This window comes from Callorhinchus milii, unplaced genomic scaffold, assembly GCF_018977255.1.
Source record: "Callorhinchus milii isolate IMCB2004 unplaced genomic scaffold, IMCB_Cmil_1.0 Scaffold17, whole genome shotgun sequence".
In the NCBI taxonomy this organism is placed as follows: Eukaryota; Metazoa; Chordata; class Chondrichthyes; order Chimaeriformes; family Callorhinchidae; genus Callorhinchus; species Callorhinchus milii.
The window spans coordinates 7,455,252-7,527,340 of NW_024704758.1; the positions used below are offsets into that span (position 1 = coordinate 7,455,252).

The window sequence follows — 72,089 nt, forward strand, 5'->3', positions numbered from 1 at the left end:
ACAGATGCTTGGAACTAAACTGTCCCATTCATATTGCTCACTGGGCCCCCTTTCAGAAGCAGAGCCCAGATATTTCCAGCTCCTCAGGCTAAGAACAACCAAATCCCTCCGCTACACTTTGACAGAACACAAAGTGTCTGGGGCGAAACAATATAATAATAATCTTTGCATTTGATATAACGCCTTTCACTTCGGGGACGTCTCAAAGCTCTTCGCGGGATGCACTGTAAAGTAATATGGCTGTGTTTTTTGCAGACAAATATTGCACGCAGCTAAACGTTCATCCTCACATTTTACCATTGACTCACTGCAGGCCAAGGGAGGTCGAGGGAACCAAATCATCCCACTTTTAAGAGCAACAATCTATTTAATTTATAACCTGTCATTTTTAAGAGTGCTAAAAGCCCTCTGTACGTCACAAACTATTGCAGCATTTCCTGAACAATTTCTTCATGACCTGGACTTTGACATTAGATTGCTGTCTGTCACCCCCTGACAGCCATCCACTGGGCTCTTAGTGTGGCATATAGTTAACTCTAAGCGCTCCCATGACATGTTTACTTCCCAATGTGTAACTAAACAACACAACACAGCACATTTGCTGATGCCAGTAGTCGGGACAATTCAATTGGTCTCAGGGAGGGGTGGGGGAGGAAAAATCATCCAAGATGTTGAAGCTATTTAGAATTTATGAACAGAGATATTTTTCCTCCTTCCTTTTGAGGCAAATAGCAATGATACACAGGCTGTTTTTGAATAACATACACAGCAATGATACACAAGCTGTTTGTGAATAGCACACACAGGAATGATACACAGGCTGTTTGTGAATCTGAACGGACACAAAGACAAGGGAGGCTGCATTCCTGCTGTCAGCAATTTCCTGGAAAAGTTCATCGATCTGCACTCAAGTGAGAAGAAGAGAATTTCCTTCTGCTTTTAGCCAGTTCTGCAGAGTTTAACCCCTGAGCCCCAGATTAATCATTTGTATTGTCACCAACCAACCATTAATCTCTAGAACTGATAGTTTAAGAATAATATGTCACTTGAAGTCTTTGCTTGTACAAACATTGGGAAACTAATAATAATTTTGAGTGTTATTTCAACTTAAAACCGTTGGTGAAACGTCTAACAGGATTCTCACAGTATTTGCACCTCCCATAATCAACTCAACCTATTGGGGACGGTAGAGTTGAATTTCGAGTGGTTTCCAGCAATGTTTAAACACTGGTGCTGCCTGTCTCAACAACAATAATAAATTACATTTAAAATATTAAATTAAAAAAATTAGTTACAATTTATCGTTATAGGATTCGGAATGCTACCACTGCACAGAAATGTCGCGATGTGTTCTCATGGGTAAAACATTCCCTTTTGCATAATGTAAAACATGTTTATGGTCATTCTTTCAACTATTCAAAAAAATAAAATGTAATCGTAGCCTTAACACAAGGATATCTGAAACTATGAATGTGTAATGGTCGCCTCTGAGGGAATGAACAGCACAAATACAGCAGCACTGTCCATCTCCTGCTGGCCAGGAATCCACTAGACACCAATTTGTATTCAATTGCCAGAACCCAACAAACCACATCAACACTAAAATGATAGCTCATCCAATCCCTGTGAGAGTAGGGCATTTACCAAAGTGCAGTGGAGGCATTCACAGTAAAAGCTCTGATTATACGTTCTGTTCTCCGTAATGAGTACCTGCAGAGACTTTGCTGGGGAAACGTTCTCACAAATTTCCTCCATTTCTGTATTGAAGGTGCTGATCATGCTGACTCCAGCACTTTGCCCAAGTGGGTATTCTTCATGGGAGAGACTAGACAACCAGCATGGCCTGGCTATTTGACTCTAGAGTCTATCATATTGTGCTGTATCAGAGCCCATTCTCGTGGGTCATGACACTCAGAAGACCACTCTTCATCATATTAACATTACTTTGAGCAGTTTCAAAGATTCAAGGATTATTATTATTATTATTGTTATAGTACTACAGCAGACTTTCAAAAAAACAGAACTAGTCCTGGTTTACAGAGCTATCTTTCTGACACAGTCCTTTCAATTATTCACATAGCAACGTGGAACATCCAGACGTGAGTTGAGCGGAAGGGTAAAGATCAGAGGTCAAGGAAGCAGGCCAAAAGATGACAAGAGAATAAACCACTGGGCATTTGCATTTGAAAATCTAATCTGGCTCAGCGCAGAACAGCAAAGAATAAAAAGTAATGAAATGTGACAGATTGATGAAATAAACATTCTGTATGTTGGACAGGGCTTTGCCAGAATAATTTTTATTTTGTCAAATGTTTCCATATTTTCTCTTCAAAGCCATTTTTTTCCTTCCCCAGTATTCCATTGAACCAGTCAGACAAAAGGACTCTGATTTGCTTTTGTTTTAAATTTAAAAAATGTATTGACAACCGCAATAGAACAATATGTTTTTTTTTCCTTTAACAAGACAGCCTGGGAAGCACATTTCTCACAAATACTTGATTTTATTCAATTATGAAAAAAAATTATTTTCTGAACAGGCACAAAATAACACTGGGCAGCTGTGTACTATTATAAACATGTGCCAAATTCCCCCAGCTAATCAGGGGAAGCAGAGTGCCATTTCTGCACCTGGGACTGAACACCCACATACTCTGCTGATAATCTTCCTGGGAGGTAATATTTACTGCGCTAGTTGGCATCAACATGAGTTGTGGTCAATAATTGTGCTATTGCGTTGCAAAATTATTGACTACCAACCACACTGAAAAGACTCGGAGCGAGAAAGCTCCTGTCTGAAACCTCTTTATACTGTAAGGTTTATGTAAGAAATGCTGCCAATGTAAAACCAGAGTGACTGGAGAGAAATGTTGAGAGCGATGCTGTAGGGTGATGGGGGGGTGGGATAAGCAGGGGGTGGGGGTGGGGTAGAAGGAGAAGCCACAGGCTGCCTCCAGGGTCCCTCAGCAAAATGGGATGGAATTTCAGTGCACTTTCCCTTAAAAGGAAGGAATGGATGTGTGCCAGGAATGGAGCATTCCGCAGGCATGTTGGGAAAGTGGGTCCTGTGAGCAACTTTGCCTCATATGGGAATAACGTGGCCGGCATGAGATTAGAGCAGATTGGCGTCGCTCTGGCTTGTCGCATGCATGACACAGTTGTGGGAAGTCAGGGTCTGTACAAACCAATACCACACGAGTGTCACTGCCCCCAAATGAGCATCATAGCTCTGTTTGCTCTGAGGCCTGCACTGGTGGGTCTGCCACAAAAATCTGAAACTTAACTCTTTCGTTGCTGCACGCTTTTGAATTCTGGTTTCAAATACTCATCTCCATGTCCTCGCCCTATTCCTACCTCTGCGACCTTCTAAAGCCTTACCAACCCGGAGGCTCTCTCTGCTCGGCAGTTAATGACCTGCTACATGTCCCCCGCCCTGCCCGCCTGACCATCGATGATCAGACCTTCAGCCATCCTTCCGGAATCCAACCCCCAGCTTGGGTGCAAACCCTCAACTGTTAATCACCTCGGAACAGTCTGCATTTATATAGCACCATTCTGACATGAAAGGAGCTATATAAATGCAATCTGTTATTGTTTCTCTGCAGAATACAGCAAATTATTGCAATTACTGTGCAATAGCCTCTCCAAATCCAAGAATTATTATTCAGTATTTTATACAGAGTAAACTCCACAGAACTGTATATATTAAGATTGTGTTCATTATCCTGCCGACCTACTTTTATATAGAGATAAATACACACAATATGCACCAAAACACAGCTGTGGATGTGCTTAGGTGGTAATCTCCAGCACTCAGTCCCAATGAAAATACTGCAGTAACAAATAAGAATTCTTGGATTTAATATGCTGTAGCACCTTTCAAGTCAGGAGGACATCTCGAAGCACTTTGCACGATCTGTCAAGTGTAGTGTTTGCTTAGCATCCAACTCTGCCAGTGTACTTGCGTTCCGAGACATTATCCTATGTCAGAGGTCTTCAACCGGTCAATCGCAGTGAGGTGGTGTCTAACGCATGCTCAATAAAAACTAGATTTACTGCAGTTTAAACATTAAAGTTCATATTTTTATTTCAGAATGCATGAAATACTTTGATTGAAATCATTAACCGTGCAGTTCTATCGTTCCTTCCTCTTGGCTTTTTGATCCTGCACGAAACCGGCACCTAAATCAGTCAGTTGGAGACACCTGTCGTATGTGAAGAGCACTATACAGATGTAACTTGTTATTGTCATCACTGTGCATTGTGTAGGCCAATGTGGCAGCCAATTTGGGCACAGCAATGTCCCACAAACAGCCATGAAGTGAATGATTAATTTAACGAGGGATCGTTGGCTTGGACACCAGGATAACCTCCCTTCTCTATTCAAGTAATGTCATGGAGTCTTTAACCTGAATATGCAGGCCAGAACATTAGTTTAATATCCAAAGGATAGCACCCCCAATAATGCAGCACTCTCTCAATACTGGACTGGAGCAGCAGCCTAGACTATGTGAGTTCAAAGTCCTCACATGGGGATTGAACCCCCGATATTCTGATCCAGCGGTAAGAATGCTACTAACTGAGCCTGACAGACACTTGAGTAATATGTTCTTTGTTGTTAGTTGAATGCATTTACCCAGCTGCATTTTCCCAATGCTGAACTGCAAGGTACAAAAGCTGGAGAGTTATTGCTTTCAATGCCTTGGTCTGACTTTATCTTCATCGTATATGCCTGGAAACAGAAGGTGCCTGAAATGGTTAATAATTGAGAGAAATCGCTTGATTTGGAGAGCAGTTGCTACTGTATTTTGACCCTGAGTATAACACAATTAGCCAGTAGCAGTGTATCTTGTGAAATAATCCTTAGCAAACATACAAGGTCATTAGTAAACACACAAGGTCATGAACAGTTTTTTTTAAAAAGTGCCAAATTGTGTAACAAACAATAAATCACACTGGATGAGAGATGAGTTTGGGGAAGGAGTATTGATTATTAACCAAGATTCTAGGTTAGCCAGAAGTCACTCGTGTTTTTAGAAGTCTCTTTGCATTGGGTCCAGATAATTACTTTCCAGCCATCAATATTATTATTGGTTAAAGAAGCTCTGGGAATGTAGGCTGGTTTAGAACAACGCTAAGATTCAACAGCAATGTAAGCAGAGTTCTGCAGCAACTTGATAACTGTGGTCCTCTGCACTTATCTGCCAATGTCATCTGTTTACAGTTAGACTCAAGATGAACCTTTGTGCAAGATGCTGAGCTTCTGTGATGAACCCATAGTTTGGGATTAGTACACTGCTACTGGCTAATTGTGTTGTACTCAGGGTCAAAAGTAAGCCTGCCCGCCCCTTGGCTCCCTATAAGAACACTGATATTGATCAATTTGAGAGCTTTTGTGAGTTCTTTGTGAGTCACAAGATCACCTCTGCCATATATTAGTGTGTTTCTTTTGCACTATTGTATCCATTCCATTGATCATTTTTTTTTGCAACAGCCCCTCCATCCTGTTTAACTAGTGGAGTTCTGTAGCTTAGTGGTTAGAGCACTTGCCTCGCAAGCGAGAGGACTTGGGTTTCCCGGGCAGTAAATAGGAACTGGGTTGTTGGTCGATTGGCGGATCGCTTTTCCGTGGGTAATAATCCCCTCCAAAAATAGTAATAATTTGGTCACTCAATACAAGACTGTTTGTGGGACACTGCTGTGCACAATTGGCTGATGCGTTTCGCCCACAAAATATACAGTCAATTCACTTATAGTATAAACTGTGAAGCGCTTTGAGACATCTCAAAGACGTGATAAAGTGCTATATCAAATGCAAGGATTATTATTATGATTAACTACCTCTACTGTGGCATGTTGAAGAAACCCAAATATTACCCTTGGAATTGCTGAGAGGCAGCCCAGCTCTCAAACCTGATCACTGGAGCACTGCCTAAATGCTAAACTATCGTTTATCCAGTCATTGCTAACCCAGGATCAGTGTTTCCAAGCACATGCTGAGAAATAGTTAAAAGGTCTGCACTAGCAATAAGCAGGTGGGATGAAAAAGGACCTCTTTGATCTGGGGCTGTTTTTTTCTCAACTACTAGGCACTGTTGGCACATGTATTGTCTCTGCTCCATGAACTTTGGCCGTTTTTTGATGCAGACTTCAGAAACATGTTATACAGTAACCATTGGTGACAGAGGCTTTGATCTACAAAGCTGATCAGACTGATCAAAGTGCCACCTGATGGATTGCTTTAAATTTATTTAAAATATTCTGGCCACGTTGGTAACTCAGACGAGATGACTCCTGGGTTGGTAATCTTTATGCTTTGCAAAAATAAGAATCTATGAAAAAGTTACTGATGTATTATTTGGAAAACTTACTGAGCATCACGTTCAGACCAGCCAAGACTCAGGTACAAGGATCTATATCTTACCAATTTCCAGTGAATTTGATTCTGACAAGGTCCTCATTGCATTGATTTAACAGCTAGCAAATGGAATCCACAAAAAAAAGATTTGGATATTGCGTAAAATCCACTCTTATAATTACGCTGGATAAGAAACGAAAGCCATAATATTTGAAATGACATGAAACCATTAATATATTATCTAAAATTAAGCGCTAACATGCATTTCCTACTATAATTAACCACAATTCAGCCAAATAGTACCAAAGTACAGTCGATTCTATCAAACAGATTTATTTGTTGTCTATTAGGAGCTTGATAGAAGTGATGTATGAAAATCAGGCCCATTCTCTCCCCATTCTGTCCTCTGATGGTGATAACGTAGCAATGGGGTGAGAGGCACAAGGAAATGTGAAACCTAAAACCAGTCATTTACATTGTTACTGGATCAGAAATCTGGTGGTAGCACTGCTCCAGGGGAGAAATGAAGGCCGTGATCTTTCAAAGATGTAAACATTGGGCGTGAACGAAACTCCGGGTTAAACAATCATGGACCTCCAGCTCAAATTGAGTGAATGCCTGATAAGTGACTACTCCTGCGGGGAAATTGAACAGTGACATTTCCAATACATTCCTTATCTGCACCCTCTGTGCTCACTCCTGCCCTTCATTTCAGCTGCGACTTGAGTTGCACTGAATAATGGGGTCTGTTTTTTGACAATCTAAAACAAGCTAGGAGTAATAACTTCAGACATTGCAAGCTCCTCCCTTACAATGTCTTGAGAATCCTTGGGGCTTTGGTGTATTGTCCAATGTCCAGTGTCATTGCAGCTGTGACCGTGCACCAATCAATAACCAACAAGCTCTTGAATTCATAGCATTTTACAGAACAGACAGAGGCATGAGGGGCATGAGAGCCTCATTGCCCCTGAAACACTGACAAAGACGTGTGCAGAGTTATGGACATTCAATGGGACTTTTTGTGGAGCCCTTGATCATTGGGGCTAGGAGCAGCACAGTGAAGTAGCCAAAGATTCAGTCAGTGAGGGCACAGAGCGCCAGAGAGAGTGGGAGCTGCCGGGTAGGAAGGAGGGTGCAGTGTGAGGAAGTACAAAGAGAGTGAACAGGACCTACTCTTAAGAATTGTGGCCGCGTTTGCCTCATTGCTGTTGGAGTGATAAGACTAGTCAACAATTACAACAACAAATTGCATTTATATAGCGCCTTTCTCGTCAGGAGGACGCCCTGGAAGATGGGATTTTACTGTCCAAATTTTGAAGCATTTTTAAGTTGATCTCAAACCTTTTAGATTATTTCCCAAGGCTGAGTGACAGATCTCAGCTCGCCTGCCTCTATCCAGTTATCTGCTAATGGCCGGACAACATAACTTCCCTCGGGGAAGCCTGCTGTGCTTTGTAGCATTTTTAAATGAGGTTAGAGAGGCCGGCCAGTTATTATTGAAATCAAAGCCTTTCGTTATTCCTTTAATTCTCCACTATTAAGATTGCTCTTTCCTCTCTAAACCCATAGTCTCTTTCCTTGGGAGCATGAGACTCCTCCATCGGCTGCTCAGAATACATTTCGAGGTGTGTTTCTTAGAGGGCAGAACAGCCCCTGACAGGAACCCCACCTTTGCCCTTTCCTCTTCCACCCCCTTCCGATCAGCCGGGGAGTAAGGCCTCTGGTGCCTCATCATGTAGCACCAGCTGGGAACAGGGAAAACTTACCCAGCGAGGGCAAACGGGTTCAAATGTCAAAGTGTTACAGAGTTTGAACTCTGTAGCCCTTTCTGGGAGGGAGTCCAACACAATACCCTTCTGAGCATTTCTTACAAGCTCTCTTAACCATGTTTACTCCTCTGTCTCTCTTCACACATCCTCCGCTTACATCTGAACAGCTACAACATATCACCAGTAGGTCAGGGTACCGGGAGAGGAAATTAGAGCCTAGAAAGAAGGAAAAAATAGCACCCGAAAGGAAGTCTGGTCCCCTCAGGCCCGACATCTTTGAGTTATTAGGAGAAAGATGTCTCTATATCACATTTTGTTTATTAAGCAGCTGGTCTCCTGTTGCACCTCTGTACCAGCCGTGCTGAACTTTCACCCTCTGACACACTGCCACGCAGCATTGCACGTGTAATGCGAAAATGATATTTTTTGTAACGTTGCTTTTTTTTGGCCGATATTCCAAATTAACATTTTTTTAAAAATATTTAAAATATTTGAATATATATATATATATATCAATATATATTTTAACATAAATATATATTAACAATAGAGTAAGCGGAGGTAGGGTGAGTCACACCGTCTGATGTCACTGCAGGAAGAAGCCAGTTGAGGCACCTTTCCCCCACCCAGTAGGAGAGAGTGAACATGGAAGGCAAAAGTGCTCACTGCTTCACTCTGCATCCCTAGCAACCAACCAAATCACTAATATCACAGGATCCTGGGAGCAGGATACATCCCAGCTGCTCTCTCACTCACACTGCCAAGAAAACCAGAGGGAGTGTGACCCTTAATAAAGCCAGTAAGCAATTCCCACTGGAAGCTGCAGAGTTTTGCCTTGCACACATTGGCCTGAGTTGGAAGGTCAAGATTAAAAATAGTTCCCTCGCTGAAAATCCGATTTGTATTTCTCACACAATCCTGTGTTTATAAGTCGCAACCTCAATGGTGAACGTCAACTGCTGTCTCAGATAGTAACTGAGGAAAGCAGAAACTGACGGCATCAAGTACTCTCCGTGAAATCTTTCACACAAAAGGAACAGACTGGAGAAAAATCCCAACACCTAATCCGAGTGTTTGTTTAATGAAATATAATGGATTTCTTTGTACTCAAAGCAAATTCTCTCTGCCCCCGTCCCCAATCAGCAACCCTGACTGCAAACAATTTTGCATCTGGGTGTAAGACATATTGGTTGCTAACACTAACGAGCGTGTCAGTATGGCTCAGTTAGTAACATTCCTGCTTCTGAGTCAGAAGGCTCTGGGTTCAAGCCCCATATTAGGCTTTTAAGATCACAGCTTTGGCTGACATTCCAGTGAGGTAGTGGGAGCGCACTGCTCTGTTGGAGGTATCATCTTTTGGACGGGACATTAAACCAATGTCCCATCTTGCCTGTTCAAGTGCATGTTAAAGATCCCGTGACATTTTTCGAAAAGAGAAGGGAGTCCTGGTGTCCGACAAACAATTCTACAGATAAATTTGGTCAAGCACTTCGTGATTGATAATCTTTACATTTGATATAGCGTTCAGTGCTCTGAGATGTCGTCCGGCGTGGAGAGCGCTATATAAATCCAAGTTGTTGTTGTATATAGCATATTGTAATATATTAAGAGCGCTCTTTGGACGCCACAAAGTGCTTCATGGGATTTACTGTAAAGTGCATCAACAATTTGTTTTAGCTGAATGTGGTAGTTAATTTACTCACAGCAGTGTCTCACAGACGGCCAGTGTTTTTGCACATATTGGCTACCGCATTTGCCTTAAAAATACACAGTCACTGCACATTCAGCAATTCCTCATGAATCGCTTTTTGTCATTTTAGCATTACAGATCTGATACCAAATGCAAAAATGATTAAATATTTGGTTCCATGCTTATGAATCCCATTTTTAATTAGACGTGTCCTGGATTGGAATTTATTTATTTTTGAAGGGATTATTATCCCTGGAAATGAGATCCATCAATTGACTAACAACCGGATTCCTACTTACTGCTAGGCAAGCAGTGGCGTGTGGAATAAGGAAACAAGCCGAAGGTTTCACCCTGGCCAGGACTCAAATCTGTGTCCTCTTGCTTGCGAGGCGAGCGCTCTAACAATATGTTACAGGAATCCAGGTCCCAAAGGTAAAAGGCCAGTGTGCTAACAGTGCTTTCCAGTATTGATTGATTATAAGGTGTACTGTTGGAATCTTCCAGTCCAATGAATGACTGCTTCTCTTGATGAGAAGCACATTTTTGCATAAATCAGCACCTGATATGGAATAGAATTTATTTAAGACCTTTCCAGCAGCTGTGTTTAACTCAACCCAGAGGTTTGATGTCTTGATTAAAGCCACTGCAATACTCCAACGCATCAGACTTGCAGGTTCCACACGGGCAGCTGAGGGCAGCTCTGCCTCCCACTCTCGAAGCACCTTTCACCCGTTGCCTTCCCCACCCCCAACGCCTTTTTTACACAGTTCCCGAAAGAGGCTTTTCTTTCTTGTCTTTGCGTAACCCGAGACAAATTACTGAAGGCATTATTTTCCCTTTTGAGCAGTTTGGAAAAGAAATAGCTCTGGTAACCTAATCCTTTTGAAGGGGTTCCAACCTATAGGGTTTCACTTGCACCATCAGTTTAGTGTCAGGTTACAAATGAGAAAAGTTCCAACAGAGGTTGAACTTTCCAGACGGATGCAAGGTTTGGGATGCCTGGATATGTTCTCCAATTTAAGAAAGCGGGATAATGGATCCTGCCATTCACACAGACATCATCGGGGAGGTTTCCCTTCATTTTATGTTTCTTAGGATTATGGAGGAATCGGTGATTTGACTAAATCAAACATGTGGCTTGGACTGTACGTTGCCTGCTGTCAGAAAAGTATTCTCCGACCCTCCAATGCTGAACATAATGTGATTTCTGGGTCAAACACTAATAAGGCAGCCAATTCCTTGACAAACGTCCCCCATAATCTGAGACTTTTCACTGAAAACATGCTTATAAATTCAATCCACTTTACAATAAATCCTGTGACTCGCTTTGAGATGTCTTCCCATTAGGCACTGCATCAAATACAAGGATTATCATTGTTAAATGTTCACTTCACCACCACGGACTGGCTCGGCCGAATGGCCAGTTTCCATGCCTTATGTTTGTAACTTGATGTTTAAACAGTCGAGGATGCTGAGTTATTGGAGAAGAGTGATAAATCAAAGTTTAAAGCGCAGCAGAACATTCTGAAGAAGACTTAGATGCTTTGGGACATCCTCCCAATGTGAATGGCACTATACAATGTAATTTGTTGTTTGTTGTTGTTAGACACAGCGCAGAATGAGAAGGAAAGAACTGCTGGATGCTAAATAAGAGAAGAATTGTAAATTAGATGACGTTTGTATTTAAAATAACACAAAACTGGGCTGCATGTTTCCAACAAAGCCTCTCCTGCACTTCACAATGGGGTCTAATATATGGCAATCTCTAACATCATTCCTTTATGAGGATTCCAAGTGCAAACTCCTTCCAGTAAACAGAACTACGTCACGCTGACCTGCAGGAACTCTGTTCATAAAGTAAATTTTTTCTGCAAATCAATATGACGCACTTTGAGTTTCTTTCCTAAGGAAATTCATAAGAAATCGTCATATACAGTATTAACTCCACTGTCACCCTTCAGACTGGTTACATAGCCTCAAGTAGTTTGCAAGTCTGAATGCTCCAGACCGGACCCCTTCAAGGAAGGATCAGGTTACCCAAAGCTATTTCTTTTCTTCTGATGAAAGCCAAAGCCAAAGGCAACTGGCACTGATTGAGTACCGAGACTGGAAGATTCCAATATACCTTGTGTCTGGCGCTTGACTGCCAATGTGTCTCTACAAACCATGAACTAACTCGAAAGCAATATCCTGAAACGTTTGAGGTGGAGTGGAATTTACGGGCAGCCAGGTAAACTATTGGATTGCCACAGAGCCACTAACTGAGAACAGGAGGTTCTGGGGCAAATCTTTTCTCAGATACTGTACAATCTCTGTGCACTTCTGCTCCCACTCAACTGCAGTTCTTATTTCTTCAACTGTCACCAAATACAACTTTCCCTTTATAACAAGATTTTGTAACTAATCTGTTGTGGCAACCACACTGTGTTTAACTCTCATTATGAATGTGAAGCAAAAAGATCACTAGGGTTATAATAATCCCTACATATAATATACCGCCTTTTATGTCAAAACATCTTAAAGAGCTTGACAAGTAAATGCTGTCAGCTGTAGTGACTGCGAATATGTAAGCAAACAGAGTAGCCAATTTGCACACAGCAAGGTCCCGCAAACAGCCATAAGGTGAAAGACAAATATATCTAGATAACAATAATCCTTGCATTTGATATAGTGCCTATCATATCTTTGAGATATCTCAAAGCACTTCATAGGTCATGCCTGTACTGTAAAGTGGATTAGCTGTGTATTTTTATGCCCAGTTGCGCACAGCAATACACTCCTATCTAAGGTAGTCTGTTGTGTTTTCTTTCATCTCCTCCCAAGGACCTGACCAGAAGCTGTCACAAAAATGTTCTTCTTATTTATTATTGGACAGCTAGTGATCAGCATAAGTAGTCTGTTAACGGTGTCTGCCAGTGCTCGCATCTGTTAGTTCATTCTCTGGCAGTACAGTATTCAAAAATTGAAGGCGATTTCTCCCAACCAAAAATCCTCCAAAAAAATGGTCATTCATGTTTCTGCAGATAGCGACCATGAACAGGAACCCCGACTGATTTGTCTCTCTCCAACCTAGAGATGCTGAGACCAAACACAGCTCCCCTTACCCCTGCATCGACTGAGATCAGCTAACCCAGCACCAATCACAATGTTCCTTGTCTGCATGGCTCAGCCTCTCTGTGGATAAATGCCCAGTAAAATGGAGAACCTCAACTTTTCCTGGAGACTTTCTCTGCCTGACACCTTTATATTTGATCAGCCTGCTGTCTGACACATGGAGATCCATCACCATCGTTTGGAGTATCAAAAGCAGACTAAGAGTTTGGACACTTTTTAGGCTCAACAGCAAAGCCATATCTTATCAATTTCATGAATAGGGACAAAAAAACCTTGAGACTTCACTAATGGGAAACTTAGTGCCTAGTGTGAAACTGAGCCTTTTTTTAGACCAGTTGTGTACCAGGTGCCTAGCCAGCGCTTTGAGACATCCTCATGACGTGAAAGGCATTATATAAATGTAAAATTGTATTGAAGGGGAGAACATGACATAGTTATAATAATGTGAGATTGCAGAGAACTGACAATAATCATTTGCTAATTTATCCAGAAACAATGCATATGGAGTCTATTTGTAGGGTCTAACACACTCAGGTCTCATTACCCTTCACACAGTCCCACAGTAACAGTACAGGGTTATTAACAGGCCACAAATATGCTATCCCAGATTCTGCTCAAGGCAAACCATGATGGGGTCAACTTAATTTGACTCCCCACCTCCGCCCCCCCACCACCCCCAGGCAAACAAGATTAGAGCTCAGAGTAAAAACTCATCCTTAGGGATCAAGCATCTGATTGTAACCAGATCAGGCTGTGGAGAAAGAGGGAGAGTGTGTGTGTAGAGAAAATCTCATCTCAGGGAGATTCCTGCTAATGTACAGTCAATTAAGCATCCCGCACTCAATACAAAGGACTGTCACAAGTGCTACCCCCACTTCACCCCCCTTCCTTCTCTCCGGCTCGGCATTAGGCTCTAAACTGTTAAGCACTCCGAGACACTGCCTTACGCGAAGTGCACTATATAAATTGAAGTTGTTGTTGTTCACAGGAGTTGAGTTCTGCGGATTGCGTTCACTGAACTGCTCTGAGGAATCTATGCTATTTGGCCTTTTTTTTGTGTGGGGATCCCAATCCCAGGAATGACATCTCTGTGACAGACAAATCACTCCCCTTCCTATACCCTCCAGCCTCCCTTAGCTGTGTATAAGGCTCGGATGGTGATGCATTGCTTATTGCTTACAGCCTGGGAACACTCGGAGCAGCTGAGAACTCAAGTGAAGAACCCGAAACTGCTACAGATGGTCTGCTTAACTGTTAGAAATCACATCATTCCAATAAACATTTTTTTTTTAGCTTGTCAGATAGGATACCCGTGAGGAATCTGTGCATTCGCTCCGTTTGGCCACTCACCATGTTGGAGGATGTTTAGTTCTGTGGTCACATTCCTAAGACATTTCCTGTCGTGTTACTGTATTTTTTTTGTACAAACCAGGTCCCCATTCCCTGGCTGGCGTTGTCACCCCACCATCTGCAGGCTCTCCAAGTCTATCACAGCGCAGGGGTTTAAGCTGGATGGAAACAATTCACATCATCCAGCCTAACTCCCCGAAGTGTTTACATTTTTTTTAGAAGAAACAAGGGTAACATTTGTTGCTCTGCAGGCGGAAGCTCATTGCAGCCTCTGAATGTCAGGCTACAAGTGGTTGTGTGAACACAGCCTCCCCTCCTCTCTCTGCTAACACTCACCCCTGACCACAACAGTCCTTTTTTACCAGCACTGTTGTCACAGAGCCTGTTCTGACACTACAGCTCCCTCGCACTAGGAGGTCAGCTTGCTATCTTGCTCCTGTCTGTACGATTGTCCCTTTATTTTAATGGAATTGGAAAGTTTCACCCACAAAATATACAGTCAATTCACTTTACAGCATATTCTGTGAAGCGCTTTGAAACGTCTCGAAGAGGTGATGAGGTACTGCATCACAAGCAAGGATTATCATTATTTTATTTCAGTCAATTCAGAGCCCGTGTCCTCCTACACTTAAGCACAGAAGCTGGCTATGGTCTTCTGTCAGATCATGCGTAAAAGAGGGTTGAGGGTTGGAATTTCACTCTTCTCTGATACAGGGAGTGGGAGAGAAAGATGGAATGTTTTCTTGCACTCGGTTTAACCCCAAAAGCTGCTTAAATTGTGTGTGAAACAAATGATAATAAGAATAACAATCCTTGCATTTGATATAGTGCCTTATCACGTCATTTGAGATATCTCAAAACGCTTCACAGAATATATTGTAAAGCGAATTGATTGTACAATTTTGTGGGCAAAACATGGGATCCAATTGCACACAGCAGTAATATTAAATCCACTGCTATGTACAAACTTGCGTGGCTCACTGCATTGTTACAAGTGACCAATATCTATCTATTTACTGCACCTTGTGTTAAGGCAAACCCAATGCACTCGAAGACTCCTCACTCTGGGATTATTTCCCCTCTGCTTTTCACAAATCTTGATATTTCAGGTTCCCTGTGAAATGGTGACCCCCCTCTTCTTGGATAAGTCCAGACAGCGAACATCAGAAGGGTATTTAAACACAAGGGGGCATCTCACCCGATATCCATTCGGAAGTACTTTCTTGGTGGAAAAAAGGGGGGCCATTAAGCTATGCAGTGGGATCCCTGACGGATTTTTCATCCACAAAAACAAAAAGCTTACAAAGTCTCTCCTAGAATTGGCTTCAAGTCCCACGTGAGCATCACTCAGGCTGCAACACTGCTCTAAAGTAATACAATAACTAACTAGAGCAAAGGGACAGTGTCTCTCCAAACTAATGCTGGGCTCTGTGTGTCTCAGTTACTGAGCAAGCTGTCGGTGCAAAGACCGACTGGGTTCCCAGCTCTAACAACTCTAAGCATTGCTGAAAGGAGCAGGGGTACATGGGAATGAGAGGCGAGCTGCTCAGAGAGCTGGGAACCTCATATCAATCCACAATACTTGGAGGCTGACCAATTTTGCAGCATCTCATATTTCACAGTTGTTCCCCACTCAGTAATTCTTTTCCAAGCTCTTTCCTTTCCATTTCTTTGCTTCCCAATTGATGCGCAGAATATTTTCATCTTTAAATCCCACCAGCTTGCCAACATCAGAAGTAGCCCATTCCCAGCTGGATCCCCATTTAATTGGGAAGCAACACTGCATTCTCTTGTTACATTTTGCCCATAAAATATACAGTATATTCTGTGAAGCACTTTGAGACAACTTGAAGACGTGATAAGACGCTATATCAAATGCAAGGATTATTATTATTTTATTATTACTGTTCCCGATCCAGACTCTGCTTTCTTCTCCAATACATTTACGCTCTATTCTCATGGGAACTGAAACCATTTTGTCCAACAGGAGCAGTAATCGGAATTTTAAGACTCCCAACTACACTACCTATCATACTGTGAGGCCTGAATTAATACCAGAAAGGTTTCCTTTGCTCAGAGGGTAATTAATGACTGGAACAGGTTGCCCGGGAGGGAGGTTGAGGCCAGGACATTGGACTCCTTAAAGAAGCAGCTCGATGCTGTGATGGGAGAATGGTGGGTATTCTGGAGGGATGAGATCAGATGGGTTGACAATGCAATAATAAATTGAACTTATATAGTGCCCTTCACATAGGGAGAGCACCTGAAAAATTTGAAAGGAAGGACAGCAGTAATTAGTACACGATTTCTACACTGCAATTCAAGTCCTTGGAATAGATTAGCGGTCTGTAAATCAATACAACAACAAAATTACATTTGTATAATAACTGTATAATACATTTGTATAATAACGATAATAATTCTTAGCCGAAGGCGGTACAAATTCAAGTGAAAACGTTGAGTATAATGAAGAAGAGTTAATTGTTTGCAAATAATTTTATTTTATAAGTTGTCTGCTCTGGCGACCACTCTCAATCCAACTGTACATAACTGAGAAGATAAGTTAATGGCCAGTTCAGTTCAATGGGAATTGAATCCTTGAGGCTAAATATAAGTTGGTCATTAAAACAGGAGATATATGTCCAGTTACAGCCTGGGGAAGCTCGTTAGTACATGGTTTTATAAGATACACCTGCAATACAGGTGCCTGCTCCCTCGCATGGAACATTTCGATCAATTTGTGGTGATAAGCAAAGAAAACAGACCTCAGACGGAAAACTTGATGCAATGCAGACGTTTCCTGTTTTAAAAGCAGGGGAAATATCTTAAATCAGCAAAAGAAAAGGAAAATTCAGTCGGGGAAACCTTAGAATGGCTTTCTTAACCTGACCCTGTACATCGGTCTGCTGATCTTGACAATGAACAAGAAAGGAGGGCCTTTGGCTGCATATTGATATGTAACACAATACGTTAAAGGGCCAGAAGGTCAATAGTCCAAACAATGCCTATGCTGGGAGCGCAGTCTGTGTCCGAGGCGTAAGCTCACCCAAGCTTCTTGCTGCATTTGCTTTCAATTAGTTCCAGGTGTGTTTCTCCGCTCTCCCCCCTCCCTCCCCAGGGATTAGGGAAAGTGTAGAGCCAGCACCAGCATCTTCCACTCAGCGCCAGACACCGGTGAGCCAATCTGAAGCAAGCTTGATTGTTTGCACTCAGACAAAGACACAACTGTACGTAGTTCAAGAGAGAAAGAGAGAGAGAGAGCTGCCGGCCTTAGCCCCGGGGATACAGAGAAGAAAAATGGTCGAGAATACCAATGAACCGAGTGATAGCCCGCACATTAACATTAAAAGCTTGCGGCAAAACAAGGGGGTTCTTCATCGCCCGACCATTCAGAGTTCTGTCTTCGGAACAGTTTAGCACACAACTAAGAAAAATCCAGTTACAGGCTGCAAATCAGTTCAGAGTGGAGTAGGTATCAATCCATTGGATCTTTTTTTACACACACACACACACACACTTTTAAAAAAAGGCAACAATTCATTGAGAAAACCCACACAAGCAGCTACAGAAATTCAAAACTCAAATTGTTTGAGTCACACACAGAAAATGCTTTTCACAGGAACAACTCACCCCCCACCCCACCCATCTCCTCCACCATCCCCACCCCCCCCCCCAACAAAAAAAACCCCACTGTTCACCTTCACCCAACCTTTCCCAGCCAAGCCAGAAGAACATCACCAAATATGGTTGCATTTGCATTTGGGTGAATGTGAAAACTCTCCTCTGCAGTAGTATTTGCTTAATAGAATCCAACTGTTAGCAAGTTCGAGCATGACATCAGCAGCCAGAAGAGCTCCAGACTTGCCAATCCTCTGGTGAAAAAGCAGAGGAGGGGGGAACCTGCAAGAATGCTGGAAAAATGCAGGGTGCAAAAAATACACATACACACACACAACCCAATGGATCTCGTTAGGAGGAGAGCTGAGCAGTTGCAGAGTAGTTCTCATTACCTGCTGGTTGCAGTGGCTTCCTCTCTCCTCCATGCTGGCTTAGCAATTTTTTTTTCCCCCCAACCAGACCAACTTGAACTTCCCTGTGAGCTGAGCTGAGCTGAGCTGTGCTGAGCTGAACAGAGCTGAACTGCTGCTTAAAACAGCGCAGTGCTGAGGTGCTCTCTCTCTCTGGCTGATACCTGTGGGAATCCCTCGCCTGGACGCACTTTGCAAACAGCTCAGAAGGAAGGAAGAAAGGAGTGAGTGAGTGAGTGAGAGAGAGTGTATGTGTGTGGTGTGTGTATGTGTGTGTGAGTAAGTGAGTGAGTGAGTGAGTAAGTTGCACAAGGCTGCGCTTTGTCGCTGTGGCAATAGCTCCGCTAAAGGCTTTCCACCAGAGCAGCATCAGCACATAACACAGGAGAGGGATTTTTTTTTTTTTTTTTGAGACTCTCTACAGAGTCAAAAAGCAGATTTCCAGAGCCCTACAGCTCTAGATCTCAGGCTTCATCACCAGATGTGGTCTTATCTTTGTGATTTGGGGGTGGGGGGGGGTGGAGGGGGTTGGAATAGACAGAAACGACAAAGCATCACAGATGTTTTACCTGTCCAAACTGCATATTACACTAATTCTACTGGTAATAGGATTTGACGTAGCGCCTTATCCCGTCCTGGAGACGTCTCAAAGCGCTTCGCGGAATATACCGTAAAGTGAATCGACTGTGTATTTTGTGGGCGGTCGAGCGAGCGAGCGAGACTGTATACAGTGTGCAGTGTAGACAGAAACACGAGTGATATTCAGTTAGTAGAGCTGAAGGAGTATTTGTGTCTGTGTGTGTGGGTGGGTGGGTGAAAAGGGAGGGGGGGGGGGTGAGACAGAAACAAGCTCGACGACTTGATAAGGCACTATATCAAATGCAAGGATTATCATTATTATTATTAAACTTTAATAAATATTAACTTGGCAAAGCTGGAAGATCGTCTCCTCGCCTCGGTCCTTTATCTCGACTTTAACTGAGCAGTTGAGCTGAGTTGCCCCAACCCTCATGGCCACTTTTTACCACAAAACTACTGGCATTTAAAAACCAGGAGGAAGATGCAGGAAGCAAACCTTGGCTGCCTTTTCCCATCTCCCTCAAGTCGAGGAGGTCTAATCTTAATTGTTGCCAAGAGTTATATTTGGGATGTTCATTGCTTGTCTGCTCTCCAGGCCCCCAGTAGACGAAACACCATCTGTTGCGACCGGATGTTTCACAGTTTGTTCTGAACTCCATCAGTCTATTTCTCTTATCAAAGCTGCCCATCCTGGAGAATGCCATATCTCCCAGTTCATAGCAAAGCAAACTCACGCGTTACATCACTGGTTTGCCTGTGCCCTTCACCTCCCACCACTCTGCAGTATTGAAAGTCCTGTGGCTCTGCTCCTGCTCCGTACCATGCAGCTAAACAAATTGTATGGGCTTTTAAAGCAACGTATTGTACAGTGTCAGTGTATTATTTGTGTGTTCCAACTACTATAAGACCTTGATAAACTTCAGACTCTCTTCTATCATTGTAAGAAACATTTACCTGCTTAATTGGAGCGTGTTTGACTTACACCTATGTATTAAATCAAGTCAGCCTTTAAGGGCAAGATTTTCTTCTTTCCAGCTGAAATAATTTAATTAAATAATAAACAGTCCTGGTGCCAAACAGCAGTAACATGCCTGTGCTAGATGTCACCTGCTGAAGCGGAGTGGGAAAGGATTTTAGCTGACCTCAGCCAGAGCAGTACAGATATTGCAATTCGATTCACGAACCGTGGCTAGTGTGGGAAAATTCAGCCAGCATTTGTGCCCATGAGCTCTCTCCCTCTGCAATCCCCTGCCCTACCAACTTCCAATAGACCCCATGCAATACTGGGTACCACCTTACACCAAAAAGGATGCACTGTAAATACAGTGCCATTGGGTAAGGATAAGAACAAGATTGGTGGGATTCTGGCTGGATAAAAGATGCACCACATTCCAAGGGAATAGCTAAAAGCTGTGGTGGAGCAGTAGTGTTCTTACAACTCTTTACAGAAGACACTACTGTACAGTGTCTAAGTGTCATGATTCAATTACCCGACTGCACCTCCAGCTGCTTATAAAGAAGAAATTGAAGAAGAACGTAACATCTAGCCCAGCAGGACCAAAGATAGGGCTAAAATGGACAGGAGTTACCACGAAAATTGCGGCCTGGGCCTCCCACCCATTTTGCTTTTTGGAATTTTCAGGAATTAAGTGGAAAAGAAATACTGCATTTCCAGAAGTAAATTGCATTGACTTTCCCCAGTCATAACAGCCAGTTGCTACAGATTTCTGTTGTTCTCTGTGCAGCACCAACAATGGAAGCTCTTGTTTGCTGCTCCTCTGAATGTGTCACAGTTAAAATCAACTCTGCCTGATCTCTCCAGCTACACCAGCCTTAGCTAGACAATTAGCCTCGCCTTGAAAGATGTTTTGTCCCACTGCGAGTTGGTGATCAAGACCTACAATTATCTGTTCAATTGGACTATTCACTTGGCTAAAAACTGCACTCACAAGTGTGCTTTCTTTCCAAAACCAAGCCAAATTGAAATTCTTTCAGAAATTAGCTTAACGCTTTTTAAATAGTACCCTGAACAGTGGAAGTAAGTCCAAGGCGATTGTGGTTGATTTACTTTTCTTTATTAAATCTTTTCACAAGATTGTGTTATGCCCTTTAGGAATTTTGTTGTCAGCATCCCCACTGCTGACTTAAAAAATAGGTTTTCCAGGAATGGGAGCTCTACTTCCACCACTCAGCAAGGTCATTAACCATGTGTTCTCTGGTCATAAGGAGATTACCTCCCCCCCCCAGGTAGTATTCGTGTAACGGTCATAGTCGCTGTACAGACAATTTTTCAGCATTGCTTACATCACAGCACAAGCAAGAAACCTGGTAAACGGTGCAACATAGTGAGCTTTGGTCACCAGCGTGAAAGGAAATTAAAATGAAATTTATCGGTGATGCCTTTGAAGCATCTCCTTCTCACACCAGCACTGAAACCTGGGATGGGGATAAGCGGGAAATGGGGAAAGGCAGGAGAATGGGACTGATTGGAGAGCTCTTTCAGAGCAACCAGAACAGATACAATGGACTGAATGGTCTCCTTCTAGATATAACTTGCTTATGGTTCTAAAGATCCTAGCTATTTTTTCTTCTCTTCCCTTCAATGTTGAGGCCAATTGTAGAGCATCAATTGCACCCCCTAACTCAGAACACACCAGGGATGGAAGCTAAGGTTCTTCTGCCCCTGTGTGTGGCTCAGCTACTCACTGATAAACTTGTTGAGCAGCCAGGGAAAGCTTTTCTTGACAGTTATTTTGCCAAGAGTATGGAGTTCAAGTTTATTCAACTGGACAACAGTTAAATGTAAATGATTTAGTGCGTTAAGTGAATACAATGGTATGCAGAGTAGGCCATGAATTGTTGGATGCTTGGCATCTCTGCAGTTGACAGATGGCCAAGCGCAGCACTTAATCGTTTACAAACAAATGCAGATGTGACATTTTAAATCGCTGGTGCTTTAAGCATTTTACAATGTTCCCATGCCAGGATCCATTGAGTTTGGTAGGTTAGGTAGTGAGGTCCTGCACTTTGTCACCGCTTACCTGATTTTAGTTCAATTTTTTTTCTTTTTTGGGTCTGACACATGTGGAAACTCATCACCGTGCTTAAGAGTATCCAAACCAAGCTGAGAATTCCATGCATCCCACCTACACATGGAAATTCCAGATTGTTGGACTGGAATGTGCACTCTCTCCCTGGAGGGACACAACCTGCTTACCTAATTCCGGAAAGTATTAGGCACAAGTTGGCAAGAGCCAAGGCTTGGGGACCCCAGAGCGTGTGTTGGGGTAACTGCTGGAGTGCACCAATGATTTGAGTTCAATGTTAGGAAGATTGAACAGAGCCAAGTGGAACTAAATAATGGCCAGTGATTTGGTATGAACTCACAACCAAAAAGGAGAGTAGACCTTTATTCTATCTAACTCGTCTGGATCTGAGCCCATTTCCCAGGGATACTATAGTACATTAAACCTGCTGTGTCACCCTGTTCAGAATTGGAGTAGATTTAATCAACTGGCAGAACTGGGGTTAAAAGGAAGGAATTGCAGAGTAGAGTATAATGGTACGTTTGTAGCTCTGAACCCCCACCTTACTGTTAGAAAATCAAGATTACTTTCATTCGTGCCAGATCAGTTAGTTGAACAGAAGAATTTACACTTCCTGAGCTTAATTGTAACTTTATCTTAATAATGCAGCTCTACATAACTGCTGGAAACTAGTTGGAAGCTTCTTCTGTCAGTTGGCAGGGAGCTATATGGGCCCATTGTCTGAGGACATCACAATTAAAACTTGTTGCAGAGATGATCTGCAATGAGAAACTGCCCATCACTAGTGTGCACATATTTGTGGATGTGGGTGTTTGATGGATGAGGATTGACTGTCATTTGCTTGTAATGCCCTTCAGGGTCAAATACCCTGTAACTTGCCAACACTCGCTCTCCAGACTGTAGTGTGAAAAATAGATAGTGAACAATTGGCCAACAAGCCAGAACCTTCAGAAGAGGACGGGAGAAAAATGAGCCACAAGAAATCTTTTTTAAAAAATATATTTTACAACATTATGGGATTAGGGGGTTGCTTTTACTTTGGTACTAACTATCTTACCGACACATGTCTAATTCCTACACCTCCAGGTTTTTATTAATATCACACGTCCACTGTGTGTTTTTTTTAAAAAGTACATCCGGCAATTCTTTTGATGAGAGGAAATGTACCGAATAATGTCCGCCATGAAATAATCTGTACTTTGATGCTCTTTGATATCTAACCACATCAGTCCAGACTCCATGACCAGCTGCCAAGTGTAGTTACTGTGTATTTGTAAGGCTGCAAGATCTTTTCCCTGTTATCAATTTGTGACTCTCACAAATTAGGCCCCTTTGTCTTGGGGATACAGGCACGTTGCTCTGGAAAGTCCGAGCTATAGACTGATAGTTGGGAAATGTTCCATGCTCTCACTAGCCGAGTTCTAGCAACGAGTGCAATTTCACAGCCTCCAGTTTTACACATAAGGTCATTGCAAACGGCTGTTTTGTTTCACTGTGAGTTTATGATTGTTTGGTCACTGAGCTGTAAAATTGCCAATAATAGCAATTCAAGGTGGCGCTTATTTTAATCTTCCACATGGGCAGAGCAGGGCAGATAGGTGTGAGGTCAATTAAATGCCCATTAGCTCTCACAGAGGGAAAGCAACATCACAACAGCAGAAACAGCCTTGCTGTGGTCAGCAGTTTTACAGTGCAATTAATATAATGTTTTAAACATAAGTAAACGTGTGCAATTCATTATTTCCATTCCCCATAAACTATAATTGCAACTAAAGGGGGTCAGAGGTTATTTTTAAAAGCCTCATTAGAAACACAGTTTCAAGAAAGGGATTAAAAACCTTTAATAATTCCTAACTAACATGTTTTATTCCCAGAAGAAGGAAAGGTAATATGGAGCAGCTAGTTTCCATATTATCCTTGAGGCACAAACTATAGACAAACTCCAAGCTGGTTTAATGTATAAACCTTATCAAATCCCAGAGTAGCCTATGCTCTAGTCTACAATGTTGCTGCTACTTTATTTATTGTGATTTATTTGTTTCAAATTCCTTGGTCTCTGATCTCCCGATAACGAGTGAGGAAATAGCAAGACTGATAAAACAAATACCATTCTGTATATAGAAGATGTACTGCAGAGTCCTCAAAGGAAACAATGTGAAATGAGGGTGATGTGGCTGTCCTGAAATGTGCATGTGGGTAATATCAGACATCCCTGCAAATGGAGACTCTGGAAATGTCCCTCAGCAAGCCTGTAATGTTTAATGAGCCAGAGAAAGGACACAGACATCAGTTCTAGGTGACCAATTGACCCACAAGGTCAAATCACCCAGTGGCCCAAGTGCAGTTAGTATGACAATTTCATTCATCAATGCAGTCAACCCCAGCTCCCTGGATGGACCAATTCCCCATCATAACCTGGTCAGACAATTCAAAATCCATTGGCAATCAATGCTGATGGCTGAACTGCACCAGCACCTAGACTCCTGCAACAGAAACGTTTGCAGAAGTTTCCTACAGTAAATAAAACCTAAGATTTAAATTAAAAAGTCGTACTAACCCATTGGTGACTTGTCATTTTGTTTTTTTAACAGCTGACATTATTGCCCCTTCAAGTGGCCTTCATAGAAGGGGGAGTGACAGACAGAGAGACCAACAGATGAAAATCCAGTCCCAAACCGTACTGCTCACCTTTACTCCACCAAATAGTTTATTTCATTTGTGCTCGTGGTGTGTTTTCTTTGTGAGGACACAGATTAGATTCTCTGTGGAATCTGTCCTTGGAGCTGAAGCACGAGGTGCAATAAATAAATATCTCCCCCAAATGAGGCACTTGTTGAAAGTCACCAAAGATATGACGTTTGTAAGAACTGCTCTGTTGTTGGCTTTAAAATGCTCAGAATTGTGTTTGTTGCACTGTTGCCTAGTTTTAAGCCAAATTAAAACCAAAACAAAATACAATTCCGCAAATCACTCGGTTGGTAAGGATTCTGCAATGATGGATTACCCAGCTGTACGAGGCTCACCTCTTTATTTGTGTTGCGTTAGCTGATCTGAGCTGGGGTGGAATATTTTTCCCCCCCATCGTATTTACTTATTCCAGCTGTTAGTGGAGGTCAGTTGAAGTATGACCTTATTATTGCAAAAATGCTCTTCATCTCACTGCGCTGTTACTAATATGACAGTGTTGCTGCTTGTTGCTAAGTGACTTCACAATTGAGACACACAAATGCAATGCTGTCCGACTGGCTCTGCGAGTTTATCTAAGCAAGTAGCTGAGATGCAGAGACTGGGAAGGTCCCAGGTTTGAATCCTGGTCGTCGTTGTATTAGCCGATCTTAGCGGTGAGATATCACGACAGCCTTGGCATCTCAGCTGAGTGAAAGTAAACAGGCAGGTGTGCAGAGGTTTTAGTGGAACCATTTGTTCAGGTGCTGACACTAGCAAGAATTATACAGGCAGTTCCCCCAATGCAATATTTTTCACCACTAACCCTTGTGTAGAAAGACAATTTGACAACGGGCAATCCGGGATTCAACTGGGTGAGAACAAAAGCCTACATTGTTCCCACTGGTACCGAAGCAGATGTGTTGTTTGAATTCACAAGACTTTGTCTGTTTTTAAAATTAGTTAAGTCGATCAATTTTTAATGCTCTCACTGCTGCTGCCAAACTGGCAGGACCTCCGCCCGCAATTCCCAAGGGCAGTCGAAGCAGAGAAATGCATTTCCTCGTGAATCATCAGGATCATTTGACTGGGGTCCAATGTTATAAAAGCACAATATTCAAACAATGTTACGGAAAAGCCAAAGGACCATTTTTAAAATAGCTTTAAAGAGAGTGGCCATCTCAAACTCAATTAACACCTAATTGGAACAATCTGCACACACCAAGCATTTTTTTTTGTTTCCCGTTCTAACACGTTGCCAAACTTTTCTTTAATACAATCACAAAATAATGATGCTTTTCAACTGAATGTACAGTGCTAGGCTCACTCCTGTTGCTCACCACCCACAGTAGATCACAGCATAAAGGTGAGGGGAAAATGGTATGTTTGATCAAGACTATTTCTATCTTCCACTGATTTAGATATTGTTTTGTGCAACTGAGTCATTCCAAACTTGCTTGTTAGTTCTTGTGTATTCTCCATGAATTTTGCCCATCGAGTTACCCAGTGTTACAAATTAGTTGAAACCACATCCATGTGCGTGAGGTGTGTTGCTGATGCATTACCCACAAAATACACTGTCAAACCATCTTATAGTGCATCCTCTGAAGAGCTTTGAAGCCTCTTGAAAACGTGATAAGGAGCCATATCAAATGCAAGGATTATTATTATATTATTAGGAGGCTTTTCATTGACTCCAGGACTGGACATGGTAATTGAAAGCTTCACAGTAAAACAGTAAAGGGGATTGAGTAAAGTAGGCAAGCTTTTACCTGCATCTGAGTTTGGAGGATAATGCTGGCACTAAGCTGCCTGAAATGGAAAAGTTCCACATGTAATGTTGCTCACCTCTTTGAGTGCAAAATTCACCAGAAGAAAACGTTTACAAAAAAAGTACCAAAACTATACATTTCCTTGACATCTGTTATTTAAGAGCTTAAAATATTTCTTCCCAAAATCATGTGGGGCTGGGGTTGATAGGACATGCCACCTTCCTCAAAAAAATCCTCATAAATGGAACAATTTCAGGAGATTGTTTCTCCAAACCAAGGGAGAACAAGTACTTAGGTTCTTCATCCACTTAAGAAAAGCTAGTTTAACACTTATTTTTGGTCTGTCAGCTCTAATTTTCAGAGCTGATAAGACATTACTGAACCAGGACCGAACCTCACAATGTTAGAGCTGAATGAGAAAAAATCTATAGTTCAGAGGATAGTTCATCTCTATTTAACACACACACAATATTGCCAACAAGAGTAGCAGATAGAGGAACTCCAGTATTGTTCAAAATGGATTTCTCTTTCTAAGTATTTTGAAAAATCTGTCACTCTACAAATAGAACATGGAATAAATCTTTTCATTTTCTTTATATCTGTAAATATCCCGATCACAGCATATTCTCCATCTAAGAGTACAATTTCTCAGCAAACTAGTTATAAATTTATCAGGATTCAACTGTCTTAAATTATATACATTTTTAAACAGTAACAACTGTCTTCATCGATGTTCTTAAGCAATGATGTTTTCTGTGCAAATCCTTCACCAGGCAGCCTATTGAATCTAATTTCCACACAGGAGATTTACTCTTCACACACACAGAGCAAGCCGTTCTGGAATGGAACCTCCATAGACCTGGAATACTGCACTTGGAGCTCCAGAGTTACTACTCCTCTTCTTACCTGAAGCCAGTGACTCTTCTAGAGGTCTGTTCCATAGGTGCCCACAGCGGTTCTCCATCCAAGTACTATTTTCCATGTGTGGACCTTGGAGTGCGGCAGCTTATTCAAGTTTGGAGCGTCCTGAACCCAATCCTACTCCTCTCCCAAAGCCACATACTCAATTTCAGTAATGGTTAATGAGCAGCAATCAAAGAGCTTCCCCCCACCACCCACTTCTATTGAAGTCTACAGACACTGAAGTTGTAGCATTGATTCATGCCTGGCTAAAGACAAACTAGCTCAACACAGCCAGGAATTACAATGCTCACCGATTCGCTCAGCTCCACATAATACAGCTAATCCCTCAGCTAAAGAATCTCAGTATTGCAATAAAGCACTGAAGAAACACATTCCACATACACAAAGCTGTGAATAATAATAAAATTAATAATAATAATAATTCTTGCATTGATGTAGCACCTTTCACATTGCGAGGCTGTCTCAAAGCGCCTCAAAGGATTTTACTGTAAAGTGTAGTGATGATGTGTTTTGTATGCTAACACGGCAGCCAGTTGCGCACAGCAATGTCCCACAAACAGTCATTTAGTGAATGACCAATTTTATCTACTCTCTAACAGTGGCCGAGCCGATCAGAGCCGAGCTACTTATTCTAATCGGTATAACACCATTCTTGTGTCCAAATTAAGAATATAAAAAAAACTTTATACAGTCAATAAAGAAAGTTATTAAATTGCATCATTTATCTGAAAATGTTAATTCCTTCCCTTACCCCCACCTACGATCTGAAAGTTCCATTAAAAATAGAGGGATTGGGCTTAACTTGAACCAGAGATCAGTTTCCCTGATAACTGGATCAAAGGGATCAGCTCACTGAAACATTATGTTTGAAGAGAAATCTGCAAACTCACTGGCAGTGCTGGAAAAATTTACAATGTACACAATGGAGCTCACTGCCAACATTTCACATTAGGTTTGAATGACCTATAACTAAACTAAATTTATATCTGGAGTTTCCAGATCAAAGATACTGCAATAAAGTTACAAAATTGATGCAAGTCAGATGAATCTATCTTTCCTTTAGAAGTTCTTAACCTCCTCCCAGCACAACATCCCAAAACAGGACCTCCATAGCAGCACCTCCAGGGCAGGAACCACATCACAAAAGATTCAGATATGACACCTAGTCCCAGACATGGCACCTTATCTCACTCAGTCTAATAAAGCTCTATTGCACATTATAGCTTTCCCCTTTCCTCTCTAAATTTGGCATTGATAAATTATCTTTCATGCCACACAGTCGAGCGCTTTGAGATGCTACTCACATGAAGGGCGCTATATAAGTGCGTTGCTGTTATGACTGAGTAATTGAGTAAACAGCAGGCAATCTGCATGCAACAGGGTCCCACAAACAGCCATGAAGTGAATGATCAATGTGTCTGGTGGGTTGTTGGTCAGGAGATGCGGTAGTATTGAGCCAGTCACTAAAACCCCTGGAGGCTACACATGATGACACAACTATTAGTATGCAGCATAAATATCATAACCAACAGATGAAATTGCAATGAGGAAATCTTTGGTCTTTTGGAGACTTGATAGAATTCCTGACATTTCCGCTTTCTGACCCCAGTTTAGCAGATTAAAGATTTCCTGGCGTTTACTGGAAACCAACTAAAAATTAATTTATCAAACAATCTCAAGCATGACCATAGACTCACACGCTGAATCTATTGTTCCAGCATTTGTTTCTCTCTGGGGCTTGAATTCCATTTTACCTCGAAAGAACTCACCTCCACAAGTCCCTTTGGTTGTTAATGAGGAATGGTCTGAGCCACAGTTCATTTCTTATTCACTGTCCAACTCATTGACCTCCTCAACCTCCCCGATTTGTCTTAAAACTCTCTGAACCCAAGTGAAATTTACGCATCGGGTTTAATCCCCCAGTTCCTCCCCCACATCTGGTCCTCAACCGGGACCGCTTTCCTCCACCTCCACCACATTGCCTATCTCCAACAACACCTCACTCCGCAAGCTGCCAAAACTCTTGTCTACATCTTTGTCACCTTTCGACTGGACTACTCAAATGGCCTCCTTGCCGGTCTCCCCTCCTCCACTATTCACAAAATGCAACTCATCCAAAACTCCGCCGCCTGCATTCTCACCCGCACTGTACTCCACACCCCGATTACCCCAGTCCTTGCCAAACTCCACTGACTCCCTGTCACAGAGTGGATCAACATCAAGATCCTCATTCTAGTGTTTAAATCACTCCATTCCTTGGCACACCCTATGTCTCCAACCTCTTCTCTCCTTACAGCACTACCCGCTGCCTCCGCTCTACTGGTTCTAGCCTCCTCCTTGTCCCTCGAATCCTCCGCTCCACCATCGGCCACTACGCCCCGAAGTATCTTTAGCCACTACTCTCTGAAGCTATGGAATTCTCTCCCTCCCGCTCTTTGCCTTGCCCCCTCTTTCCCCATTTTCAGGTTGCACCTGAAGACCTTCCTCTTTGACCTTGCCTATGGTCACTTCCCCCTGCCCCTTGGCTCGGCAGTGGGCTCCACCATTGTTAAGCGCTCTGGAACACCGCCTGCTGTGGATGGCGCTATATAAATGCAAGTTGTTGTTGACAGGATGTGTGCTGACCAGTCCAATCTTTCCTCTGGATGGTGTCCAGCTATAGCAAGGTGCTCCACCTGGTGGCCTGGCACAGAATTATCAATGATTCCCATCAAAGCAGAAACAAGCCTTCAAAGTGCAAGTGAGTCATGGCCAGGTGCCCATGAATGCACACTGCTGGTTTGTAGATGGTTACTTTAGTCTGTGCCATCAGTACCATTAATATCGTTTTTTAGAAGTATTGTAAAATATACATTTATATATAGATGTTAGCCTCGGTAGCGGTATCGACTCTGAGTCAGAAGGTTGTAGATTCAAATCCCATGTTTACATTCTGTGCTTAGCATGAGATATCTGCATGTCTACACACCAATAAATGACTTCCAATAGTTTTGAATATGAAGTTTCAATGTCTAAGCAGGTCTGTTCCACTGCAGGAAACACTTCTTCTTCATGCAGTTTAAGCAGATGACAATTGCAGCTAATTTATTGCGAGTGACTGGATGTGTTCCAAGTTCCTGAGTGCCATTCATGCATGCTGATATGTCAAAACTAAAATGTTGTAAGAGGACCTAAGGTGACTCATAATTTGGCGACAGTACAGGACCCTTCAGAGAAAATAACAAGTTCAATTATTGCCAGGAAACATTAAAAAATAAATCCTGTAATGTAGACCACACCATGATCAATGGCCATCTGCTTTATATACATCTGGGCACAATCCGAGATCCAATTACCAGTTTTCAATGGACTCAGGAATTAGAACACTGCAGATACAGATTGAGGACAGAGCTGCAGATGTGTAATTAAGGGCACATCATACAGCCAACTCTAAGCTTATATTTTTTTTTACGTGGTGTGAATTCTAAACTGTGTTCCATAAAAATGCTAAGTATCATGGACAACAGCGCAAGGCAAATACAATTAACAACAATCTTTGCGCCTGATACACAGTCTTTCATGTGAGGAGGTCCTCTCAAAGCTCATCACAGTATTATTGTAAAGTTTAATGGTGGCGTATTTTATAGGTGAACTCGGCAGCCAATTTGTGAACAGAAATGTTACACAAACAGCCATGATTTGGATGATCTATTTTATCTGAGAGATTAGTGACCAAGACACTCCTTCTCTTTTCAGATAGTGCCACAGGATCTTTAAGGTCTAACTGAATAGGTAGACAGAACCAAGGTGTAATATCTCATCCAAAGGACAGCACCTCTACCAATACAACACACCCCAACACTGTATTGGACAGTCAGCCTAGACTGTAAGAGCGAAGTTGCAAACTGGAACCTGAACCCACAATCTTCTGACTCAAAGGCCAGAGTACCACCAATTAAGACAGACTGATACATAGTTAAAAAGTTAAACAAATTATAAACCATGCATTTGATATAACACCTAAAACACTGAAATGGCTCAAAGACAAACACAGCAGCCAATTTGTGCACTGCAAGGTCCCAGAACAACAATACTATGAGGTGAATGACCAATTTATTTGGATATTCGTTGGCTCGGATACCATGAGAAAGTCCTCTTTTCGGATGGTGTTATGGAATCATTTATATCCACCAGAACGGCCAAAACATGCAACACTCAGGAGACAAATGAGCGGCACCTTTCATCTTTCTGCCACTCATTTCCAGTAAAATAGAAATAGCATCTTGTGACTTATACAGTGCTTACATATAACCGCAATTCTCAGAGGATTAATTTGAGATATTACATTCCAGACGATTAAATAAATCCAACAGTATAATAAACAATGTCTTGATGCTGTAATAATTTTCTCATATTGTTTGGAATTTAATTTCACTGGGATTTCGATCGGGATTTAGCCAAAACAGATTTATGACAATCCAATGGTGTCTGTTGTCTATCTCGTGGTAGTTTGCATATTAACTTCAATTTGTAACCATTAACATCTGTTTCCCCTATTTGCATCTGTCGACCCTTACGTAAAATGCTGCTTCACTATGAATAAGTCATTCCAGTTCATTTGAAAGAGCCTGTTAAAGCATCATGTTTAATTAAACAGACTGAAGCTGACCTAGCTTCTCTCCTGACACCTCAGGGAGCCATGATATCTTGCATTTGCCAAGCTCATAAACTCAGTTTCCTGTGCTGGATTCCTATGTGCTGTAAAACAAACTCAAACTTTCACCCTTTCCAATTCTCAACCGAGGGCTGCTAATACAACCGAACACAAGTTAAGATTTCTTTTTCCCTCAAAAGCAGTGGAGAGGAGAGCAACGAGAATGATCCCCGGTGCTAGAGGGATAGGCTACGAGAAAGAATTAGATAGGTAGGCGAGGGCTCTTCAACCTTGAAACAAGACAGCTTCTAAATGGGTAAATAAATGGGACAGAGAGAGTAACTCAGAACAATATGATCAGATACTCAAGGCAATGAGACAAGAAAGTGCAGGTTCAAGGTTATGAAGGGCTCTTTTAGAACAGACCAACAGGAAGTATTTATTTACCAAAGAGGTCTGGTTTGGGGTTGTATTTCCCTGCAGGAGAGCATGAGAGAGAGAGAGGAAAGAGGAGAAAAGCGGCAAGAAAAATAAATTAAAAATGACAAACCAGGCCCGAGTAGATTAAAGACCTGCCTTACATCAGCAGCGAATCAATCACTGCAGCGGGAACAAGATGGCATTTTGCCAGTTCAAAGCAGATGCAAATTCACAATTTCTTTCCATCTAGTTCACGGTGAGGGATTGTTTCACTTTAGTTACCCAAATATTCCTGAACACGTTAAAAAATGTTTCAAATTTCCATATTCTGCAGCCCATTCTCGAGATCTTATACAGGAACACAGCTGGCAAGAGCTTCTGATCAATCCCACTACCCACTCAGCTTCCCTGCCTCGCATATTGTCATTTATACCACACTTTTGGGCGAGGAAGTGTGGGGATGTTTTCCATTTGTCTCACTTGTAAATATCAGTGAAAATAAAAAAAAATTGTCATATATCCTGGGCTCTTACAACTCCTAGCGCAGTTATTCCATTTCCATTCTGCTTTACACCTGGTGTTCTGTTCCCCTGCAGCAGGCAGAGAGATGAAACCCAATATCATTGCACTTCGGATCACATGGTGCCTCAGTGCTCTACTGCCAGTGTGTTTCAGCCCGAAACCCAGCACTCTTCAGCTCCAGCAAAGGAAAATTTTAACAAAAGCAACTCTTTATTCTCCGCTCTCCCCAATACAGTATTTTTTTTTCATCAAATAAGCCAACCTGGCGATCGAAAGGATAGAGTGTCATGAGAAATTGCTTGAGCGTCATTCTAACAAGTTATGCTTTTATCTCAACCGGTTCATGTTACTTATGACAGTGAGATTACTTACAAATAAAATGCAGCCTCTGTGTGTTAACTGCAGCCTGTATGTTATGTATAGTCTGTGTGTTGTCCTGACGCACATTGCAGCCTAAGTTTAAGTGTTCTGGGACGCTATCCTGCCTGAGGGGCACTATACAAATGCAAGTTGTTGTTGTTGCTGCTGCAATATCTTACCTTGCATTGCCTGTTATACTCTGCCCTGTGTATTACACCTGCCTTGTGTGATGCTTTACAAAGGTCTTGTAGATAGAATGTATCAGAGCAGTTCTGTTCTGTGCTGATATCTGCCTTGTCTGGAGAGCTCTTTAGTTAGCCCCTCATTTCTGCTGTATTTTCTCATATCAGATAGCTGACCAGGACATATCCTTATGTCTCCACACTTGTGATGTCATAGAAACACAAGTTTGTTTAAAAATGATAAACTAAACATGTGATATATATTTTGTGTTTTTGTATGTTTGTCTCTTTCTCTCTCTCTCTCTCTCTCTCCCCCTCTCTCCCCCTCTCTCTCTCCCCCCTTTCCCCCCTTTCTTTCTCTCTTCTTTCCCTCTGCCACCACTGTACCTGGGAAATAGGTAAGTGAACGGTAATTAGAGTAAATTTTCTTGTGGGATAGATAGGGGAGGAAGAATTCTAAGATCCAAATGTCCGGTGTTCATTTACTAAAATGACATGCTACTGCCCCTGTCATGTTATTACTCCTCTCACACCACCACCATTCATATAGTACCATGCCACTGACCCACTTACTTTATTGACTCTCAATTTACTGCATTTCTGACTCGCATTTCAGGAGTCCAATGTCCCGTTGATATTCAGAAATCCCTTCACATTTCAAATAGGATTTACCCAGATGGAATGGGTAAATCCTATTTGAAATGTAAAGGGATTTCTGAATTCTCCCTCTCCCCTGAATTTCTCCCTATCCCCTGCCTCCAGCCCATTCTCATCTTAAAGCCAGGTCACTTTTCCAGGTCAATGATCACAGCTTCTGACTGCTTGGGTTAGTGGGATAGCGATGCCGGGGTCAATGTCAAATAAGCTCAAGAGTAAATCCTACATCCTCGTAGATAAGTATTCAACCCAATCTCACAGAGGTCAATATTGAGAGAACGGTCTCAGGGAGAGGGGACAATAATAATAATAATCTTTGCATTTGATATAACACCTTATCACATTGTCAAGATGACTCCAAGTGCTTCACAGACTGAAAAGTGGAGTGACTGCATATTTTGTGGGTGAAACACAAGCCAATCAAAATAATCCAGCCTGTTCGTACTGGATGCTTAAGAAATTTAAAAATTGAAGCCACAAGTTAATAATATAGGATTGTGTCTCTCTACCATCACTGCTCCCACTGAGTGTGGGAGTGCCGCCACACTCTGGAACTCTATCCTGCAATCTCTCCGCCTTACCCCCTCTCTTGCTCCTTCAAGTCCTGTCTAAAGACCTTCCTCTTCGACCGTGCCTTTGGCAAACTCTCCCACCCCCACTCCTCCTGCCCTCCACCCCAACTGATCCCAACTCCTAGCTGGGTCCAAAACACCCTGACTGTCCAGCGTCCTCGACGTGAAGTGCGCGATACAAGTGTAATGTGTTGTTTTTGTTGCTTCTCTGCGAGGTCATTAGAAAAGATTCGCTTCTCGCCCTTTTGGCTAAGATCAAGTGAAGTATCTGCTGTTAAGATCAGAGGATTTCCAAGGTAACAGCCTAAAGAATCAGAATTGGGGAGTGAGCACCTAATGGAAACGCCGCATAACATTCCTGGAGGAATGAATTGCTGGCGACCCCCGAATTCCAGCCTTAAATCCCCCCCAATGAAGCCTGGCTGCCCTGTATTGCGATTTGTACTGGTCTCCCCATCCAGCCAGCGCCTGGACTATAACATATTGAAAGATGCTCTATTTGTTTTAAAAAAAAAGAAAATGACAGCGAAAGTGTTCTCTGCATCAAACCTTTGGGTGCAAGTGTGGAAGTTACACTGTGATAAGGGATCAAAAACAGGTCCCGTTTGATCAGTTCTGATACAGGACGTTTGTGACACTGCAGAATATCGATAGAGCCCCCACTCAGCCGCCCACAGTGACATAGCTCTGGTTCACGAAGCCTCGCTCACAAAGTCTCCATCACACCTCTCCATCCCAACACTGTCCATTCGTGTTGAGAAAAAAGATCAGACCGGTCTCTGATCCTGCGAATCAAACACATTTTAAGTTGGGGTAAAAAGTTTCTTCTTCTTCTTCTTCTTCTTCTTCTTCTTCTTCTTCTTCTTCTTCTTCTTCTTCTTCTTCCCATCAACCGCCTGTCACTTTCACACCAGTCCCATCATACACAAGACAATTTTAGTCCTTTTTTTTCTCTCTCTCTCTCTCTCTCTCTCTCTTTCTCTGTCTGTCTCTGTCTCTCTCTCTCTCTTTCTTCCCCCACCATCCAAAAGAAAAAAAAGCAAACAGCAATAGACACAGCAGCAGTTTTCCCAAAGACAATCAATAGCCCAACCGGGCAACCACTCAGTCACTTTTTTTGGGGGGGGCTGAAATGAAATGTCACATTGGAAACAAAAAGTAAAAATAAGAGAGAGAGAGAAAGAAAGAGAAAGAGAGAGAGAGAGGATGTGGCAAAGGATGAATCAAACAGCAAATCGACAATAAAAAAAAATAACAGTCTCCTTACCTTAGCATTGCTTCCAGAATCTCAGCTCAATTGCAGCATAAAGCAGTGAAATGACCACAGAAAGCGAGTTGCAGAGTGTGCTCCAGTCCCGGCTTTCTCACCAGATGTTTTTTTTTTGGGGGGTGGGATGGGGTGGGATGGAGTTGGGAGGGTTGGAGGGTTGGAGGGTTGGAGGGATAGGGGGGTTGGAAAGAATGCTTAAAGAGTCGCCGGAAACGGTGACGAAGCTCCTGCTATTTAGGCTAAATCTTAAAACTTTTGGGGGATTAAAAGGATTTGCAAAAAGCGCAGAGGACCGACCGCAGAGGGGAGGACTGTGCTTCTCATCTCCACTCCACTCCACTCCACTCCACTCCGAGGAAGAGCCAAGTTAACAGCTCCGAGACCCGATTTTGCTCTGAATGGTTTGCTATACTGTTGCTTATTATTTGCCGACCAGTCCCGAAAGAGAAAGGGATTGGGAGACAGACCTCGGAGTGAGATCCCAGCGTTTGCAGATGTCGATCCAAACTTTCTCGCAGATCACTTTGTGTTTAAAACCGGTTGCACTGTGAACGCTGAACTCCATCCCAGTCACGGTCCAGCCCCTGAATTACTGAACGGTGATAACATCTCTGATCCCCGCAGTGGCACAAAGTTGCGGGGAAAAAAAAAGAGAGCGCTGGGACGGTGATGGTTAGTCACACTGCGGGGTTTTTAAAGTCATCAGTTCCCCTGTTTTGGGGGGAAATAAGTTCACTTGGGCATTCGAGTTGTGCGAGAAATGTCTTTCCCTTTGATTCTAACCTGGTTCAAAAGTTTTGCTGTGTTGGGGTTTAGATCCCCTCTCTCTCTCTCTCTATATGTCTATAAATAATATATATTTTTTTAAAAAACTTTCACTTTTATGGGTGAACCTGATTGCTCGCTTGTTGTAGCCTATTTTGTGAATGAGGGGGGGAATGAATGGGTTGCACTGAAAGGGGTGCAGCAGCGACCTGAAATAGGCTGAAAAATATTGTTGCCCAGAAGGTCGGTGGGTTTACAATCATATACACACACAACACACACATGACACACAACACACACACACACACACACACACAGCCCCCACCCCATTCATAAGGGGAAGGCGCTCCCCTGCGGTGAACCTGTGTAATTTACAGTGAAACAATTCCTCACCAAGTCGAGACATCAACAAACACACTGTCCCACGCTGAGGGAACCTGTGATCAGCAGGCGATCCCCTTTGTGATCGAACCTCAAATCCAATCACTCGCCAATAACCGCCAATAATCCCTCCAAGAAAACAAAACAGTAATACATTGGGTCATTTTCAATCCACGGCTGTCTGCGGGACTCCGCTGTGCGCAATTGGCTGCCGCGTTCGCCCACAAATATGCAGTCAATTCACTTTACAGTGTGTTCTGTGAAGCGCTTTGGGACGTCCAGAAGACGTGAAAAGCGCTATATCAAATGCAAGGATTAATCGATACCCCATATGCACAGCATCATCAGTGATTCCCTACAACGAATGCCAGAACTGCCAATATTATCTCTATCGATCTCTGGAATGTTCACGTGTAGGTGGGATGCGTGGAAATCTCAGCTTGGTTAATCGTAGTGATGGACTTCCACCTGTGTCAGGTACTCGGCTGACCGCCCCCCCCCCCACAAAAAAACAAAATGATGTAAAGGGACCTCTTCAACCTAACCAAGTTGCAGTTCAGAGGAAGGGTCGCACCCAAATATTGATCTGTATTTTTTCTCTCTCTCTTTCTTTCAGGTGCTGATTGACCAGATGTACCTTTTGAACCCCCCCCCCCCCTTTAGCGCTGGATCTGTTCTCAGTCTTGTCCCTGCTTCTTCTTTTCTTTTGACTGGATTAAAAAAACACATCTAATTTGGGAGAAGAAATGTCACAGCTTGACCATTCTGGATAATCGTCGCACTTTAAAGTCCGGCTTCAAATCCGCGTTTTACATAAAAAGGAGTAAAAGGTGTCTATGAGCAGGTAAGGTGGCCCTGCTTAATTGATTAATTAATTCATTAATCAATTCATTCATTCATCCATTGTGGAGTCCTGTAGCTCAGTGGTTAGAGCACTCGCTTTGCAAGCGAGAGACCTGAGTTCAATTCCAGGCAGGTCAGGGCGAAACCTCGGGCAAGTGTCCGTACTCCACACAGAGCCTAATAATAATCCCTCCAAAACCCAAAACAATAATAAATTGGTCATTTTCAATCCACGACTGTTTGTGGGACATTGCTGTGCGCAATTGGCTGCCGCGTTCGCCCACAAATATACAGTCAATTCACTTTACAGTGTGTTCTGTGAAGCGCTTTGGGACGTCCTCTCGACGTGAAAAGCGCTATATCAAATGCAAGGATTATTATTATTATTATTATTATTATTAATCAGGTTGATCTCTTGTGTTTGAACCTACTGTGGATGTGCCTCAGGTGGGAAGCTGCTTCTGCTTCTGCGCGGTTTTGACCGCCGGTGCACTCTGGGAACTGTAGTTCGGGTGGGGAGGGGAGCGAGAGACAGAGGGGGTTCGGCGCCTGCGCAGACGTGCTGACCAGTCAGGGAGATGACACGGACAGACTACAACTCCCGAGACGCCCCGCGGCCCAGCCCTCCAGCCACGCTCGCGCAGCGCAACATTGTAGCTGTTCGCGGAAGGAAGAGCAACACTTGCCATAACCTGGTGAGAGGTGTGTTACTGGGGACCATTCAGTGGGTGGGGGGGGGGTCCATTCCCTTTGCCTCTTTGGGTTGCTTTTAAAGTAAAATCACCCAGAGGAAAAGAGAGGGGAGAGAGAGAGAGAGAGAGAGAGAGGGGGAACCCAGAAACAGACTCAGGAAAGAAATTCAAACCCGCAATTTGAGAGGGACATAAATGCTGCAGTTGTCTGTGTAAGTGATGAATGACTTGAGTGGAAAAACACCGGGTAAGATGTCAGGGACGTGCTTTGCGATCCCCCCCCCCCCAAAAAAAAAAGCCAAAAAAAAACAGGGGGACAAATGGGGCAAACCCCCATTTAAAATACCCTATGGAGATCTTTATCTTTTTTTCGTAATCGAGAGAAAAGCATAAAAGTAATTGAGTCTCAAAGTGTGGTCACATATTTGTTAAGCCTGGGAGGGGGTGGGGTGGGTGTGGGGGGTGGGGTGGGTGGGGGGGAACGAGGGAGACAGCAAAACACAAAGATTGTCAACGTAGTTGTTTCAATTGCTTTTAATGCAAAGCTAGTCCTGATCGAATGGTATTTTTCTCTCCGATTTGATAGCACTTTCACTTCAAGATTGAATGTATTGGGATTGAGGTTGGAGTTCATTATCCGCGGTGACACTCCTGCAGTATAGGAGACTGAGGGAGTGTTGCATTGTCGGGAGTGTTGCCCTTCAGATGAGCCATTGCATATGTAACCTGTCCTGGTAATTCATGGGAACCCACTGCACGATTCGAAGGAGCACAGAGTTCTGGTGTCTCAGCCAATATTTCTCCCTCATTCATATTCGCCAAATACATTACCTGAACATCCATTGCATTTCTGTTTAATAGCACCAAATTACCTAATGCAAACTGGGGAAGCCAAGAGCTAAACCCAACTGAAAGGATAATTTCTTCAAAGTAATCATATAATAATAATACATACTTTAGTTTGGTATGGTGCCTATAATGTCAAAGTATCAAAGTGTTTTACAATAATTACTGTTAAATCTGACTTCCTCTACCTCCCTGGTCTGTCTTAAACTCATCGAACCGCTGTGTAACTTCAGCATCCAGTTTGATCTTCCATTATCCTTTCCTCCCCTCTCAGCTAAGCTTGTGCTTGTTACATGAATTTGCCAGTTGCGTTGGCATTGATGGCCCAGCCATTAGGTAGTATGCCCTTAACCTCTAGAACACTACCTCGGCCCCTCTCTGTCTTCTCTTTCAAACCTATTCCTTTGACTGATTCATCTCGATGCTCTGGGACATCTTCCTATGGTAATTACGTGATATAAATCTTTTTATTTTGGTAAAGTGATTGTTTTTGTAGTTAATTCCTTAACATGTGTTAATGTTGAGTGCATTGAAATGTTTCAATGCAAGGTGCTACATTCTTTCACTTAGTGCAGCCTTCTGTGCAAAACAGATTGGATTGATTACTTGGTCTTTAGCATGAGAAGAGCAATATCAGCCACATGTATATTAAAAAAAATGAATCCAGTATGTGAGGCCGAGTGACAGAAGGAACGCACTCTCTCCTCTGCTCATACTTCTGATTCTGTAGATATATGTGAATGGAAAACACATGAATTTTGCTTGCACTTTGAAGCACCATAGTTGGAAGGAAGCAATTTGCCTTTAATCTTAATTCTATTAAGGCAATGCAAAGTAAAAAATGAACCTTGAGTGATGTTTAAATTGCAGCTTTGCATCCTCTTGCTATCCTTTAATGTATTTTCCATATTGTTCTGCATTGCAGTTTCAGTAGAATTGAAAGTGGACCAAAGTACAACAAAGACTAATAGAATATTGTTTTGCAGAATAAGATTCATTGGAGGTTTAGTTCTAAAGCAGCGTTATAAAGGGAAATGGATTCTAGTGTAAATCGTCATATAGTGTACAGAAAAGTTATGCTAAAGCTGGATGGTCCTATTAAGAATAATTTTATGCTATGTCTTAAATATCTTTTTGTTTGAGAGACAGAAAAAGTCGACGGATCTTTACCAATCATTCTGCTGTCTCATCAGGGTGAAAACCATGGAAAATAGGTGCAGTCGCATTGAATATTCTTTGAGATCCTCAGCACAACTTGGACTTGAAGTGCTGAGGCGCGCACAGCAGAGACAAGTACATTGGTCAGTTGGTGGGCCATCAAGTGGTACAACAGTTGGTGCAGTATCTTCAGCACTGAGAGATGAGTTGGTGGGACAAGCGGCAGAGGTATTTCCAGTAGCTATGTTTGTGAAAGAAGGAGCACCAGCACATGAGGTAGTGAGACATGGAGGGACAGTTCCAGCACCTACACGTGAGGTGGTCAGACCAAGAGGGCCAAATCCCGCCCCTACACGTGAGGTGGTCAGACCAAGCGGGCCAAGTCCTGCCCCTACACGTGATGTGCTCAGACCAAGTGGGCCAAGTCACACCCCTACACGTGAGGTGGTCAGACCAAGAGGGCCAAGTCCCGCCCCTACACGTGACATAGTCAGACCAAGAGGGCCAAGTCCTGCCCCTGCACGTGATATAGTTAGACCAAGAGGGTCAAGTCCCGCCCCTACACGTGACATAGCCAGACCGAGAGGGCCAAGTCCCGCCCCTACATACCAGATGGTCAGACAAAGCAGGGCAAGTCCAGCACCTACATATCAGATGGTCCAACAAACCAGGGCAAGTACAGCACCCACACGTGATTTGGGCAGGGGAGGAGGTACAGGTTTGGTATTCAGACAGGAGGTACTGAGATCAAGAATGGTGAGACAAGCAGGGCCATATCAAGCACCAAAACCTGTTTTTGGAAGAGAAGCAAGGACAGGTCCATTACCTTATTATGTGGTAAGGCAAGTTGGGACATATCCTGCACCTCAACAAGAGGTACTGAGACAAGCAGGGCTATATCAAGCACCAAAACCTGTTTTTGGAAGAGAAGCAAGGACAGGTCCATTACCTTATGATGTGGTAAGGCAAGGTGGGACAGGTCCTGCACCTCAACAAGAGGTACTGAGACAAGAAGGGCCATATCAAGCACCAAAACATATGGTGGGAACACAGCCACTAAGACATGTGGAGATGCAACCAGAAGGAGTGGTTTCACTACCTAAAAATGAGGTAATGAGGCCTGGATTAATGAGACCTGGAATGATGAGAAACGAAGGAAATTGGGACTCCACAAAATACACAGTCAGTCCAGAAGCACAAAAACATCCATCATTGAGGCAAGGACCACCAAACCCACCACCAAAACAAGAGTTTACGCAAGAAGCACTTAAACGTGTGCTATTGCAAGGTGAACCAAGCCATGCGGTACTCAGACATGAACCAATGAAGGAGTTGTTGGGAGATGAACAAAACCTTGAGGTGGTGAGAGATAAACCAAGAATTGAGATGGTGGCACGTGAACCAATATATAAGGTGTTCGTGGATGAACCAAAGCTTGAGATGTTTAGGGGTGAACCAAGATATGAGGTTTTGAGAGAAGATCCAAGACACGAGTTAATGAGAGATCTATCAAGATATGAGGTACTGAAAGATGAACCAAAACATAGGGCGGGAAGAGAAGTGGAAATGTTTCAACCTCATGAATCCAAGGTTCTAAAAGAAGAAAGGACATGTCCAACACATAATTGTGAGGTGCTGACTGAAACAAAGGCATGTGAAGCAAATAAGCATAAGGTAGTTGAAGAAGCAGGAAAATATCCAACACTTAACCGTGATGCGGTGCCTGAAGTGAAGAGATGTCCAGTACATGAAAGTAAGGAGACCACAGAAGCACACAGATGTCAAGCACATAAACGTGAGGTGATGACAGAAGCAGGCAAATGTCCAACACATCACCGTGAAGGGGTGATAAAAGTAGGGAAATGCCCAACACATAATCGTGACGTGGTGACAGGGACAGAGAAATGTGCAGCACATAAACATGAGGTGGTGACAGAAACACAGAGATGTTTAGCACATAAGCGTGAGGTAGTGACAGGAACAGAGAAATGTCCCAAACATAACCGGGAGCTGGTAACAGAAACAGGGAGATGTGCAGCACATAAACGTGAGGTGGTGACCGAAACAGGGAGATGTTTAGCGCATAAACATGAAGTGATGGAAGAAGCAAAGAGGTGTCCAACACATAAAGCTGAGATAGTGGAAGATGCAAAGGGATGTTCAACGCATAACCATGAGGTGGAGACAGAAGTGGAAACATCTGCAAGTAAACGTGAGCTGGTGACTGAAGCAGACCCATCTCCAACACATAAGCCTGAGGTTGTGACCGATAAAGAGATCTCTCCAACACATGAACCTGAGATGATGGCAGATAAAGAAACATCTCCAACACATGAACCTGAGATGATGGCAGATGAAGAAACATCTCCAACACATGAACCTGAGATGATGGCAGATAAAGAAACATCTCCAACACATGAACCTGAGATGGTGACAGAAGTAGAGACATCTCCAATAGATGAATGTGAAGTTGTGTCCGATCAAGAGATATCTCCAACACATGAATCTGAGGTTGTGACCGATAAAGAGATATCTTCAACACATGAACCTGAGATGATGGCAGATAAAGAAACATCTCCAACACTGGAACGTGAGATGGTGAGAGAAGCGGAGATATATCTAAAACATGAATCTGAGCTTGTGACCGATAAAGAGACATCTTCAACTCAAAAATCTGAGGTGGTTATAGAACTGGAGACATCGCCAACAAGTAAAGCTGAGTTGGTCACAGAAGCGAAGACATCTCCAATATATATATCTGAGATAATGACTGAAGAGACTATTCCAACACATAAATGTGAAGTGGTGATGGAAAAAGAGACCCCTCCGAAACAAAATCCTGAGGTGATGACAGAAGAGACATGCCCTATGCATAAACCTGAGTTGGGAATCAAAGAGACATGTTCTGCACATGAACCTGAGTTGGTGATAAAAGAAACATGTTCTGTACATGAACCTGAGTTGGTGATAAAAGAGACATGTTCAATGCATAAATCTGAGCCCATGATCAAAAGAACATGTTCTGCACATGAACCTGAGTTGGTGATAAAAGAGACATGTTCAATGCATAAACCTGAGCCCGTGATCAAAGGGACATGTTCTGCACATGAATCTGAGTTGGTGATAAAAGAAACATGTTCTGTACATGAACCTGAGTTGGTGATAAAAGAGACATGTTCAATGCATAAACCTGAGCCTGTGATCAAAGGGACATGTTCTGCACATGAACCTGAGTTGGTGATAAAAGAAACATGTTCTGTACATGAACCTGAGTTGGTGATAAAAGAGACATGTTCAATGCATAAACCTGAGCCCGTGATCAAAGGGACTTGTTCTGCATATGAACCTGAGTTGGTGATAAAAGGGACATGTTCAATGCATAAACCTGAGCCCATGATCAAAGGGACATGTTCTGCATATGAACCTGAGTTGGTGATAAAAGGGATATGTTCTGCACATGAACATGAGTTGGTGATAAAAGAGATGTGTTCTACACATGAAGTTGAGCTGGAGGTAGACAAAGAGACATCTTTAGTAGACAAACCCGAGGCAGTGACAGATAAGACATCTCCCACGCATGAACTTGAGGTGGTCACCAATGAACAGGCATTTCCAACACATGGACCTGAAATGGTGACAGATGAAGACTCGTCTCCAGCATGCAATCCTGAGATAGTGGCAGATGAAGACTCATCTTCAGCAAGCAATCCTGAGATAGTGGCAGATGAAGACTCATCTCCAGCATACAATCCTGAGATAGTGGCGGATGAAGACTCATCTCCAGCATACAATCCTGAGATAGTGGCGGATGAAGACTCATCTCCAGCATACAATCCTGAGATAGTGGCGGATGAAGACTCATCTCCAGCATACAATCCTGAGATAGTGGCAGATGAAGACTCATCTCCAACACATACACCTGAGGTGATGACAGATGAAGAGATATTTCCAGCACACAAACCTGAGATGGTGACAGGTGCAGACGCATCTCAAACACATAAACTCGAGGTGGGAGAAGAACCACTAAAACATTCGACGGTAAGAGAGATACCAAAATATACGGTGGCCGTGGAAGGACCAGTATCAAAATATGTGGCAAGAGGAATATCACCAAAAAATGCAGTGAAAGGACAAGCAACAATGAAGGTGGTGAGAGGACAATCACTAACATATGCTAAAGGAGAAAGGATACAAAAATACCCATTAAGAGTAGCATCACCAAAAACTGAAATGGGAGGAGAAGTGCTGAATAATGTGAAGAGAGGGCTATTACCAAAATGTATAGTGAGAGGGCAAGCTCCAAAATTTGCAGTAAGAGGACCACCAAAAACTGGAGTAGGGGGACAAGCAGTGAATAAAGTAGTGAGAGCATCATCATCAAAACCTAGAGTAGGAGGACAAGCAGTGAATAAAGCAATGAGAGCAACATCACCAAAACCTGGGATAGGAGAACAAGGGGTGAGTAATGTAGTGAGAGCACCATCACCACAACCTGGAGTGGGAGGACATGTGGTGAGTAATGTAATGAGCGCACCATCACCAAAACCTGGAGTGGGAGGACAATCGACAAAACCTGCAATGGGAGGACAAGTGTCAAAATATGGAGTGAGAGTAGCATCCCCAAAACCTGCAGGCAGAGGACAAGCGGCAAACAATGCAGTGAGGGAACCGTCACTGAAAAATGTGGTGAAAGGACAATCGCCAAAAAATACAGCGGTGAAAGCAGTGCTTAAACCTGCTGTTGGAGGACAAGCACCAACAGATCTGGGGAAGAGAGACGCACTTATCCACGCAGAACTAATAAATGCACTAAAACAAGCCGAGCTGAGAGATGCACAACAACATGCAGAGCTGAGAGTGCTGAGAGAAGCGTTAAAACAGGCAGCAGAGAGAGATGTACCGAGATATGAGATGGGAAGAGAGGCACCAAAACGTGCCGTAGAGAAAGAAGTGGCTAAAATTCCAGCCACAGAAGAAGCACCAAAGAAAGTGGTGGTGAAAGAAGTGCCTAAACCTGTGTTGGGAGAAGCGCTAAAACATCCAGTATTGAGACATGGACCAAAACCACTAATGGTGGAAAAGGTGTCTAAACCTCCAGTAAGAAAAGCACCAAAACGTGTGCCTGCGAGATATGAGCCCAAATCACCATTGGTGAGATTTGATCTAAAATTACCATTGGTGAGAGATGAGCCAAAGTTACCATTGGTGAGAGATGAGCCAAAGTTACCATTGGTGAGAGATGAACCAAAATTACCATTGGTGAGAGATGAGCCAAAGTTACCATTGGTGAGAGATGAACCAAAATCACGACCGGTGAGAGATGAACCAAAATTACCATTAGTGAGAGATGAACCAAAATCACCACCGGTGAGAGATGAATCTAAACTTTTAGTGGGAGAAGCACCAACACGTTCAGTGATGAGAAATACATCAAAATATGTGGTTGGAGGAGAAGAAGAGATGCAGATGCGTCAATCGCCTGAATATGAGATGGTATCAGAGGCAGAGATGGGTCCAGCTCATACACATACTCTGGTGACCGAAGCAGAGATATGTCAAGCACTCAGATATGGTTTCATAACAGAAGCAGAGATCTGCTCGGCACAAAGACATGGTTTGATTACAGATGCAGAGATATGTTCGGGACATAAACATGGTTTGGTGAAAGAAGCAAAGATACGTCCACCATCACAACATAAAATGATAGCACCAGAAGAGACAAATCCGGCATCAGTAGATGGAGTGATGAGTCAAGAGGAGATATTTCCACCATCAAAAGATGAGATAATAGGGCAACAAGAGATATGTCAACAAGAGATATGTCCACCATCAGAAGATGGAGTGATAGGGCAAAAAGAGACAGAGCCATCATCAGCCGATGAGGTGCCGAGAGTAAAAGAGTCACGTCCACCATCAGAACATGAGGTGCTAGGACAAGGAGCATTGACATATTCTACCCCAGAATATGAGGTTTTAAGACGGGGAGTGATGTATTCAGCACCAGAGGATGAGGTGATAGGTCAAGATAATGAACATATGCTTATAAATATGCCTTAGGTTTAAAATTGAATCGCTCAAACAGCACTAGAGATTGGAATAATGTTTTCTCCCTCAGAATAGTGTACATGCATCCCACCAAGGACAGATGTTACATTGATTAATTCCTTCATAAGAGAACTAGATAGGTAACCATATAAGGAATACACTTTTAGGATGCAGACTGAAATGAACAAATGCTGCACACAGTATAATAATTACTGTGCTGCATGGCCAAGTGGGGGAGGGGAAAAGAGAGGAAATGTCTGTGTTGGGAATCAAACAAGGGTTCAACCGTGATGTTTGGGAGGCCGGGGGTAGGATGGTGAATTTGATTATCTTTAGGGATACAATAGGAAGCCTATTCAATACACTATAACCTAACTTCATGGACCTCTCAAAATCACAATTCACTTTTCAGGATACTTTATATTCTGTTTTCATGTGGAATTGATAATTGATAGTGACTAAAATCCCAAACTGACTAATGAAAGCACCTCACTAAAAAAGCAAAATCAGCCATTCTTTGATTTTCCATAATAGTGAGGTAACACGGTGTACTTTAGCCCAGATGGTGTTTAATGGGATAAAACACATAAATATTTTTTTTGTCTGAGGAAGGAATGTTGCGCTCTGAGATGCTGCCTTGTGTGAAGGGCACTATATAATTGCAAGTTGTTGCATTATGTATTTGTTGTATAACTTTGGTTTGGTTAATTTTACTGAATTATTTTAATTCTCCCCCAAACCGCCACCATTAACGTGATATGTGCTAAATTATTTGACGAATATCTTTGTGTTTTGGAAATTGAAGGGTTTGACTATAAGTTACTATTGAGCAAGCATTACCTATTGCACTGCCTTCCTCACTGTGTATCACAAGAGCTGGTTTTGTAACAGTCACAGAGAGGGACATTTAAAACAACGGAAATAAAACTTGATATGTAGAGTACTTACACTGGCTCGTTAATCTGCTCATTAATGGGAGAGTTGGCTGTATCTGGTCATGGTTATAATTAATATTATTTGATCTCTATATTACCAGTAGGATGTATTATAAGTATTCCAATGTGATTTAGGAGGGCAGGTGTCAGGGTAGTTAACTTCCTTAGCCAGTTTCTTAATGGCTCTGAACACTTAACTGGGAATCTGCATAAGGACCTCTAACAATGTGTTTCTTTGACAGGGTCAAATGAACTTTGATGAAGCCTTTGCTTCAATCCTACAGTTTATGGCCCACTCAACCAAACAGTGCCAGGTGAGTTGGAAAGTTACCAGCATCCGTACAGTATTAGCCACATTTATTTGTTGATAAATGCTTAACTCGTCATTACAGGCACTCTGTTCTGAATCAGTGCAGATACACAGGCTGGAGGCATGGTGTGGAAGATCCCACATAGATTATATTTTAAATTGATCAACTCGACAACAGCAGAGTGCTCTGCTTCCAGTGAGCTGGATGTGAATGATGTATTAATACAGTACATGTGTTTGCTGTAATAATCACAACTCGACAACAGCAGAGTGCTCTGCTTCCAGTGAGCTGGATGTGAATGATGTGTTAATACAGTACATGTGTTTGCTGTAATAATCACAACCCTTACTGCAATAACAACAACAAAATTACATTTGTATAGCGCCTTTCACGTCGGGAGGACTTCCCAAGGCCCTAGACAATCAGTGTTTCGGATCCTGTACCTTTCGTAATCCTGTATCTTTCATTTTACAGCGGTACTATGACAGCATGCCAGCTTCTAGTCGAAGCAATTGGGAGGAAAACCATATTCGTCGGTACCATAATGACGATATTGCTCCATCAGTGTCCAGGCAGCCTGTGAGTAACATTTGGGGTAGTGCTATGGACTGGGAAGGGAACAGAAATTAACTCTGAGCTGTCACTATACTTACTTAACCAATTAGTGCCTATACCCAGAGGGAGGGAAAAAAAATCACACTTAAGCCGATACACATTATTGTCTCAATCACATCTTGTGATTGCCTTAATTCATCATCTCAAAATACACCAACCACTATCACCAGCTGTACTTCAATACTGAGTGAAATGTTTATTGGATCGCATGGTGTGGCAGAGCCAATTCCAGCCAAATTAGCCAATAAAACAGGTAAACAATGGCTTATGGCCCCGAGGTTGTTCGAGGCACGAGGCCAAGCAGAATGCTGGAAGGAGGAACGGTGCAGGAGATATGACTCGTACCTTCAGCTCTGACTCTTGCTGTCACTCACCTGTGCTGCCTCATGCAACCTGTTGCGTTTGCGTGATGAGTGACAACAAGAGATTATATTAGGATGATCAACTAGAAGAGCTGGGAATAAGGTTGAAACAGCAAAGTGCGCTGCCTCTGGTGAGCTGGATGTGAATGATGTGTTAATACAGTAACATGTGCTTGCTGTAATAATCACAACCCTTACTGCAATCACCCTGTACCTTGCATTTTTCAGCAGTACTTTAACAGCAAGCCAGCTTCTAGTCGAAGCAAGTGGGAGGAAAATCATATTCGGCAGTACCAAATGGACAAGATTCCTCCATCAGTGTCCAGACAGCCTGTGAGTAACATTTAGGGTAGTGTTATGGACTGGGTAGGGAGCAGAAATGAACTTTGTGCTGTCGTTATGCGTATTTAACCTATTGGTGCTTATACGCTGAGGAAAAAGGTAATCACACTTAAGCCAATACACATTATTGTCTGAATCACATCATGTTTTAATGCCAATTTTAGTTTGTAAAGCAGTTCAATTCATTAAGCACCAATTAACACTGAAGTATTTGGCCTAGCCCTGTCCCTAGTGCAATGAGAAACACTTCTGAAAGGAACATCAGATTCTACAGTGCACCTGTACGGCAGCATTTAGTTGTGTGCTTGACCCACATGTGCTACGTGTTTACTGTAAATCCTGATCAGAATTGACTGAAGCACGCACCCCAGAAGGCTGCTTGTCTACTCTGTTAGCTGATCTCAGTTAAGATTGGCTTCTATCAATCTTGGATTAAGTGAACCCTATTTGAAAAAGTACACATAGTTAGATATCAGGTGAGAGCAATGTCAGTCAGTATCTAATGCTTCCTAAAAATAATAATCCTTGCATTTGATGGAGCACCTTATCACGTCTTCAAGACGTTTCAAAGCGCTTCACAGAATATCCTGTAAAGGGAATTGACTGTATATTTTTGGGGCGAAACTAAGCGTCCAATATCCTGCTGGCACCCACTACCGAGACACATAAAGAATAGTCGCTTGTGCAAGACAGAGGGCAGCCGGCAAAGAGTAAGTACCTGCAGGAGAAGGAGAGAAGCATGGCACGCCAAACTCCCCAAATGGTGTCACTTCTACTCTTGCAATCTCTGCAGTTTGATTTTCTCTTGTATGGAAGTATAAAGAGAAGATAAAGACATGCAACCCTGCAGTTTGCCTGCCAGAATTTAGTTAATTCAGCAAATGTGAAGCTTCACCAGCAATAAAGTGGGGTTACAGTAGCCAGTTGAATTTTTTTTTTAAAAAAGTTAAATCTTGACTTTATAATTTGCCACCATTTAAAGCTTGAACTACCTTTGGTGACCACCTCTCTCTGTTTCTTTGTAACAAACAGATTGATTGCACTGAGGAGATTCACATTGAAGTGGCTCCTGGCTCTTACAAGGTCACAGCAACCTCGAAACAATCTGCGAGACAGCAGACACACGTGATAAATCTCAGGCCAGGCCAGACCATCGACCTTACCTTTACAACATGAAGTGCGCATAGTACAGTGGTGATGGGCATGTGGCAATAAAACTGTTTCAGAGGGGCTCAGTCGTTTTTTAAGTGCTGTGTCCAAAGCAATATTGATCTCAGGCACTTTGTAAAACTAATCGCTGTTTCTGTATGCACTAAGTTTTACTGAAAACTGAGGCGTACTTACCAGGTTTGACATGTGATACTGCCATAATGTGTTTTGAATAAGAGGATGCCATTTTAAAAAGGTTTGCACATACCTTAAGCTTTTGCACTTTTGTCTTTTCTTTTGTATCATCTTATCTACACGTGACCTCATTTTTATTTGAAGATTTCAGTAAATTTCATGTACTAAAACTATGCTTCAGCTGAAGAAGTGGTAAGTGAGAAAATGTGATTTTTTTTAATGTCTGAATAAAAAGAGGATGTTAGAAAGAAGCCAAAGTAACAAATGAAATGTTGAATCTATTGATTTTGCTGTCACTCTAAAGTATGAATTTCATTGCTTTGCCCTTTGGAGTATGTATGTATATTTCTTATATTGTTGGAAAGATTGTTTTTATTTTCTTAATAAATGAACCGTTTAATACCCTAGTTTTGACTTATGGAGGCTGAAATGAGTAGACTGCTATTCAGGTGGTGGGTTTACAGTACGTATGTATATCTAGTAATAGGAAGAGGCTATTTTGTTCATTCTGATTGAGTCTGTATTCTGTATTTTCCTTCTCATTGCTTTGGCTCTTTTCTGAGCCTCTGGTGATGGAGGGCGCTATATAAATCAAGTTGTTGTTGTTGATGTGGAATTTACTGATTTCCCTCACTCTTGTCATTTATTCATCTGTATTAAATAGTTCCCTAATCTTCCATTCTCTGTAAAGTGAATTGACTGTATATTTGTGGGCGAAATGCAACAGCCAATTGTGCACAGAAGTGTCCCACAAACAGTCGTAGATTGAAGTGACCAATTTATTATTTTTTTTCTTGAGGGATTATCATCAGGCGTGTGGAGTAAGGAAACTTGCCCAAGGTTTCGCCTGCAGGGAATTGAACCCAGGCCTCTCGCTTGCGAGGCGAGTGCTCTAACACTGAGCTACAGGACTCCGCTGATGATGAATCTGGGAAAGTGCCACCTCATTCCAATAAGTAGAATGAACAGAAACACACTCTGCAATGTTGACTCCCATTATATCGAGTTAGTTATTTTCCTATATAATAAATAATGGCAATATTTGATGAGTAGAATGAAACAAAGTAGAGTTTTTAAGTACCAGGTTTAATTTATTTCAGAGGAGTTTGACAGTTTTCATAACACACAGACAAGTGCACTAATCGTGGGCTAGAAAGAATGGTGAACAGATCATCATTTCAATATTTCAACAGCAGAATTCCAATCAAATTTGCAGATTCTACAGTAAAGATTTTCATTGGACAGAACCAGTTTGAAAAATATTACTTTTTAATTAAAGAATTTTTTTTTTAAATTCCTTGTCATGAAAAGATACAGCCTTCAACTACAGTTTGGAGGGGTTTCTGTTGGTGAGGATCATTTAATGAGCTTCCCCTGGTAGCATCTAGAGGTAGAAAGGTAATTGAGGGAGGAATGGTAAATAATATGTTTAATTCTCTCAAAATCATAAACCGATAACAAACTGAACTGTGGTGTCTTGCAAATCTGTGATGCGGTCCTTGAGCCATATTGCAAGTATTAATGGGTTCTTAATGTTAGATGTTAATTCTCTTTCATTCCTCATTTCTCTTCCCCTACTACCGCCCTACACAAACCACCGCACCTCATTCAAGCTTTGCTTAAAGGCCATTGTAAACATAGCAGAGATTGGAACTGGTTCATTTTCCTCCTAAAATTATGTTTTGTCTTTCTATGTTTTGCACTTTCTTTTTTCTGAGTCCCGCTCTGGAGTCAGCTTCTCTGCCTCACGGAACTTTCCCACCGTTTCTCTGCTGCGTTCCTCCATTTGCTTCTTTCTGTCCTCCTACAATGGTACACAGACAGTGGTACACAGGATGGCAATTTTATTTTAACTCTATCCTAAATAAGGTAGATCCAGAAAACCTTAGTACCAAGAAGTGGGAGTAAGGGCACTTGCTTATATCAAAGAATTTGCTTCTGATTTTTTTTCATGAGCCTGGCTGGTGGTTGACGACTGAACCTTTGATTATTTTCTTGCCCAGTTACTAAACAGAAACAGACACATACACCTTCGCAAGTAAGTATGCCACACTGTAACCAGACAACTTATATGCTGTACTATAATTAGCATATCTAATCAGAGCAAATACAAATGTCTTGTTTGGATGAGGAGGGAGAGGAATGTTGTTGTAAGATGTATCTCATATAAAGTGCTGAGAATTGGAAGTGAAATTTACAGCTTCTTGAACCAGGTGCATAACAGGATGGCCTGGCTGCTCCCTGTGAGGAAGTATCTAGCTCTCTGTCATGGCTTTCCATGTTAACATAACAACGTCAGGAGCACAATGCAATCAATAGGTCCCACATTGAACAGCTGTGGAAGGCATCCACTGTCTTACAGTCTATCACAAACAACGCAAAGGTTTCTTTTTTATCATTCCTTTGTAACCAGTAATGTGCAAACATCTGTCTTGTGGAATCGGTACCAACATCCTTACAGAAAAAAATCTGTTGCATGTAATGGAGGAGAGTTTCAGAATATCTTACCTGCTGCTGAATTTCTTTAATTTCATCAGATTTCACTTTCTGTCCCTCCATGGATTCCCACCTGGCTGTGACTGCCTGGAGATGTGCCGGTCTGTGTACTTCCCTCCCTAGGTCCTCCGAAGAGATGGACTGAATCCCGTCCTTGGTTTTCAGCTGTGAGTGTTGTTTGGCCCTGTGCCTCTCAATTAGTTCATACTCGCGTTCTGCCGCCTTCTGGAAATCGTCCTGCAGTCGCTGAAGAGTCTTCTGTCTGAAAGAGAAATAAGTGAAGTAATGTTACCTAAATAACTCACATGTTACCTTAAAGAAAAGAATTGGGAATTACAGCTCTCCCCCACCTTTCATATGCTTGTACGATCTGCATTGCAACAAACCCCAGAAGAAATGCCTGCTCCATTTAGGGTGTCTCATTAGGAGAGGAACCCAAATGTTTGGGGAGCGTCAGTCTGTTCTTGTTAAGTAATTGGTTTCAGTTTGGGTCGTGCAGTGGCTTTAAGCCTCTGCCCTTTCACCTTTGGGACATGGGTCTGAACATAAGCAAACGTCTCCACTCACTTTTCGTTGCCAGGTTTTCTAAGATGGGATAAGGCTGTGTTGGGCATGAATGGACTGCAAAATAAACAGGTCATTGTTTGGCATTAAATTAGGAGTATCACTCGGAAGGGTCATGACAATAGACAGTGTGGAAATGGAAGATTTCAAATTGACGCATTTGAAGTTTCTTTCTGAGGTTCCTTTGAATGAATTGCAGATTGGATGTATAATTAAATCGAAACTAGCCTTTCACAATACCGTATTGGTGGAAATGATGTCTCCCTGTGTATAAAAACAGCATTGGGTATCAGCGGTAGCCAGTGGTACTGCAAATGGAATAAGGCCTGTGACAGTGACACACATTGTTCCGATTTCCATATTCTGCATTTATTTATATAGAGAAGTGAGAGTGAGAGCACATTACTTCAGTTATCAAAGCAGACAAGCTTTGCGTGTCTGAGCATACCTATCATATATGAAAGAGATGAATCTTGACTGCCAGCTTGTTTGAAGTGTTGATGTGAATTGTGTGAATTAAGCTATTGTCCTGTGTGTACCTGCGCTGTTCCTGGGCGTTATGATGCTTGCGATTGCCCTTTTCCTCTCTTTCTCTCCCCCGCTGATGGTGCTGCTGCTTTCTCTCTCTGGGTTGCTGCAGAGGTTTCTGCTGTTGGCACTTGCATGACACCTGATTCTCCCCCAGATGTTCCTGCCCCTGAGCCTGGACCTGGTGAAGGACACGGGATGTCACAGTGTTCATTCAGATTCAAAGTGACAGCATGAGATTCGAACAGTTCTCCTGTTTTGTACATAATTATCAGCATGTCGCTGTAGGGAGGTCCCCATGTTTTGCCATGCATAACTTAACTGTAAGCACTAAGGAAAATCCACACTGAAACTTTGTATTCATAACAACAACAACTTGCATTTATGTAGTGCCTATCAAACAGGGTAGCATCCCAGACCGCTTGACAGTGGCGGAGCACGATGCCGAGCCAGAGTGAGGGGGAGGTGATCATAAGCACGGGTTGAAGAGGAAGGTCTCCAGGTGCGACCTGAAGTTGGGGCAGGAGGGAGCAAGGCAGAGGGATAGAGGAAGAGTGTTCCAGAATTTCAAGGCGTCGTGGCTGAAAGAGTGGCCACCATTGGTGGAACGGAGGGCACAAGGGACATGCAGGAGACCAGAGCCGTAGTGGGTTGGGGAGTAATCAGGTACTTCTTGCTAAATACGTTTTGATGGGACAATACTTGATTCTGACGTGGGAATGCCCTCACATGCCTCATTACAACAACAACAACAACAAGATTCCATTGGTGCTTTAGTGTAGCACTGCTAGGAAGCCTTCAAGCACCCCTCAGCCCAATCCTCTCGACTGGACAAGATGTTCACAGGCAATGATCGTTACCCCAGGGGATGTTGTGATGATGGGTTCCTGGCAGGTGAGAATCTCTCTCATTGTGGTCCTGCTCTGTGAGGGCCAGTACTCAACGTTTTCAAACATTGATCTGCGATTGACCGGCCTGGGATGTTGCTTCTGCTCAGAAGAGATCACGTGGGTGGGGTGACAAGTGCTCTTCACTGGACCTGAGGACAATCCCCCTGAAAAAGATCATTAGGTTTCAATAACGTGGTGTTTGGTGTCCAGGATTCTGAATTGCACACAAAGTGTCTTTTCCCTCCCGTGACAAAGCCTCTCATTTCCACCTGTGCTGGCCTCAGTGTTATTTTGAGATCAAGAACTCACAGTCGGAGAAAATCGCACTGGCTTCTTTTTACAGTAGTTTATATTTTTTTAAAAAGTGCGTTATGTGGTGTATGTTAAGTTATCTGCTGTGGTCTATATTAGTCCTGTAGCGCAAGGGTTAGCGCACTCGACTCACAAGCGAGGGTTTGATTCCCGAGAGGAGCGAAACCTTAGGCAAGTTTCCTTACTCCACACGCCTCTGCTTACCTAGCAGTAATTAGGAACCCAGTTGTTAGTCAATTGACGGATTGCTTTAGGGGATAATAATCCCTCAAAAGAAAAATTGGTCACTCAATCCTCAACTGTTTGTGGGACACTGCTGTTTGCAGTTGGCAGCCATGTTTTCACCCAAAATACACAATCGATCCACTTCACAATATAGTCTATGAAGTGCTTCAGATGTCTCAATGATGTGATAAGGCGCTGTATCAAATGCAAGGATTATTATCATTATTATTATCTACCAATTCTGCATGGTTTGTTGGAAGGAGCATACTCTGTATGTTATGGTCTGATGCCTTGCCACCACTGTGTACAAATGCTACAAATGTACAGATTGCTCCACAAATTACATACAGTATATGAAAATATGATATATTAGACACCAATGGTCATAGTTCTCTTTATCAGTTATATCTTGCGGTTGAAAACAGTAATAGAAACAGAGTTCCGGTGAAATGGCTGCATTTAAGTTATTGAGTTATCATATTGCATTTAAGTTATTATTCCTCACACTGGGATAACATTCCAGAGCGCTTGAAAGTGCCGGAGCACAACAGTGACCATAAGTAGTAGTTCCTACAATACACGGATATCATTCACTAAGGAGAAGCAGTTATGTCTTACCCGGCTTCTTGTGGTTAGGTTCTGGATAACTTTGTCTCCAGTACTGCCATTCAGGTTGTTCTTTCATTGTACTCTTTGGCCTCTTCAACAGGCTGATATCTGTGTTAACTGCACGGTCCTCCAAGGTACAGGTAGCGATGGCTGTCTTCTTCTGGTCATTGACAGAGTCTTCAGATGAGGAAGAGGAGGACGTTGAGTTTTCACCGGAAATTTTCTTCTTCGGAACATCTAATTCCTCAAGCTGCGATGCACATTTCTTTTCCACCTCACCTTGGTCAAATTCTGCTGCATTCAGTGTAGATCTGGGAGTCGGTGGCCTGTATCCTTCATCGAATGCAGCTCGTGACAGACAGTGACAGGGAGGATGGGTTGGTGCGCAGTGGAAACCACAGTAAAAGCCGTACCAGTAATTAGAAGAAGACTCCAGGAAAGGGAAAGCTTGAGACGCAGTGTGCATTGCTGAACATTGGCCAAAGTGGTTTACATGAACTGGCAGAACATAGGGCCTACACATACAAACATCGTAGCCAGTGCAAAGCTCCTCAATACAGAGTTGCTGTCTCGCTGCTAAGGGTGTAGAGAGTTCCTGTATGATTCTTGCGTGCAAAGCTGGTGGTATCCACATGGCCACGTTTTTAGACAGCTTGACAGTTTTCCCATTCCAGAAGTTTACAGTGATTCCTTCATCGTCCATTGCTGTTTGGAGAAAAAATAGGAAGATCTTTAATTGTTAATAATATATATGGAACTCATATAATTTCCTTTTGCCTTAGTCAGTACGGTAGGAGAATAAAGTGTCTATTGTGTGAGGCTTCATTCTCATTTTGGCCATTGATATAAAGTGGATTTTATTGTGGCCAGAAACTCAAGTCCAAATGTAAATGTTTTTAAACATTTATCAAATCCATTCTTATTTATCATGAGTGCAAAATCTTACCAATGAACTTCACACTACCCACTCAACCCATGAAATAACTCTTATCACATACAATTTTAGTAAGCACTATTACTGTATTTCACAAAGCAACGAGTGATTTTCCCTTCACTTGAATATCAAAGTGTTCTTAATAGCAAACTTTCATTTCAAAGCCAATTTTTTTTTATTGTTGTGGGAGAACTTAATAGAACTTCTAAATCTGAGTACTATAGATTAGTTAAGGAACGGAGAAGGTTCAGGTTAAAATCAGGTTCGATATAATGGAGGCAGCAATGTAAATGAAAGTACTGAAGTGCATACCTTGCAATGGATCTCTGGTCTCAATGCCAAATATCACTGTTCCAGGACCATATCTGGTTAGATCAGGTTCCCAAGGAGCTATTACTTTATCTCCTGGAACCACAGAATGCCTCATGCCCTCAGTGTACTGAATGATATTGTGTAAGGCTGTCTTCTGCACGGAGAATTGGCACTTCCCTCTTGAATCTATGGTCTGTTTGTCAAACTCGATCAGAAACAGTCTCCCTCCCTGGTAACAGAGATACAGGGTTTATTTGCTATATTCCTTTTGCTGTAAATGTCGATTGTTGCCACTTTACCTGTTTCCAGTGGATGCGGAGTTACAGATGCTATTGTAATTCAAGCAACCTTCAAAAGTGATTGGTGTCCTCTTATAGTGCTCTATACAATGGTACAATTCAGATGCCTCCCACACAAGGATTTCCTGATCTCAGACAGAGGTGAAAATCAGTTGCCTTCATCCACCTTCAGTACCCCCACCACCTCAGTTCCCTCCACTGAGGTGGGGTGAGGTGAAAGGCGTGGTATAAATGTAATTTTTTTTGTTGAACAGGTAACTAGAATGGTGAAAATTAAAACAAATTGCGCTGTTCCTCAGTTTCCTGAGAATTCTTATAATAATAAATAATAATCCTTGCATTTGATACAGCGCTTTTTACACCTTCTCGACGTCTCAAAGCACTTCATGGAATATACTGTAAAGTGAATTGTCTGTACATTTGTGGGCAAAACCCAGCAGCCAATTGCGCACAGCAGTGTCCCATACAACTCTTGACAGCTCACCAGTTCTTGCTGGACTTTGCCACGGTAATAGAGGCCATCAGAGTCCCTCCTTGCGAGGACAGATCCTCCCCAGAACATTCCACTTGGTCCAAAACCTCCTTCCAGCAGCTCAGCACAGTCAGACACTCTAATGGGAGAAGCTTTCAATGAATAATTCTACGTCATTCTTGTAGCAATCAGTTTGATTTTTAATGTCCCTAATTAATCGGTCAGGCAGACTGCTTCAAGCCACTATCGCTTTTTTTTAAAAAAGAAGCTCCTTGTATACAGTATATTTTAAAATGATTTCAATCTTGAATATACATCTCTATCTAGTCTTACATTCCTGGTTTGATTTGAAGTAATATTTACCCAATCTATACCATTTCATATTTTAAATAGTTTATTATTGCGTTCTAAATGTATATATATGTCTCGCCTGTGGCATTTTAATGAAAGTTACAAGACTTGCCCAGTTCGTAATGGAAGAGTAGACTTTGGACTGTGCACATTAAAAGTCTGAACAGGAAACATGGGGAAAGCTCTTGGATCGCACCATTCTGCCAATGAGCTGTAGTATGGGATTTTATCCAGCGCTGTCTTTACACTGCAGTATTTCATGCTGGAATACAAGGGCCCAGAGGTAGAAGGGTCTGAAGGATAAATGGGAATCACCTAGATAATAATAAAAAAAAGTAATTGTTGTATGTTATACATACATTTTTGTCCAATACAGTAAAATTTACATAAGTCTGATATAAATCACATAATTGCCCAAGTCGTATGTCTGCCCTGCTAGAGCTTATATTCTATGCAAGTTTGACATAACTCATAGTTTGCAGAAGTCATATTAAATGTATGGTTCCAAGTGATACGACTTATGTGAGGTTAACTGTACTTACTACCCAAGTGAACATCATACTATACAAACCATCCAGAATGACCAGGGTATTAGCTCCCCATTGCATACATCCATTGTGAAAGTCAAAGGTAACAAACAGCCAGCAATCCCCAATGTATTTTCAACCAATGTGAATTTAAACATTCATTTGTTCCCACCTTACCAGTTTGATGTCTCCAGCGCTGGTGAGAGCAATGAGATGGATACTGCCCCTGGTGAGACGGGCAATTTCCTGAAGTAATTCTCGGGTTTTATCATCTATCCATTTACCCGACAGATAGAGCACATGAATGGGCCGACCTCGAGACACACAAGGTATGGCAAGATAAAAATCTTTTAATTTGTTGTCTGGCCGGCCATTTGTTACCAGGAAGATAGCATGGCAGCCTGGATCATCAAATGCATTCATTAGTGCACTGAGCAGGTCCCTTCCCAGGCTACAGGTGAGAGACTGAATCCACTGAATTGCACTGTAGAGACTCTGAGGGCTGCATGTCACCATACGGTCACACCATTTGATTACCTGAGAGAAAGGGGGAATTTAATTGTTATCAAGTGAGAAACGGAACGATTTTACACTGATAATCAGGATGCAACTTTCATAATATTTAATACGACTTGAACTTAATGAGACTTAACTAAAACTGTACAGTCCAAGTTGACACTTCAGCATTGTGCTGGGGGGAAGCTCTATATTGTTAGAAGTTTATATGAGATGTTAAACCAAGATTTTGTTTGCATTTTCACACATATGTTAAAGATCCCAGGATTATTCGACAAGAGAGGGAATTTCTCCTGGTCAGCAATCCTCCGGATGAATCTGCCATTCACTTTTTGGGTATTTGGGGACATTACTATGTGTAAATTGTCTGCCACATTTGCCTACTATTATACAGTCACTATACTTTATAGCGATTTTCTGTGAAACACCTTGTGATAATTTGACGTTATGGTGCTATATCAAATGCAAATATTGTTATTATTCTATGGCCAAATGATAGTTTTTCATATATTTATTTTTTCCACTAAGGTGTGTAATTTTGCATTTAATTTTTCTAATTAATCTAGATCCATACCTTATTGGAAAATTGCACTATGTTGAAAAGATTGTGGTTTGTGCTGTGAGCCTTGACCAACAGTGCTTCGATGAGATGACACTTGACAGCGTTGAGGTGGACTTGCATATTTTCAGAGGTGTCGATGACAAACGTAGCGTTCTTATCCTTTGTATCTCCAAACAAGGTGGGAAATCCTTGAGACTGTAGAATGGGGTTAACTCCTGGCATCATGTCAGCACCCAATGCTAGGCAACACCTTAGCCTTAGAGAATACATATCAACTTGTTCAGCATTACAAATAAACACACACAGCAAAGTAACCTTTGAAACACTTTACAAGGAATGTGACATGTCTTTACAGATATTAAAGAGCGAGTTCCCATTTGGGGCACTTTGTGATCTTTGTCACAGAACAGTGGCAGTGTTGGTCACATAATTATCAGAACACTGGATGAAGAAATATTTTTTTAACAACCAAAAAGGGTGACATAAAATCTGTGGAAATGAATGGAGTTTGAGACAGTCATTTTTCCCCAGTCAGACCCTTCTTTTTTTTCACATTTGCATTAGAACAAATTAGCACCTCGTTTCCAGTCAGAGCCAAAAGGCTGCTATGTCTATGGCACATTCAGATTAGTACGTACCAGATGGGACCTTTAGTGTGTTTTATGTTCGATGCTGTGAGCGGTGAAGTCTACTCCCGATCTCTGATTACTATGTTGCTGGATCCCGTTGCTATAACACCAGCGGCTCCAGGATCTTATTGTACATGTGATGCTATGTGCACTTTGGGAGCTGTAGTTCTTTTCTCGGTGCTGCCTGGGCTCCGTGAGTTATACAATGCAATCTAAAGCGGTGGGAAGGACCTAACCTCAGGAGGAAATGAATAGCATAACCTAGATATTCTTACACTTTTTACGCCAGTCATTTGGACAGGATAAATCATGTCTGGACAATGTTTTTCTTCCCCTAAAATACAATTCACACAGTGCTGAATTAAAGGATTTGTGATATTTCATTATTAAGAGAGCAGAAACTGGGACCTGGGCAGCTATCCCAACTGAGATAAACTAACCCAGCACACACCAGGGATACAATCTGGGACTTTCCTAGCTTCTATCACTCAATGCTATTACTTATCAGCATTGTACTTGCTTAGAGACATTAAAGTGACTTTTCTAATGAGGTCCTGTATTTAGATAACGTTGGCCAGTCCTGTGATGATATCGTCAAAATCGTGTTAGCTTGACTCAATCCAAATAACTGTTCAGGACATGGTTGATTCCCATGGTTGAGTTAACAAAAAAGGCTATTCAAAAAATAGCCTTCATTTCAATTATGGTCATTGATGATAACAATTATATGGTATATAAACGATAAAGTGTGGCCACTAGGTGTCGTCTACATGGTGATGTACTGTACACAGTATAGTCAATGCTCCAGCCCTAACCTGCTCCTAATCTGGTTTGGGACTTTATAATAAAAAACTAGTGTTATGAGTTGTCCAGTCGTGTAATGTGTTGAGTAAAGTTGAGTAACTGCTGTGTAAGGAATAATGGTATTTAAAATGGTTTGTTTTCTATGCTTTGGCATTTTTTTTTAAAAAAGATTGTTGTTGTTTGTTGTTGTAAAAGTCATACCTGGGTCAATAAAAAAAGTGCGAAAATATTTGCTAACAGTTTAACAAATTTTGAAGAAAATTGCAAGTGGTTGATTGAGGTACATTTTACTGCGCTTTTCTATTGGCCCAGGTTATGACATATTATACTGGATTCAAATGTGTGTAATAAAAATACACACACATTTGAGTAAAATATTAATATTGACACACTTTAAAGAAAGTACTGATCAAGGCATTTATTAATAACAAAGTAATTTCCATCTTGTTGATGGACACAGTTTACAGCAGTGTCTCAGGTGCTCATAATCAACAAATCTTTCAAAGATAAATTACAACCAATCTTGTAAAACCGATAATTTAAAATTGAACATTTCAAAACGTTTGTTTTTGCAGGATAAACATAACATAAAATGTCACCCGGTATGCACAGTCGGTAACCACACTTTAGATCAGACTTTATATCTGTTTTTCACCTACCCAAATTTTAGACCATGAATCCAGGGAATAAAACTGGGCTTTATATTAATTGTATAGTGTTAATCTGACTGGGCATCTTTATATTAAACTCTATGTATATTGCACACATTATTATTGAGAAACTAACATGCTGAAGCTTATATTAGAGATTCTGTGCCACCAAGGTTGAAAATAGTAGTAGAATAACCAAGGTCAGTGCAGAAATATTGGTTAGGTAAGGCCAGTGGGGATTTTGTAGGCTTTGTCTGTGGTTCTGTTTTGTTAGCATGTGTTTTTAAATGATAAAAGAATGAGATCCCCCTGTAAAAAAAATAGGGTTGCTATATGATAGCTATTAAAAAAATTCTATTGATATCCTGGGATTTATAAATAGGGGTATGGGATGTAAAAACAAAGTGGTAATTCTAAACCTATATAAATAATTTGTTAGGCTTCAGTTGGAGTAATGTCCAGTTTTGAGAATCCCACTATCTGAAGTATGCCAAGACTATAGAGAGACGGTTCATAGGGATGAGAGGTTTTACACATGGAGAGAAATAGGGTGCTTTTCCATAGAAAAGAGATATTTGAGAGTAGACCTGATAGAAGATTTTTAATAAAAAAATTACAAGGGGTTTTGATACAATAAACGGCTAGGATTTGTTTTTTTTTGTGAGGTGGGGGATGGTCAGACGGGTGTTGACACATGTGGAAACCCTCTGCCATGCTCAACAGCAGTCAAACCAAACTGAGAGTTCCACGCATCCCACCTTTCCATGGAAATTCTAGGGCTATTTGTTAGGATGGCTTACCCAATTCCGGAAAGTATTACGCACAGGTTGGCAAAAAATCAAGGCTTGGAGACCCCGTTGGGGTACTGCTGGAATCTAAACGTCTAAAACCACATAGTTTGCCATTGAGATCAATGCCTGGCAAGCTTTCCTGCTGCTTGTCCAGCTAGGGCCACCCTTCCCGTTATGGCTTTGCCTTGCAGGGTTAACAGGAGCTGACTGGGAAGAGTCCCTACTCCCAGTGGCTGGTCTGCCCTTCCAATTCCTACCAATGAGCCAGGCTGGCTGTGCTATTATCAGCAGTGCCCTACAGCACTGCAGACCTGTGTGGTTCAGGAAGCTGGTCAGGGAGACCGCCACAAAGGGCTGGCCCGATCCTGACATCCCGGTCAATTTCCACAGGTCAGTATCATTAACTAGAGGGCATAAATATAAGGTAATTACCAAAATAACAAATAATGAGGGTTAGGAGCTTTTTTTTTAACACAAAAGAATTGTTAGAATGGCTTTCTCAGAATGATAGTTGAGTCTGACTCCATATTATTTATTAAGTGAGAACTCGATAGATATGTGAAAAGGAAAAAATATATAAAATGTCATAGGTGAAAAAGCACAATAACCGGACTAAAGGGATAGCTCTTTCAGAGAGACAGCACAGGTAGCAGGAGCCAAATAGGATTTTTCTATGCGTTTTCGAAATGTCAATGATTTCGATAGGACATTTAAATTAGTTTCACTGTTAGATGGTACATTACCATGTACACCAAATGGGAACACAAAAAGTGAGCGATAGCTCAACTAAACAACAATATATAAATAGCTAAATAAAGTACATTATTTTAAATTTAGTATTTTTAAACTAATTATTCGAGACTTTTTTTAATTTTTAAGTTACTTTTGTCAGCAAATTGAATGGTGTTTTTGCCTTTAAATCAGTGCCATTCAGTGGATAACCTGAGGAAGCTGACTTTATAAAGTGAGGCGTGCAGTGCCCAAAGCTGAGAGAAGGGACATTGTATATCAGCCTGTACAGTGACAGATCCACACATTCTCCGGTGTAATGTACAATGCGTTTTATATCCCGACAGGGTAACAACTTAATCAATACTCTACACGGCGCATGTATACTTCAATGCAGCAGTTAAGCGTATATGCAGAGACGGGTCAAGATTTCATTTCACAAGATTCAATGCAGCTGGTAAGTGCAGTAGCAGCGTTACGGTTAGGGGATTATTTGCATAGGTTCAACTGGGATGAAGAAACAATTACAATTTAACTGTTTATCCCACGTATAAAACAGCACTCGTACAAAGAAATCTAAGTGTTTTTTTGGTTAGGAAACTGAATGGGACTCGGGTGCGTGTATGTACGACTTAGGTGACTTAGGTACTTATACGATTTATAAAGAAAAGATTTATGTGAGTTTTACTGTACTTGGATCTGCTGACACCAATGCTTTCTATGGAGACCAGTGAAGCTTCGGGTTTAACGAACGCACCTTATATCACGTCGTTGAGGCAATCTCAAAGCGCTTCATAGAATACACTGTAAAGTAAATCGACCGTGTACTTTGTGGGCGAAAGAAACGCGTCGGGCAGCCAATTGCGCACAGCAGTGTCCGGCAAACAGTGGTGGACTGAATTACGTTGATTGACAGCTGTCAGTCGCTGTAGAGACGGAGCAAGCCTTGGAGACGGCCCCCTGGTGCGAGGGCGGGGCTGGGGGCACTGTGGAGGCGGGGTCTCTGGCTGGCTCCTCCTCTCCGCGGTCCGGGGGCGGCTGGAGCAGCGCCTGGAGCTCCCCGATGTACCTGATGGCGGCTCTGAGCGTCTCCACTTTGCTCAACCTCCTGTGGGACAGCTCCTGCGGGAGGTGCCGCCGCAGCAGCGCGTAGCCCTCATTGACGCACTTGACTCTCTGCCTCTCCCTCTCGTTGCGCTTGCGGATGAAGGCTGCGGGCTCACAGGAGGAGGAGGAGGAGGAGGAGAGGTGGTGGTGGTGGTGATGATGGGGATGGTGGCCGGGGAAGGGGCTGGGGAAAGGGGCAAACGGGCAGCGAGGGCGCGAGGCGGTGTAAGTGGGGTAACCCAGACTGTCCGGGTAGGTGAGCTCCAGGCAGGACAAGAGCGGCAGCTGTTCGGGGTGACAGAGCCTTGGAGGCTCCGGGCAGGATTGCAAGGCTGAAATATCTGCGGAAAGAGAGGGTGTCATGTGCATACAGGCGGCTTCTCCCAGAGCCACCCGCTCTATCACATTGCCCAGAGCCCCATTGCCCATTTGGTACAGGCAGCAACCCTGGGATGCCATTGCCACCAGACAAAAGAGTTTCTCACCAGCTTGTCTCCCCTCCTCCTCCTCCTCCACCACCACCTCCTCCACCACCTCCTCCTCCTCCTCCTCCTCCTCCCAATGTTGTCCTGGCCACAGAAAAGGCACTGTGAACAAAAAAAAAACACATCAGTGATTTAGTTTTTGATTTATTTTTTTTTCAATGAGGTTCACAGTAACGGTCATATCCTTCCAGTTTTGATGACTTAATTCGATTCTATCAAATCTAAAGATGACATGTCATTCTTTGTCAATGTCTGAAAAATAATGGCACCGAATGCTATTCCATTAAGGATCGTTTCACTGAGAGGCTGATAATAAGAGGCGAGAGCATCTCCAAACTCTCGCAGCACACAAAAAAAAATAGGATTTGTATTTAGCGAGTGAAAAAAAATACAGTAAAATAAACAGTGAAATAAAATGCCCTCCCAAATAAATTCCCCTTCATGTATTCACACCCATCAGAGACGTTATCGTTTACATAGCCACAGAAAATCTTTCCACAGTTGCCCACGACAGCAGTGGCTTTAGTTCGATATTATTTAATTCGATATTATTTAAAACGCAATGCAAAAGGGAAAATGCATTAACCCAATAACTTTTTAAGGGAGAATTCTGCAGAGGAAGAAGAAGCCTTCGGTAGTTTGTCAGTTTAGTTAACAACCTACATTATATATACATATATATATATTAAACAAAACCAACCACACAGACAGGAGGAGTCAAGTGATGTGCTCCTGTTTTGCGGGTGTTATTTGAAGGGGAGAGCAGCGTTTTGAACACGACGAGGTCCTGAAAAAGCAACATAATCATTATCAAGGTGTGTTCTGTCTAATTGCATAAACTCATCACCTTACCTGGGACTGGAATGAAACCACATGGGTTTCGGGGCCGCTGCGCACTACAGAAAAATGCAACCGCACTGAATCGAAGAGTCCCAAAACCCATCAGTTTATGCACTGCGGAGGATGGCCTCGGGCTGGTTCGATCTGCAATGTTTTGGTTCAGTTTTTTAACAGAGAACCAGTTTGGACACGTGTCATTCTACACGACAGTCAGTACGTTACAGGAGGACACATCGGTCAAGGGATCTCTCCATTTTACTAGAGATATATATATACTTTGTGTATATAATATAGATTTAATACTTACAGGTATTGCATTTGTCTTTCAATGTTTTTCTACCTTTATTTTTATATATATGTATATATATATATATATATAATGCATCCAGTTTTTTAAAAAAAAAACACTAGATGTTTGTGGGTCTGAATCCCACTTTAACAAACATAGGTTAATTTGCGTGGAAATGTATTTGTGGTGCAATGATATTCGAACCATGGCTTCAGGAAAGTTATCCTACAGTGACTTAGAATAAAGTAGAACAGTAGATACCCCATGTCTGCCCCATAATACTTAGATATTAACTAAGCAATCATTTCGTACAGTGTGGCTATTTTAAGATAAAGAATTAATCTGTTGTTTCCCCCCAAAAAAAATAATAATAGTAATTAGGTTGACAAAACTTCAGTACTGAAATCAGAAATCCAGCACTATAATTTCTAGTGGTAGCCGAGTGGGAAGAGATCTCATCCATTTGTTTGAGATTATTATTAGATGGCATCTGCAGAGTCCTGCTCTTCTCTCCCGGAAAGTTATCTATAATTGATTCGTATTTATTAGGTAACTTTCCCCTGTCCACTCACTGCTCAAAGTCCCACAAGGTGTCAAGATGTAAACGAAGCACAACTGCCCCATGGCGGAATCCAAGCCTTGAAACATGACCCCTTTATCAGCAAAAGTTATAGCAGAACAGGTGATGGGAGCAGAAAAATAGTTAAGTGGCTGATGGGGCACAAGTACAATGCCATAAGGCTGATGAGAAAACGTGTACACACATCACTAGGGACATTCCTTGTATGTAGGTGGAATGTGAAATCAATCAGATTAATAATAATCATTTCTGCATTTGATAGAGTGCCTTATCACGTCGTCAAGATGTCTCAAAGCGCTTTGCGGAATATATTGTAAGGTGGTTGCCTGTGTACTTAGTGGGTGAAACGCGACAGTCCATTGCACACAGCAGTCCACCAACATTTTTTTTTGTAATATTATTAACTTATTCATATTAAGTTGAAGACGAATACGTTGGAATTGTGGTCTGCTGAGTCTTAATTAAAGAGGTTGATTGCCTTCAGAACATTTCCAAACTGGGCTGGAGTGTGCATGGGTCTGGGGCAATCTTGGGAGTAATAAATATTGGCATTGGGCTCAAAAATACTGCCCTGTTGGTAGGAATCAGTGTTGGGAAATCTCAGCTGCTGCAGTTCTACTGTTCAGCAGAGGAATTGTCTGCTGTTAAGCAAACTGGAGATGGATGAACGAAGATGGAATAACCCATAAAGATAGCATTTCGGGGAATGCAAATCTGCCTGTGAAATCTGGTGTGAAGTTTGCTTACAGGATAACAGGGAATTCGAGCTCACGTTGTTGAAGTTGACTGTCACGAGAAACGTGTGGTTGATGTAGTTCTTTTATTTGCATGTTATTGTTTAAGAAAAAAAAACTGTTTTTCGTTGCAACCCGACACAGCTACATGGATTTGAATAATTTTGACAACTAGTCAAGCTTTGTCAAACACACATTACAACACATCACGAGACAGGGCAAGGGCAGCTTGCCTTTGTAATTCTGTTTTCGTTTGGTTTTAGGAATAAAAAGTAAACATCGTAGGGTATCAAATAGCCCAGGTACATTTCCAGTGGCAGATGGCTCTGGAGGGAAGATACAGACAACTTAAAAGCTATGACAAAGCCCCTTTTTGGGTACTTCTGGCATGTGTATCATTAAGGTAAGGCTTTGCAGTTTAATTGTCCATTAATTTGATGGCCTGAAATGCCAATCGGATCTTTAGTTAAGTGGAGAATTATTCTTCGCAATACTCAGCTCTGTGACCCGGCTGTTTTTTGATCATTTTTGTAACTATAAATATCTATAATTCCATAGAAACGAAATGCGATAAGAACAGGTGAGAGACTGCACAGCACAGGGACCAAAAGCTCAAATGTTCTCATGGTATCAGGTGATGTGGTTCAGTGGAGATGGGGATAATAATCGAACCCACCTGTTGTCTGGGGCAAGAATCGATCCTTTGAGAGGATTGAGCTGTTCTTTCAGGGTTTCAGCAGGTCCCAGGTCCTGTTCGATGACAGCATTACCAACTTTGTGGTGGTGGTGTCCCTCTGGATGCCTACGAGATAGGACCCCAGAGGAAGGGCTTTGAGTTTGGTTCGCATTGTGTTATGATAGGTGTTGAGAGATGTTGGCGTTCAGAGAGTGCTTTGGCAATGTTAGTTGTGGAATAATGTACTGTGATTAAGTCGGGTTGCTTGTTAAACAGAACATACGCAAATTTACTGTAATTCTAAGGCTTGTGCCAATGTTTATTGCTTTATTTCCCTACAGTATTACATTAGGATTTGCATTTTATAAGGATTATCATTGAATATGTAGATATGTCGACCAGGGCTCGATTCATGCTAACATATGTAACACTGTCTCTTCACAGTCTGACTGGGGAGTGAGTGCTCAATGGAAGAAATCCGAATGGCAATCCCAGGAAACAAATAGAAATTCTTGATGAATCAATCCTGGGTCACGGGATCTTCAAAGGGATACCTGTTGGATCGCTGTCAACTTTATATGGAAGAACGGCAGCAACGTTGAGGATTCGTTTCTGCACAAATTTTATTTCTGTAGCTGTGTCGGAGAGGTCTGTCTCAACTTATTGAAGCAAAAAACGGAAAACCCGAAGCAAAGGCCATCCACGTTTAATCCGAAACTGCTTTTTCAACAGAGGAGTGATTTTTAAATGTTTAAATTGTAATACAGTGCATTGCACTTAACGGTATTGTTGGTTTTACATTTTTGCATTTTGCAGTTAATAAAGTTTACTGAACTGTAAACGTCTCGTCTTGTGTTGCAAAATCCACCATTCAAAAGATTAGTAATATGGCACGTAAGGTATAGGTATATAAGAAATATATATATATATATATAAGGTATATAAGAAATATAAGCACCAAATCCTTCACATTGGCGGTAGTGCAATTTGGTGGCTTCCAATGGACGTAGTTGCATTGGATGTACTCGGGAGTAAACACTCCCATTTTATGCAAATACACGCAAATCATGGAATAAACGAGCAGTTGTATTTAAAACACATAATCGCATGCAAAACATGCAAATGTATGCAAATTATACAAATGTATGCAAATGAACCAAACCGTAAGAAACTTGGCTCTAATTTATGCAAACGAGTAGTCATTTATGCAAATAAATGCAGATTAATGCAGATTAATGTAAATCACACACTGATCAGATTAACGCAGGTGACTGCGAATCAAGCGTTCAGTTTTTAAATTGCTGTTAGATTCCCCCAATAGGAGTCACTTCCTATAGTAACTTCTATTGGTTCATTGTTTTCGAGCTTCTTATGGGCTCTCATGAACCAAAACGCTTCATTCAAACCCCAGTGGACTTCCCTGGAATCAGGACATCTACTGCTCCTATTTTCTCCAATTAGTGAATCAGTAGCATTTTTTCTGGTGTTGATCCACACTTTGCTCAACTATCTACAGAATCAACACTTTATTTTTAATTTGAAAGTCTGATTGCTGAACAGCTATTATTATTCTATTATTATTCATCGTCATTCTGGAAGCATTTCACTACAAGTGTTTCATTATTAATTCAATTTCCAGGAATAGTAAATCAACCATTGGATTGAAAGGCCACATCCTAAATAAACTGAGATTTCACATACTGTAAGGCAGGATAGTGGATATTGTAGATCTCAGGTATAATATCTCGCAGGAGCAACAAAAGTCAAGCAGGAACTAGCCTTTAATGAGGGCTTCAATGTGTGTAAAAATAAAAAATGTTGGAAGCAATTATTCTTATAGTGTACATGAGTATACATCACTCCTCATTATCAGTACTTAAAGTCAGCACTGAGTTTCACAAACATGGAAAGGGCTAGACAAAAGAACAGGCATGGGAAATTGTAAATATGACAACAGTACCATTTTATCTGTACTTGTTTTCCCAGAATAATAATGGCAAATTGAGCACAAACCTCATGTTTGCAAACAAAACAGTCATTACATTTTACATTAAATACTGTGAAGCACTTTGAAATGTCCTCCCAACCTGAAAGGATTATTTTTAAATAGGTAACAAATTGAAATCTTGTATATAAATACGCACTACATTTGCTATTTCACATAATAAACAATCACTATTTAGAGTAAACAGAATTAAAACCACATTTAGTAAAGTTTTGTTTATTAATCAGTTCATAAAAACAAAGTTAAGACGTCATAGTTAATTCCAAGTTAATTTTAAGCAGGACGAATAAGAAAAATGACAGCATGAATAAGTATCAGAAAATCTCGCACTTCTGCACTTCAATGTATTTCACTCACATTCTATATTTGCGTGCTATAAAATCAACCTCATTCATGTCATTCTGTATAAGTAAATAGGTATTCACAGATATTTTGAAGAAACACTTTCATAATTTGTCACAATTCAGTGAATGTCAACAGTTTTTGTTCCTAATATACCTCGATTTAACTTGGTCCATTTTGATTCAAAGTTTAACATTACACATTACTCAAATGTCACTGCAACATACCACAGAGGTAGTCAGTATTTTATTACAGTAGAATAAGTTGATTATAAGTACTGTAAACAGTTTATTAATTTTGTGCAGCAAACACTGATTAATCAACAGTAATCATGACCTAACTGAAGTTCTACTTTGTTGCACATGGTGTGGGTTTGTGCTTATGGTTTCCTACATAGAACCTCATAGATGGAAATGGTCTCCTACAATAAAGAAAAAATAAGGGAGTCACCATAGACCATTCTTGCATAGCTCTCCATGAATAGATTTCAAACTAACTTTGAGGGGGGAGTCCTGCACTTTTTATACAATACAATGGCATTTGAAGTTCATATACATGGAACTGGGTGAGGGAGAGGAGGGAAATCAAACAGGGTAACTGTGCCTTTGCAATGAACCCTGCTGGAATGTACATGTGAGGATGTTGGGCAAGGAAATTGCCAGACTCAACTATCTCTCACAGCTCAGTAATCTAAAAGCACTCCATGGCTATGCTCACTCTTGGAAGAATGGCACTTGGGCAAGGTACATTAGAGCTGCCAGTGCCTGTAGAAACATTCCCTCAGATTCACTGCCTTCAGGAGGGGAGATAACGTTCTACGGCTGTGGACAGCTTGCAAAATCCATCAACTAAAAATACAGGCACTTTGAATCAACATTAGTGTAAAGGTAGCTGTGAAGATTATATCGCGCTAGCACCATTTCTCAAATAGGTTTCTCAGGGTTATTTCCACACTGATTCATTCTGCAGCAAGAAACACACTACCATAGAAATTTTTTCTCCAACACTGAATCCTAGGGGATTCTATAAAGTATTTGTTTTGTTAACAGTCATTCTGCGATTATATCAGACGTTAAAGTCTTAAGACTCCTGTCACTCTCCTGTATTATTACTAAATATATGAAAAGTTAATTACTTTTTGAGCCTTCACAATATTTAAAGTAACACAGAAATCATAATATAGATTAAACCTTTTAGGTATGTTTTACAATTAGATTATGCCTACTGTTATTTTGTGCTGTTTATCCCATAACTATACCATGATTTGTAAGAAACTGACATTAA

The 72,089-nt window shown here is 41.9% G+C and overlaps 2 protein-coding genes across 2 annotated transcripts in view; one reads left to right on the forward strand and one right to left on the reverse strand.

Moving 5' to 3' along the window:
- Window positions 1-41,916: 41,916 nt before the first annotated feature.
- Window positions 41,917-50,808, forward strand: LOC103174924 (titin-like). Its single transcript, XM_007887557.2, has 5 exons — window positions 41,917-46,605; window positions 47,816-47,887; window positions 48,359-48,463; window positions 49,090-49,194; window positions 50,236-50,808. The coding sequence occupies exons 1-5, from the start codon at window positions 41,917-41,919 to the stop codon at window positions 50,377-50,379; spliced, it is 5,115 nt and encodes a 1,704-aa protein (XP_007885748.2). The 3' UTR covers window positions 50,380-50,808.
- Window positions 50,809-70,663: 19,855 nt separating this feature from the next.
- The window catches only part of tmem9b (TMEM9 domain family, member B), a 21,297-nt gene continuing 19,871 nt past the window's right edge, over window positions 70,664-72,089 (reverse strand). The window contains exon 5 of the mRNA XM_042341597.1: window positions 70,664-72,089. This exon is cut by the window's right edge and continues 352 nt beyond it. The gene's annotated coding sequence lies outside the window, so the exon portion shown is untranslated.

What these genes read in the sequence shown, in the direction of transcription:
- LOC103174924 (XM_007887557.2), top strand. Translation starts at nt 41,917, where the DNA reads ATGAAGGAGTTGTTGGGAGATGAACAAAACCTTGAGGTGGTGAGAGAT. An exon ending in ACTCAACCAAACAGTGCCAG is followed by an intron (nt 47,888 to 48,358) that starts GTGAGTTGGAAA and finishes TTCATTTTACAG; the next exon opens with CGGTACTATGACAGCATGCC. An exon ending in CATCAGTGTCCAGGCAGCCT is followed by an intron (nt 48,464 to 49,089) that starts GTGAGTAACATT and finishes TGCATTTTTCAG; the next exon opens with CAGTACTTTAACAGCAAGCC.